Raw genomic sequence first — 71,790 nt, forward strand, 5'->3', positions numbered from 1 at the left:
TGTTCCAGTGTCTTTGTATGTGAAAGTCCGTAGGTGTGATTGGTTGTATGGGTGTGTGTGAGAGACAGAGACAGAGAGTGGGAGAGAGAGAGAGAGAGAGAGAGAGAGAGAGAAATACAGAATAATACAAATGTCTCTTTCCTCCTCTCCTAGTCTAGACTATCTTTGCTGTGGGATGGGTTGTGTGTGAGAGACAGAGAGAGAGAAATACAGAGTGTGTGAAGAGATTCCTTTGTAGATATGAGAGACGCTGAATGTGTGTGTGTGTGTGTGTTCAGGTGTGTCTATTCACACGTTCAAAAGCATGAATGTTTAAATGTGTTTGCATTCACCTTGCCGGGCAGCCTCTCCTTCTCCCTCTCCTTCTATATCATATTATGCTAATACTGATAAAGTGGACATATTACCTAATGTTAATTGTTTACCTAAATGTATCTCTCTATCTCTATGAATTGATGTTTTCTAACCAAATTCTCTCCTTTCCATGCAAATGTCGATGGCTGTGGAAACATTGTTCCCAATCACCATATCCATTCAGTACATATACGCAATGTTCGACCACCCCAGTCACACTGTCCATGCACTTATTCTACCCCATACTCTGTGCTAGCATTTACCTGCAATGTCAATAATCGCCCCCATCTACATAGTTTTCTGTTCCATTACTCTACTTACCCTTGTAATAGTAACCTTACGAGCACATTGTATACCCACTAAGCTGTCCTACAATACTTGAATGCTCTCTCCCCACCTTATCCTGTATCAATGTTGTATGTATCATGTATTGTATGTGCCATGTAATGCTTGTATGCATTGTGTACATTTACCACATGTATGCTAGCATGCTCATTTACATTTACATTTAGCAGACGCTTTTATCCAAAGCGACTTACAATGTATACACATTTTACATTTACACTGATGGCACACTGCACATCAGGAGCAATTAGGGGTTCAGTGTCTTGCTCAAGGACGCTTCGACAGGGAATCGAACTAGCAACCTTCTGATTACTAAACGACTTCTCTACCTCCTGTACCACTGTCGCTCATCCTGATAGGTGTATGATTTCATCTGCTATGACTCTGATTGCTTCCCCACCCCTTCTCCTCCCTTCCCTCTTGTTTTATAGCGTGACCTTTGCTCCCAACTATCGATGACTGTGGCTCATCACCATATCCATTAAGTATATATACGCGTATTGGCTGCCAGACTCTACCCACTCACTCTGTCTCTTTCTTCCTGCCCTAATCTAGACCATCTTCGCTGTGGGATGCTGCTGTAGTCTCTCCACCTGATCTACTTGTAGAATCCCTCAGCCTACACCTACTCACCCCAACCACACCGCCATGCATTTGTGTTGTCGTGGGAGATTCTGTACATGTTTGCATGGATGTTTGTCTAACTTGGTGTGTGTGTGTTTGTGTGTGTGTATGTGTGTGTGTTCGTGCTGATGAGGAGAACCTAGTTTAAATAAAGTGTGGGTGATTGATGTGAGAGGGGTGAGGCAAACTCGTTACATCTCCTCCTGAACCTCCGTTTAGAACGCCATTTTAGGAAAATGGAAAAAGACACTGGAAAAGAGACTGTTTCCTCTACCCATGAACTATAACAGCCATAATGAAATGTTGAACTTAAACATGTAGGACCATGTGATTGCTACTGAAACTTGATTTGTGATTTGGAATAAAGTAAACTGTATAAAATGTGTTTGTGTCAAACTCACATAGGAAATCCTCTCTGGTTGTAGGTTCAGCAGGCAAAACAGCCTGGACTTCAGTCACCATTGAAAGAGAAAGAATCATATTATAAACAACACTGACTGATGTCAATGTCAACATTGCATCAACCTTCTGCTTTAATGATGGCAGTAACATTTGGTGTTCTCTTGTTGAGGGACATTATGAGTCTCCAGCTTATTCAACCTTGAAGACCCTCTTAAGACAAGTTAACATGGAGACAGCTGTATAGAGTATCTCAGCTTCACAGACATACAAGGATATGCTTACAAATATGTGACATTTGAGAAATACAGGTTCCTGAAGTTCACCATCACATTTAGCTTATTAGTACAATCCAGAGGGAAAGTATAGTTAGTCATTTCATGTAAACATATGTGAGTAATGTGATTAACCTGATGCAGATATCTTCTTGACTTCCTCCTTGCAGATATTCTCCAGCTCCGTCTTTAATGAGGAGACAGATTTCTTCACAGCCTCAAAAGAGAGGCCTTGCTTCACAGAGATGCAGGATAAGTCTTTAGACTCAGGTGTCTCACTGATTGACTGGAAAGTCTAAATAAAGACACGCAGAGATAGAGAGAAAGAGAGAGAGGAAGAAGAGATGACAGAGATAGAGAAACAGAGAGAGAAAGAATAGCTCCATTCTCAAAATAAAGCATCCACGTATAAGTAAGTTGTACGTTTAAATGTACTATCTGCATTTCATGACAAGTAATTAAGTTGATACAGTTGATGTGGAAACTTTTTTGTTAACTGTAACTAAAAAGCTTCAACCATCTACAGTGCACACGAGACTCTTAAGTTAAACATATATCTCTGATGTTATGAGATGTGAACTACATGTAACCGTTATGGAGACTGGGTGCAACCTAAGCCTAATCTGGATATCATCCTTTGATGTGTGTATGCAGCATCTGGATGTGGCTTCCAAATTTTTGTGTTACCAAGGACAGTCTTGGCAGCTAAGGTGCGTTGTCTAGGGGTTAGTCTGATGTTAGCTGTGTCCTTCCTCACAACGTACCCTAAAGCAAAGCCTCACCTACGTACTACACACTATCCTTACATGGTTTAAATTCAGGATAGTGGGATTTTACCTTGTGTGGATGATTGTGTGTTTGTGTGTGTGTGTGTGTGTGTGTGTGTGTGTGTGTGTGTGTGTGTGTGTGTGTGTGTGTGTGTGTGTGTGTGTGTGTGTGTGTGTGTTCGAGTGTGTCTGTGAGTGTGTGTGCGTATGTTTGAGTGTGTGTGTTCGAGTGTGTGTGTGTGTGTGTGTGCGTACGTGCGTGTGGGCGTGTGTGTGTGTGTATATGTTTGAGTGTGTGTATGTGTGAGCACTGCCTGCCAGGAAGCTCTCTCAAGCTGGCTAACTGCTAGCGGGGTAAGCCCATGTGGTGATTCCTTAAGTTTTTTGGTTGATGTTATGAATCCCAAATGAATCCAACATAAATGGTTGTCCAATTGCCACTGGTTTGCCTTGACCTACATGTGGCCTGACCAAAGAGGCAGAGTGGCAGGCACCTGTGCACCTCAAGTGCCTCCAAACAAACTGTGAGCCATGATGTCAGGGCAGATGTGCTTGGATCAATTAACCACAGGTAATGACATCACTCAAGCCCCGCCTGTCAGTAAGGGTTCTTGCTACCATGTGACCTAACCTGTACTTACAATTGCCATAATGATTTTGAGCAGTTTTCTGAAGAATGAAAATGTCTTCATCATGCCCAAATGTTTTGAGTGATAAATACAAAAACTTTCTTCACACCGTAACTGCATAGAATAAGCATCTTTCTGTAAACTTAGAGATTCTAGAAGAAAATTCAACAATATCTAAATTGAATTAAAATTTCTACCTAGGAGGAATATATTCAACATATATCTATGCCCTCAAACATTCTGTGCACTAACAATCCGTCAACACTTACCTTGAGGAAATGGATGTGATCCTCTGTGTGTGAAAGCTGCTCCAGCTCAGCATCTCTCCTCTTCAGCTCAGCAATCTCCTGCTCCAGTTGCTTCAGGAGTCCTTCAGCCCGACTCACCTTAGCCTTCTCCTGAGCTCTGATCAGTTTTGTCACCTCAATGCGCCTTCCCACAATGGAGTGGATCATCTCAGTAAAGATCCTCTCACTGTCCGCCACTGCTGTCTGTGCAGAGCTCTGTTAGGAGACACACAAAGAGGAGGGTGGCAGGAGACCCACAGAGGTAAGTGAAGGAGCAAACTCACTTGTGGTGTGACTGGCTCTTCTTGATCAAATGACCAAGGGCAAATCCTGCCAAACCATGTCTTTCTTTAATGGTCTGTATCATATAGAAATGGCAACATAGCGGTGATAACACAATAACAAGCGATTGCTAAGCCAGCTGTTGTCTTATGTGGTCAGTTCTCACTTTGAGAGTCTCCACAGCCTTCCTCAGCTCCTGCAGCTCCTTCTCTCTCCCTGGATTCTCTGCTGGAATCTCCTCTGGGTCTGCCCCAACTGCCTCTGTTTAAAAACATAAATAAAAAAAAACAGCCTCTTTTCATGATCGGTGGATTGTTTACAACAATAATGATCAAATATCTTAAATGACAACTGAACATTTATAAGCAACAAACTTTTAGTATATTTGAGTTTTTTCAGAGATCTAATTACACTTTCAAGCTGTCGCAGAACGTGTAGAACCTGTTTTTACTCAACACTGGATTTGCACCTGATAAACATTTCCTGATTCTTCCTTTCTCTAATGGGCAAAGTGATAGCGGAAACAGCTAGACTTAACGACTGGTGAGATAGTATTCTTGTAGTTATAGTATAACATTCACAGTTAGTACGTATAAGAGCCCTCATAGAAATGTTGGACACACATGTAGCTCCAGTACTGACCTGTTTCTCTGTCCGTTCTGCTGCAGCTGAGACTGTGTCATGGCCTTTATGTTCGTCCATTGTGCACAGATAGCAGATACAAATCTGATCGGTTCGACAAAATATTTCAAAGACCTTCTTATGGTGAGAGCAGATCCTCTCCTGTAGCTGGCCTGTGGCGTCAATCACTGAGTGTTTTCTTCCGGGGTTGACATCATTGTGAACTCCAAAGTGAGTTTCACAGTAAGACAACAGACAATCCAGACAGGACTTCACAGCTTTGAGTTTTCTCCCAGTGCAGACGTCACACTCCACATCTCCAGGTCCAGCAATAGAGGGAGTAATAGAAGAAGCTTGGATTCTGTTCTTCGTAAATGCCTCCACCATTTCAACAACCAGAGTATTTTTGTAGAGTGTAGGTCTGGTAGTGAAGGTGTTTTTGCATAGGGGGCAGCTGTAGACTCCTCTCTGATCCTCATGATTCCAGTAGCCCTCGATGCAGCTCATGCAGAAATTATGTCCGCAGGGAATAGTCACTGGATCCTTTAGCAGATCTAGACAGACTGGACACATGAAGGAGTCCTCTTCTTTCTTTCTTTTCTTTGAAATAGCCTCTGCCATTTTGTTTGCTTTCTCTCACAACCACAAGCACACTGAGAGAAAGTTTCGTTTTCACCAGAATACAGTGTGCTGAGGAGTGGCTTCCTAGAAGTCATTGTGCGTCGGTCTTCAGATGGAGGCGGGGAAATATGATTGTGCGTGTGTTTTTGTGCGTATGTTTGCGTCGTCTGTGTTACACCCCTGAAAGCAGAGATAAATAATAACAAGCTGTTTCCTCAGTGAGAACATTTACTTGAATGAATCATCAAACACAGAGTTTACAAACAAGCAACAGGTTGGCTGCAGTATAATACTGTAACGACCTGTATGTGTTAATGTTCATGTTCATTGTGTTGTATGTGTGCTCAGTGCCTGTGTCCTTGCTATGCACTGCGTGGGGCTGGTAGAGTAGCCGGGGGGGCGGGGACACCTGGTTAGGAGAACTTATAACTTGTTGTTGGGCATCTTTGTGCTCGCGGTTCTGTGAGAAGCAGCCACTGTACCTAACGTGTTCAGCCGTTGTTATAACGACCAATAAAGTCATTGAAGTACTCAAACTCGTAGTGACTGAGATAGCTACAATACAAACACACGCTAGCATACTCAGTAAAACGTTACACCCACTTACTTAAAAGTTTCATACACATTCTCCTGAAACTCGTATGAGAAAATATCAACAATATGCCTGAAAAACGTGGAGAAATAATCATGAGAGTGATAGGGTGATGTTTCCTCAGTGAGAACATTTACTCGCATGAGGAAAATAATGCCATCTCCGCTGTATCCATGGACTATGGGTGGACACAAAAACAATCGCTCTCAGGCTGGCAGATCTAGACTACTGTACAGATCCCTGATAATACCATTATACCTCAGCTCTGAATAATAACAAATGGAGTAAACAATGAGTGAATTAAAGATGTTTTGCATTTTAACTCCTTTTAACACAATACAAGTTATTATTGGTTTTAAACAGATCTCATGAACTGTTTCTCATGACCGTATGATTCTGTTAATTTATTCAAAGATGCTCTGTGATCCACATGTACGCTCCTATTCTGGAGCTGACCACTAGGGGGGAGTTCAGTCTCCTCGTTACTGTGTCTGAAAGAGTAATCAGATTTGGAGCAGTCCAGGCTCCAGGACTGATCGTTGCATCCAAAGCCACATTCAATGCCGTGTCCTTGGTTGCTTGTCGTTCACTGAATTACTGAATTACAAAACCACTACACGGATCTGTGGTCATTTCATTTTTGATGACCCCTGTCACACTTATTATTTCTCTTTGTGTCCCTTCTTCCTGTGCCAAGGGCTTTTGGAGTCAGACTGACAAAAATGAAGTTATTAATTATGGTAATGAGCTTAATCAAATTAGCTACATTCATTGGGATGTGTTTGTGGTAGATGCAGTCTGAAATTATACTATATTTGTGTGTTTTTGCTTCCACAAAGGATGACAATCAGCCAAACGGGAGAGATATGATGACACAGTATGGATAAACATCCTTTTATTTCTGCAACGGCAGGCAGAGCAATAGCGTAATTAGTATTTTCATCATTCCTTTTTCTTGGTCTATATACCAATGGAGTAAAATAAGATATACAGTGCCCTCCGCAATTATTGGCAGCCCTAGTGAATATGAGCAAAACAGGCTATAAAAAAATGTCTTTGCTGTTTATCCTCTTGGTCTTTCACTCAAAATATTCACAAAAATCTTACCTTTTCATTGAAGTAAAACTATTGAAATAAAAAAAAAACTGTTGACATTAAATAAATATTTTTTCCCAAAATATGTGTGCCACAATTATTGGCACCCCTAGAAAAATCTTATAATTAAAATTAGTGCTGTCAGTTTAACGCGTTATTAACGGCGTTAACGCAAACCCATTTTAACGCCGTTAATTATTTTATCGCGAGATTAACGCGAGATATTTAATATATATATATATATATATATATTTTTTTTGATTTACGTTCTTTTTGGCCTCGCAAACTGTGTAGTAGGCTAACGTTACGGTTTGAGAGTGAATGGTGAGCGCCATACGGCGAAATGGATGATAAAAAGCTTCTGAATGGAAAGTTTACTTTTAAAAGTTGTGTTGTGCAAAGAAGCAAGTTTCACTGTTGTCTGAAAATGTCAACAGGCAGCTGGCTGAAAGCAAAGAAGTAGTTAGGCTTACCTTTTATTGGTAACCTAACTGTTTACGGTTCATTGTTTCTGAAATAAGAGGCCTGACTGCTATGTTCCCAGCAAACTTGAAAAAAAAAATACAATATTAAGCCATGGTTTAACTGCACTATAGGCTGAGTCCTTGTTTACCTGAAATTTTATTTTGTACCGCCCTATTTGGCAATGTTGGTTTTCAATAAAATAAACATTTGCATAAAGCAAGCCAATTCACTTTTCCATGTTGATAAGGGCATTAAAATAAAAATAAAATGATGGAAAAAATAAATAAATGAAGGGACATTTAGAATAGATAAAAATGTGCGATTAATCGCGATTCATTTTGAGTTAACTATGACATAAATGCGATTAATCGCGATTAAATATTTTAATCGTTTTGACAGCACTAATTAAATCTAACTGAAGTATATTTCCAGTCATGTTTTACATTTGAGAGGAAGGACAAAGAGAGGGAGGAGAGAGGGAGAGAGAGAACAAGTGAAAAGGAGTCTGATGGAGAGTGTATAGCTGGTATACCTGGAAATACTACAAGTAATAGAAATATTGCCCATCTCTGCTCTGGTTGAGATCAATTCAAAACACTCCTGTAAGAACCTGTTACTGCAATGAGTGATGGCGCTTATGGTTTCCCCCCAGAACAACCTCTTCACATGATGAACACAATATAAACAACATATGTATACATATGGACACAACATATGTATACAATTTTTAGAAGTCTTCATGTGCTGTAGGTAAAATACAGTACAATAGTCGAATACAGTACAATAATTTCCATGTATTTACCAATATAAAGCAAAGAAAAAAAAACATTTAGTACTTTATGGTCTTTGTGGATCCATTGTTCCAAAACAAGTGAAGTGACCCATGGCCCATTAATCTACCTATACTTAGGTTCGGATTGGTGTGTGACCACTTTTGGACTCTTAGGGCCTCATTTACTAACATTGCGACCGCATCGCAATCTGCGACTTTTGCCAACCCGCATATAGCGCACAATATTTTGCATTGTATTTATCAAAGAAGAACCTCCTCTAGATGTGTCGACCCCTTACCAGCGTAATCAGCGCCTAACCCCGCCCATTAGTGTTATTTAGCGCGCAGCTAAAATAGGGAAGAAAGAGCCTGCGTGTTCCTTCCACCATGGATGATGAGTTCAAATTAGAATTAGAGCTTTGGTTCACGAGGTTACAGCAAACTAACCTGGGTAAATATAGAATCTCATAAATATTTCTCCATTTAGCCCTTCTGTCCACACTAAAAGTTGCGATCACTTTGAATTCAATACTGTCTTTTATTGGTGAGCTGATTTTGGGAAATAAACTTTTCAGCGTTACTATGGTTACCACTCAGGGTGCCTGTGCAGCTCCATATTAACGAGTTTATGTTCACGAGTTCATATTCACACATATTAACATGAGTTAATCACACACAGGCAACGGCAAACTGTTAAGATGGTTCCCTAAGCTAGAGATAGCTAGGATAACACTGAAAAACCATGCTTTTCAAAAACGCTGCCCTAGGCGGATACATTTGAAAACTGGACTTGTAGCGTGGACAGGGGAAACTGAAGTTTTCAGACGTTCGGTTGCCATGACACTGGGGGTAGCTTGCGCTCGAGAGGCTATAACGTCAAATAAACATCGAAGGTGAAATGAACATGCTGCTCTGTCTCTACAATTTACTTAGTTTAGTTAGTGTACTTCGAATTCAAGTGCTTTTCCCGAATAGATACGCGTTATTCCTACGCAGAAGGCAAGCACTGTACTCGTGTGCTTGATCTATGGGTGAAAATACGGTCTAAACCATACAATGTGCGGCGATTCTGGGTAAGACGTGGCCGAACAGCTAGCTGGTGGGACAATTTTGTATATGCCTATATTAAATGATATATCAAATATAAAAAATAACCATTTATGATGTTCGTCTTTTTCAAATTTCTCACAGGCACATCGTTTTCATTTAGCAGCTGATATGTCATGCTAAAACACCTCTTGTTTCGTTACTAATACATAATTAGGCGCACTTTACGCATCTCCTCCCATCTCTTTGCGACTAACACCCACTTTCCCTTATGCCCTCCCAGCAGTGATAATCTGCGCTTTTACTCAGGTGCGCCTCCTTTGGAAATCCAGTTTATGTCTTTACCCGCAGAATTACACCTGAAATGGGCGCAATCCTGTTAGTAGCCTAAATGAGGCCCTTAGTGTTTCCACCTGGGGAATTGTGTGTTAGTTGGGTTTGAGCTGTGATGACTTAACTTAATGAAATTAAATACCAGTGCTTACTGAATTAGCACCATGGTGCAGCCACTGATATATGAAGGGATTTGTCTGTAGAGTTTTGCACAACAAAATCTGAATCATATGTGAAAACATGGGGATAGTGTTTTGTAGTTTTTGGAAATGAGTCTGTCTTTTGGTAGATGGCGTCATGGTTTGGGATGTTTAGTTAACAGGCCCAGTTATAGTGTGTAAGCTATCAAGACAAAATGTAATCAAGGTAATCTAATACAAAAAAGGGGTAATTTACCAAATTGCTTCTTTCTGATTCATTTTGCATTTTATTCATCATCCTAACTTAGGGTTGTAAATAAATTCAAAGTTCGGCCTCAGATGTCATCTAAAGACCATTTTTTTCATCCCAGACCACCAGTGCGGTACATACTGGTGATCTAATGTCTGACCTAAACCCAGGGTAGAGAGGCTGGGTGAATGTAGTCTGGATTCAGCATCTGTACATCTCATTCACAGCAGCTTCACAGATGATCCAGCATGAAAAAAAAAAAACCCAAACGCAAACCCAAACCCAAACCCAAGGTAGAGTTTGTGAGTGAATGTGGTCTGGACTCTGTGCAGGAGGGTCATTGTGTCAGAGATGCTGTAGAAGGCCAGAGTTCCTGCCCTGTCATCCACATACACTCCTATTCTGGAGCTGGCCACTAGAGGAAGTGCAGTATGTTTATTATTGTGCCAGAAAGAGGAGCTGCTGCTGGAGAGGCTCAGACTCCAGGACTGATCATTATATCCAAACCTACACTCATTACCCCCTCCTCTCCTGCTGATGCTTTTATATGAGACTGATATATAAACCTCCCGCCTCCCACTCCACTCAACCTCCCAGTAGCAGCGTCCAGACACACCCTCTCTACACAGCACCTGCCAACACCCATCAAATCTCTCTGGATGATCAGGATATGACTGGAGCTCATCTCTCCTTTCCACCCTCCTGTTTCCCTCAGACAGATGGAGGTTTCTGTTTGCTGTGTTTGGATCCAGTGTGATGTGACAGGAGTCTGATGGAGGAGAAGACAGGACAAACGTAGATATTTATATGTGTTAGGTGTGTGTGTGTGTGTGTGTGTTAAGTGTGTATGTGTGTGGTTGTGTTTTTTTTATATGAATCTTTGCGTTTGGGGAATGAGATTTATTTCTGTGATTTCTTCTGTGAGGGACTTTCACATATAAGTGAGATTTGTCTGTGTGTGTAGATCTGTACATGTTTGTGCAGGTGTACATGTGTGAATGTCTGTATTCATAAGTTCAAAAGTGAGCATGTTTATGTCTGAGTGTGTGTGTGTGTGTGTGTGTGTGTGTGTGTGTGTGTGTGTGTGTGTCTGAGTGTGAGAGAGAGAGAAAGACAGTGTGTGTGTGTTTGTCTGAAGGGAGTCCTTTGTATGAATGATTGATGTTGAGTGTGTGTAAGTATTTGGGTTTGTTTCATTTGATTTCTTTGTGTGAGATGAGTCCTTCGTATATAGGAGTGTGAAAGTGTGAAAGTGTCTTTGTATGTGAAAGTCCATAGGTGTGATTAGTTGTATGGGTGTGTGTGAGAGACAGAGAGTGGGAGAGAGGGGGAGAGGAAGGGAAATACAAAATAATACAAACGTCTTTTTCTTCCTCTTGTAGTCTAGACTATCTTTGCTGTGGGATGCTGCTGTAGTCTCTCCACCTGATCTACTTGTAGAAGCCCTCAGCCTACACCTACTCACCCCAACCACGCTTTCATGCATTTGTGTTGTCGTGTGAGATTCTTTACATGTTTGCATGGATGTTTGTCTACATTTGTGTGTGTGTTTGTGTGTGTGTATGCGTGTGTATGTGTCTGTGTTTGTGTGACTCATTGATATGATAGCTTTACAGATCCCACATACATAGGACAAGTGCATATTTTATATCAGCTGGAAATCAATGGCAGTTCAGTGTTCTAGTTTTCTGCAGTTCATGTTCCAAATGTGCCTAAGAGATGCACGCAGAAGACTGTGTCTGGCCTGGTCTTTGGCCAAGACCTAAAACGCCTAAAAACCTAAAAAAGTTTAAATGAAGTGTGTGTGTGTGTGTGTGTGTGTGTGTGTGTGTGTGTGTGTGTGTGTGTGTGTGTTGATGCGGAGAACTGAGTTTAAATTAAGTGTGGGTGATTGATATGACAGGGGTGTGGCACATTTGTTACATCTCCTACCGTTTAGAACGCTATTTTAGGAAAATGGAAAAAGACACTGGAAAATACACTCTTACCTATGAACTATAACAGCCATAAAGAAATGTTGAACTGCTTAAACATGATTTGGAATAAAGTAAACTGTATAAAATGTGTTTGTGTCAAACTCACAGTGTAGGAAATCCTCTCTGGTTGTAGGTTCAGGAGGGAAAACAGCCTGGACTTTAGTCACTATTGAGAGAGAAAGAAAGAAAACACTGACTGGTGTAAATGTCAACATTGCATCAACCTTCTGTTTTTATGATGGCAGTAAATTTGTGGTTTCTTGTTGAGGGACATTATGAGTCCCCAGCTTCTTTAATCTTAAAGACCCTCTTAAGACAAGTTAACATGGAGACACCTGTAGAGTATCTCAGCTTCACTGACATACAAAGGATATGTTACAAATATGTGATATTGAAAAAATACAGGTTCCTGAAGTTCACCATCACATTTAGCTTATTAGTACAATCCAGAGGGAAAATATAGTAAGTCATTACATGTAAACATATGTGAGTAATGTGATTAACCTGATGCAGATATCTTCATGACTTCCTCCTTGCAGAAATTCTCCAGCTGTGTCTTTAGTGAGGAGACAGATTTCTTCACAGCCTCAAAAGATAGGGCTTGGTTCACAGAGATGCAGGATAAGTCTTTAGACTCAGGTGTCTCACTGACCGACTGTAAAGTCTAAATAAAGAAGCACAGAGATAGAGAGAAAGAGTGAGGGGAAGAAGAGATGACAGAGATAGAGAGGTAGAGTTAGAGGTAGAGTAAAAACGTCAACTATCACAGTGCACACGAGACTCTTAAGTAAGATATTATCCTCTGATGTTTGAGATGTGAACTAAATGTAATATTATGAATATCTGGTTGCAGCCTGTGTGTGTGTGTGTGTGTGTGTGTGTGTGTGTGCGTGCGTGCGTGCGTGCGTGCGTGCGTGCGTGTGTGTGTAGGTTTTTTATATATAGTGGCACGGTGGCTCAGGTGCTTGCACTGCCGCCTCACAGCAAGAAGGTCATGGGTTCGGACCTTCAGTGCTCAGGTGGGCTATCTCCCGGGCCTTTCTGTGTGGAGTTTGCATGTTCACAAGGAGTTTCCTCTACTAAGAACCCAAACAGAAAAAACATGCAAAAAGAACAGAACTCTCCTGTCCGTCCCTGACCAAGACGGATGGTTCACTTGGTCCCCGGGCGCTTACAAGCTGCCCACTGCTCCTGGGAGGTCCTGGAGGAAGGACGGTCCAGGATGGGAAAAAGGCAGAGAATAAATTCACCTCGACCTCAGGCGTGTGTGTGTGTGTGTCCTGTGTCGCCCCCATATATGCACGTGTGTGTTGCAGTGTGTCGTGTGTGCCATTAAAACCTGACAATTATTATTAATGTGTTTAATAATAAGCTGGCTAACTGCTAGTGGGGTAAGCCCATGTGCCGACTCCTTAAGTTCAAGTTTTTTGGTTGATGTTATGAATCCCAAATGTCCAAATGCGACTGGTTTGCCTTGACCTACATGTGACCTGACCAAAGAGGCAGAGTGGCAGGCACCTGTGCACCTCAAGTGTCTCCAAACAAACTGTAAGCCATGATGTCAGGGCAGATGTGCTTTTATCAATTAACCACAGGTAGTGACATCACTCAAGCCCCACCTGTCAGTCAGTGTTCTTCCTACCATGTGACCTATCCTGTCCTAACAATTGCCATAATGATTTTGAGCAGTTTTCTGAAGAATGAAAATGTCTTCATCATGCTCAAATGTTTTCAGTGATAAATACAAAAACTTTCTTCACAGACATTGAAACTTAATGGGGTAAGGTATCTGTTCAAAGTACTGTGGACTGTGTTATAATATGAAGAATGAGGATCTATCTGGAAATGTAGAGATCCTTGAAGGAAATTCAACAATATCTGAATTGAATTAAAATTTCCACCTAGGAATATATTCAACATAAATCGGTGCCAAACATTCTGTGCACTAACAATCCATCATCAACAATTACCTTGAGGAAATGGATGTGATCCTCTGTGAGTGAAAGCTGCTCCAGCTCAGCATCTCTTCTCTTCAGCTCAGCAATCTCCTGCTGCAGTCGCTTCAGGAGTCCTTCAGTCCGACTCACCTCAGCCTTCTCCTGAGCTCTGATCAGCTCTTTCACCTTAGAGCGCCTTCTCTCAATGGAGCGGATCATCTCAGTAAAGATCCTCTCACTGTCCTCCACTGCTGTCTGTGCAGAGCTCTGTTAGGAGACACACAAAGAGGAGGGTGGCAGGAGACCCACAGAGGTAAGTGAAGAAGCAAACTCACTCGTGGTGTGACTGGCATTTCTTGATCAAATGACCAAGGGCAAATCCTGCCAAACCATGTTGGTCCTGTGATGGTCTGTATCATGTAGAGATGGCAGCATAACGGTGATAACCAAATAACAAGTGATTGCTGAGCCAGCTGTTGTCCTATGTGGTCAGTTCTCACCTTGAGAGTCTTCACAGCCTTCCTCAGCTCCTGCAGCTCCTTCTCTCTCTCCTGGATTCTCTGCTGGATTTTCCTCTGGGTCTGCCCCACCTGCCTCTGTTTAAAAAACAAAAACAAAAACAAACAAAATAATGATCAAATATCACACATGACAACTGAACATTCATAAGCAAAAACCTTTAAGTACATTTCAGTTTTTTCAAGAGATTTAATGACACATTGAAGCAGTCGTTATCATCTTCAAGTGAAAATCAGGATAAAGCCATTAGCTAAGTTCAAGAGGAGCACTGGTAAAACTTGTCAAGCTGGTTCAGAACCTGTAGAACCTGTTTTTACTCAACACTGGATATTGCACCTGATAATCATTTCCTGATTCTTCCTTTCTCTAACGGGCAAAGTATTTGCGGAAACAACCAGACTTGTGAGATAGTATTGTTGTAGTTATAGTATTACATTGACAGTTAGCATGTATGTATAAGAGCCCTCATAGAAATGTTTGACACATGTATGTCCAGAACTGACCTGTTTGTCTGTCCATTCTGCTGCAATAGTGACTGTGTCATGGCCTTTATGTTCGTCCATCGTGCACAGATAACAGATACAACTCTGATCGGTTCGACAAAATATTTCAACAACCTTCTTATGATGAGAGCAGATCCTCTCCTGTAGATTTCCTGTGGCATCAATCACTGAGTGTTTTCTTCCTGGGTTCAGGTCATTGTGAGCTTTGAAGTGAGTTTCGCAGTAAGACAAAAGACATTCCAGACAGGACTTCACAGCTTTGAGTTTTCTCCCAGTGCAGACGTCACACTCCACATCTCCAAGTCCAGCATTTGAGGGAGTTATAGGAGAAGCTTGGATTCTGGTCTTCGTAAATGTCTCCACCATGTCAACAACCAGAGGATTTTTGTAGAGTGGAGGTCTGGGAGTGAAGGTGCGTTTGCACATAGGGCAGCTGTAGACTCCTCTCTGATCCTCTTGATTCCAGCAGCCCTCAATGCACCTCTTGCAGAAATTATGTCCGCAGGGAATAGTCACTGGATCCTTCAGCAGATATAGACAGACTAGACACTTGAAGGAGTCCTCTTCTTTCTTTCTTCTTTTCTTTGAAATAGCCTCTGCCATTTTGTTTGCTTTCCTATCACAACCACAAGCACACTGAGAGTGATACTTAAGTTTCGTTTTCACCAGAACATGATGTGCTGAGGAGTGGCTTCCTAGAAGTCATTTAGCTTCGGTCTTCCAAGTTCAGATGGAGGCGGGGAAATATGCGTGCGTGTGTTTGTGTGCGTATGTTTGCGTGTGTGTGTATTACACCCCTGAAAAACAGGGAGAAATAATAACAAGCTGATGTTCCCTCAGAGAGAACATTTACTTGAATGAATCATCAAACACAGAGTTTACAAACAAGCAACAGATTGGCTGCAGTATAATACTGTAACGACCTGTATGTATTAATGTGTTAATGTTCATTGTGTTGTACAGTATGTGTGCCTGCCTGTGTCCTTGCTCTCTTTCAGCCGCGGCAGGCAGCTCATGTGCGGGGGGCTGGTAGAGTAGCCGAGGGGCGGGGACGGCTGGTTAAGAGAACTTGTTGTAACTTGTTGTTGAGCCTCTTTGCTCGCGGTTCTGTGAGAAGCAGCCACTGTGCCGAACGTGTTCAGCTGGTGTTATAACGGCCAATACAGTAATTGAAGTACTCAAACTCGTAGTGACTGCCATATATATAATACATACCTTATTAACGTTACAACCATATTTAAGCTACAACCATATGCAGGGTTTCCCTGAGACATAATTCTCATTTTCTCTACCGCTGCCGGTAAAGAGCATGCAGCCATAACTGAATAGACTGTCGCAAAACCCATAAAGTTACTGAAGGAACAAAATACAGACAGCCTTGTAAAATATGTCTACATCTCACAAAACCTATAAGGGTTACTAAAGAAACAATACACAAATTACTGTATAAAATACACTGACATATGTGCATATGATATGAATTTGCAGTGGTTGAACTCAGCTAACAAGTTCATTCACACACACGCTAGCAGTAAAACTACTCAGTAAAACTTTGCGCCCACTTACTTAAATGTTTCATACACATTCTCCTGAAACTCGTATGAGAAAATAATAACAACCACTTAACAGTGTAGAATATCAAGAATATGCCTGGAAAACGTGGAGAAATAACCATGACAGTGATAGGGTGATGTTTCCTCAAAACATTTACTTGCATGAGGAAAATACTGCCATCTCCGCTGGATCCGTGGGTGGACACAAAAACAATTGGATCTCAGGCCGGCAGATCTAGACTACTGTAGATCAGATCACTGATAATACCATTATACCTCAGCTCTGAATTATAACGAATGGAGTAAACAATGAGTGAATTAAAGACGTTTTGCATTTGAACTCCTTTTAACACAATATAAGTTTTTATTGGTTTTAAACATATCCTATGAACTGTTTCTCATGACAATATGATCCTGTTCATTTTATCACAGAATTTTACACACAGACTGAAAAGTCTACAGGTAGAAGGCAGAAGAGGGAAAACATAGATTAGTGTAGTGTAGTCAGTGATTCATTCCTTTGGGAGAGTGCAGTATGAATGGGAGTGCACAGCATCAAGTGATGAGCGACAGGGACCCCTAGTGGCAATATCTAAGAAATGTGCTTTTATCATATAGCCCAACAGAGAAGGCAAAAATGGTGGTGTATTTAGCAAGTAATGGTGGTATATTGGTTTCCCTGTATATTTATTTTATGGTGTTCATGTGTATTAACAGCATTGCTTCTCCTCAGCTCTTCTCTCTATGGAGTGCAGGAGGGCACTGAAGATCCTCTGACAGTCCTCCACAGCTGCCTGGGCACAGCGCTAGTAGGAGACACAGAGGATGTCAGAGGAAGTCTGTCTGTGGACTTCACAGGGGTCCCAGACAGTTGCTCAGCCTTAAAGGTGCAGTATGTGATTCTTTTTTGTCAAATTCAGCCAAATTCACCTCAGGGTCCTCTAGCTGTTTGTTAAGTTTGTGTAGGTGCACAGTCCTGGCACGGTAACCAAATGGAGTGTCTCAGACCGACCCATTGATCATTTCAGCCGATCAACACGATACTTCAGGAGCACAGAAGGGAGGGGTGAAATTTGATTGGTTGTTGAGCACAAAGATCAACAACCTTCTGTCAGAATAGCGGCCTTCATTTTAAGAGGGTTAATGTCAGCTGATAGGACTCCTCTCTGGGTGAATGGAGCACAGAGGCCCAAAACAAAAGAGGAGTCGACCCAAACAGCATCCCATACAGTTGGTCTGACTAGGAAATATTTTCCTACAGGGTCTCTCACTGAATGACTGGAGGAGAGCCCTGACATTGCTCCTCCATAACGGTGATAACACAATAACAAGCGATTGCTGAGCCAGCTGTTGTCTTATGTGGTCAGTTCTCACCTCGAGAGTCTCCACAACCTTCCTCAGCTCATGCAGCTCCTTCTCTCTCTCCTGGATATTCTGCTGGAATTTTGTATGGGATTTACGGAACTCCCTCTGTGGGTAAAGACACAGTTCCACTTAGCCAATCTGACTACCTCTAATTAATGCTCCTGCATTTCAACAGACAGCGCATCTCTCTATCTCTTTTCAGAGTTAACAATCAACACCTACATTACAAAAACACTGATCTGATGAAAGTATTTGTCTTGCTAGAGTTCTCTATAAGTAGTGGGAAACGGTACCCTAAAGAAAAGGCGTGACACCATCTATTTGACCATGTCTGTTTACTTGAGAGTTTGGTTGGGATCTGGTTGAGTGATTTGGGAGTCTCTTAAAAATCCCAATATCGTACCACTATAACTGGTATAATAACACAATTAGGCATGATTTATGTGTAATCAGCGTTATTCATCTCCTCTGAATCTAAAAGAACGGGCTGCGATAAACACAATGGAATATGAAAGCTAAAAAGAAAAATGAAAAAATTTTGTGCTTTTCTGAATTGCGTAGTACCACAGGAGACCACTAGGTGAAGAGAAATTGTGTTTTCAGTGGCCATTGGTTTATCAGGACTCCATGTATATCACAGCTTTGCCCTGTTGTTTGAGCATTCTCTTTAGCGCTCACCTGTTTTATAGTTGTCTTTGCAGTCGCCATGACTACCTGCAGGCTCATGTGTTTGTCTGTTGGGCACAGATAGCAGAGACACCGCTGCTGGGTGTGACAGATGTTGTCTCTCAGCTGCTCGACTGCACCCAACACCTCATGTTTACATTAAGAAGAAGTTATAAATTAAAATAAAATGGCAAGTGCAAGTTGTATGCTGTTGACCATATTAAGTGTGAGGGGATGTAGGACAGTTCAGCATCCTGATGGCATGAGGGTGGAAACTGTCTCTGAATCTGTTGGTGCGGGTCAGAATGCTTTTGTACCGTCTACCAGATGGCAGGAGGGTAAAAAGACTGTGGCTGGGATGGTTGGGGTGAGAAAGAATCCTCTTGGCCTTTCTCCTGCAGCGCTGGCTGTAAATGTTGGTAAGGTTGCCACCTCTGCTCTGTAGGCAGACTCAATCACCATTCTTGATGCAGCCGATTATGGTGGTGTCATCAGCAAACTTGATGATGGTGTTAGATATATCAGTGGCTACACAGTCATGTGTGTACAATGAGTACAGCAGGAGGCTTAGCACACATCCCTGTGGGGCGCCGGTGTTGAGTATTAGGCTGGGGGAGATGATGTTACCCAGCCGTACCGCCTGTCGCCTCTCAGTGAGGAAGTTTAGGATCCAGTTGCACATGGAGGGCTTGATGTTCAGGTCTAGCAATTTTAGGATGAGCCTGGATGGTACTATGGTGTTGAAGGTGGAGCTGAAGTTAATGAAGAGCATCCATAGGGGTTTTTCTGGTCCAGATGGGAGAGAGCTGTGTTCAAAGCCAAAGCTATGGCATCATCTGTGGACCTGTTTGGCCTATAGGCAAACTGGAGTGGGTCTAATGCAGAAGGCAGGGAGGATGTAATGTGGTCTTTGACTAACCGCTCAAGGCACTTCATCACAACAGATGTGAGAGCAACTGGGCGGTTATAATTGAGACAGCTCACTGATGATTTCTTGGGGACTTGGGTGATGGTGGCCCTCTTGAAACATGTGGGGACGACAGACAGGAACAGGGTGAGGTTAAAGATGTCGGCAAATACCTCTGCCAGTTCAGATGCACAATCCCTGAGAGCGCAACCTGGGATGTTGTCCAGTCCTGGAACTTTATTTGTATTTACTCTCTTAAAGGATTTGCAAACATCAGTCACAGATACTTGAGAAGGGCAGGAATCCTGCTCTAACAGTACCTCTGACCTGGGCGCCCGTGAGGGGCGGGCTCAGGAGAGGGAATTAACGAATCGCAGCCTTTCAGGCGTGAATGAATAAATGCTTCTATTGGAACCGTGACTAACGTCATGTCCCATCTGTTATATGGCAGTCAACTGCGATAGGGAACACAAACAGTAGCCTATGTCCATGACCTCAAAAGAAACTGATTATACCCTTCTTATCACTTCTGGTCTAAACATGCTCTTGTACATATGCAGACTAAATGGCACCTAATATTCTAAGTTACACACACACACAGAAAATCCATGTTCCTGCTTTCATAATTACATGATTCATACAAGGAATATATTAATACAAGGCACTTGATTATTATAGTCTTAAGTCATTAACAGTGTTTGGAAATTATCTCCATCAGAAACCAATGTGAATAACCAGTTGACTGATTAGATTAGTGAGTCATTTGAATTATGAAGGAAAAGGAATACTTGTTGGAGATTCACAATAGGCTTACATCCCAAACTAACCTGAGGATTCAAACTAACCATTGGGGATTCATACTTGGAGGAAACACAATGTGATGATCTATACTAGCCTACGTACCCAACAGAAATCCAGTAGAAAACATTTGATCTCCAAAAACATTGAATAACTTACTATGGAGTGTCGACATGTTAGTTATGACAACCTGCCTTCTGTACCTGCAGAGTAAGTGACACTAAAACTGAAAACGTCTCGGTATAGCCTATGTCTGTGTTTTAAAGGAACATTATGTAGCAGTTATTCCTTTAAATAGCAGCTTCAAAATAATTTAGCATTTGCATGATGGGGCTTTAAACACACACCTGAAATGAGACAATTAGTGGAATTTTCAGGATGAAAAAGCACTTTTGCCTATTTTTTAACCCAAAAAGAATCAATTTGATCTCAAACACAGTAGGAGGATTAATTTGGCAGTAATTGATTGTTATCGAGCATATGACATCTGCCATGACAAGATCATGACATAGTTATGTTATCCTTATAAAGCAGGGTTCAAGTAAAGTGTTACCAAAACACAAACAAGCATTGTCAGATGCATAGATTATGTTTTGCGATATCCTCTATTTTAGCACAGATTAGTGTTGGTTAAAAAAATAAATAATAATTACATACATGCATGATACTATGTAGCCATTATGTGACCCTGCACTGGAAACAGGTTAAAACAGACATTATAGTATGTCAGTGCTAATCTCACCCATGCAATAAGGAGTACTAGTAGAATACTCTTTGATCTCCTACATTAAGACTGTTAAGATCCTGCAGACAGCACTTACTCAGTATCTTTACCCATGATGTTTTATGATGAAGGAGAAAACTGATCAGTTTGCCTGTCCTTTGCATCTAGGACACATTGAATTTGGAGATATTTTTTTTCCACACAACAGTAAGGAATTCAGAATTCTTCAATCAGTAGATTTGGGCAGTGCAGCAAACGTTTATGAGATCTGAACGGCACAAGAGATTTGTGAAGACATTTTTGCCAGGGTTTGAGCAGTTAATGTTGGCCCTGCTCTGCTCACTACCATGACAGAGGAGCGATAACATAACAGAACAAGTCCAACTCTGAAGCTAGATAGCTGGGCACTCTTGTTCTGACTGCACACAATGAAAGGATTTCTACAAGTGAAAGAAACCTTACCTTCACTTGTGAGGTAGGAACTACTCTGGGGCTTTCATAGAGAGAGAAAGAGATAAATTATTATTAATGATTATTAAGCCCATCATTTTGCTTGCTTTGACATTGCATTGCCTGTCAATCCTCAAAATCTACGCAGTCAGTAGCGTGCATAGCCTTACACTGTTTTATTTACTCACTAAAAGTGAAATGCAAATGAGGTAAGACTCAGAGAGGGAATACGTGAAAAGTGATTAGGGAGAACTGCACATACAGTGCCGTCCGTGGTATAACAGCACCACCATCTGGTTGATCTTTAAAAGTGCATCATTACCATGGAAGGAAGAGACTCAGAGAGGAAATATGTACCTGTGTTGTGGCAGAGGCTGGAGTTCCATGTAGCAGTTCTGGCAGATTTTTATAGAGGGGTTATCATTTTTTTTTACCTTTTTTGTAGAAAATAAAAAAGTACAAGAACGTACCATGAAAGTATCTAGTATGGAGTCTACCTAGATATGAAAGGTGTGAATGTCAGACAGGAATGGTCTTGGTGACCATTTGTGTGTTAATGAGCATGGCATGAATGGGATACAATCTTGTGGGGAAGGAATTCACATGAGTTGCAACTACTTAGAAAGTATATGGAAACACAAATATTTTTCAATAGTGTGAACCAAAAAGTTGCTCAAGCTTGGCCTTTTTCCCATGGCTCACAATACCAACCAGATTAAGTTCCCACTGTACACTCATAACTGTTTACTAAAAGATGGTAGGACGATCTTGGTAAACGAGCAATTTACAAATGACTAACTCTCAGAAAAGTGATTAGGGAGAACTAAGTATGCCTGCGCATACAGTGGCATCAGTGGTAATAAAGCACCACCATCTGGTTGATCTTTAAAAGTGCATCATTACCATGGAGGGAAGACTCAGAGAGGAAATATGTACCTGTCTTATGGCAGAGGCTGGAGTTCCATGTGGCAGTTCTGACACATTTTTATAGAGGTAATATATATATATTTTACTTTTTCATTGTAAATTAAAAAAGAAATACAAGAACGTACCTCCATGGAAGACAGGAAGGGTCTTGCTGACCATGTGTGTGTTAATGAACGTGGCATGAATGTGATACATTCGTGTTGGGGAGGAATTCACATGAATCGAAATTACTTAGAAAGTATATGAAAAACACAAATATTCTTCAATAGTGTGGACCAAAAAGTTGCTCAAAATCTTGCTCAACGCTGGCCTTTTACCCATGGCTCACCTCGATGTCAACAATGTCCTCTCCTTGGACATCCTCACCTCGGATGAAAATGAATAACTACATTTACCATAGATGCACGTGATACATAAAGCACAGTTATAAATATTATAAGATCGTTCTAAAGCGATTCAGCTGGCTGACTAGTTTCATTCAGCAGACCCACCTACTGTTACAGAAGGCTCTCTCTCATGTTGTTGAAGGCTGTTTAGTCAGTCATGCATCACCCTATGAGAAGGTTTAGGACTTTAATAACTAAACAGCTGGGCAAGGCAAGTTTATTTATAGAGCACATTTCATACACAGAGGCAATTAAATGTCCTTGTCATGGCACTTCAGGGCCAAGAACTGATTCCGTGTGAGTGACTCAACATGTAAACTAACCACATTGTGTGTGTGTCTGTGTGATTGTGTTTGTGTGTCTGTGTATTGTTTTTGTGTGTCTGCATGTTTGCATGTGCTTGCGTGTGCTTGCATGAGTGTGTGTGTGTGCTTGCGTGTGTGTGTGTGCTTGCGTGTGTGTGTGCTTGCGTGTGTGTGTGTGTGTGTGTGTGTGCTCGCGCTTGCGTGTGTGTGCTTCTGTGCATCTGTGTGCGTGCGTTTGTGTGCGTACAGACCTCAATGTCTCTGCTGGACTCCAGCGCCATGCATTCGAGAGTGCAGCTGAGTAAGAAGCGCAACAGGAGAGCCCCCCCCTCTAGAGTCGCCCGCCACAGCGCACTGCTGTCTGCCCTGCCAGAGAACCAGTACAAAGACTCCACAGGTACACACAAACACAGACAGACAGACAGACAGACAGACAGACAGACAGACAGACAGACAGACAGACAGACAGACAGACAGACAGACACTCTCTCACACACACACACACACACACAATCCTTCTCTTTCCCTCCCTCACTCTTTCTGCCTCTCCTCTCCTCTCCATCCCTGTAGAAGAGAAGGGTGAGCCATGTGAGCAGGAGGATTCTGAAACTAAGAGGTGCCCCCTCTTCCTCCTCATCTCATCCCCAGAGAGTGGCTCTGTTCCCAGGCATGGACCCCTCTGCCCTCAAGGTGAGGCACCACAGCTGGGCATATTCACTCATTCATTCACTGTCTAATTTATCTAATTACCTATACAGCTAGTTAATTATGCATTAACTCATATTAACTAATGAATCTCCTTTTATTTTATTCTGTGATTTTATTGGCCTCCAGTTACTTAATCACTCAGCAGAGTATTCACTCATTCACTCCTTATCCAGTTAATCTACTTTCTTATCTGTCCAATTGCTGTCTACCTTTTCATTAATCCACATATTTATTCATTCATTCATCATTTATTGAATGTGCTCCCTTATTAACATCCATATGCTTAATCAGTCATCTATGTATTCAGTTAATTTACGAATAACACCTTCCTCTAATTATTCAGTGAATCATTCGTGTGTGTGTGTGTGTGTGTGTGTGCGTGCGTGCGTGCGTGCGTGCGTGCGCGCGTACGTGCGCGCGTGTTTGATGGGGATCAGAGATAGTTCCGATGATGATGCTTTTCCTCTGTGTTCTAAGGCCCAACTGAAGAAGAGAAGTGACTCTGATAGCCCACCAGAGGGCACTGTTGCTCCCTCTCCATCTCAGTTCTCTCGCTCCCCAAAGTCACCCTTCCTGCCGCGTGCCTCTCGAGTGCTGCCCCCAATCACTGCAGGCAAAGAGAACGGGTAAACTCTACACACACACACACACACACACACACACACACACACATACCTCTGTCATTTCTGGCTGTCATAGACTGTTCACCTGTCTACTAATGTTCAGACAGTCCACAATACCAACCAGATCAAGTGCCTACTGTACACTCATTACTGTTTACTAAAAGATGGAAGGAGGATCTTGGTACACGAGCATCAGCCTGCATATGTGTATCTTTACAGCTGGATTAGTGCATTGGGACTCAAAACCAGGCTGAATCTACAGTGTTTGAGGAGGGGGGGACAGCTACTGAGTAACCAAGAGCCTGTGTAATGACAGAATATTGTGTGTGTGTGTGTGTGTGTGTGTGTGCCTTCAGGGAGGAGGCTTCACCGCAGTGGCTGAAAGAGCTCAAGTCTAAGAAGCGTTTGAGTCATGAAATGAAAATGACAGCTAAGTCTCAGAAGCAGGTGAGCTCATCTGTGTCTCTGTCTGTGTGACTGAGGCTAAGAAGTTTCTTTGACTTTGCTTATCAGTTGGTTCTGATGCACAGGCAGTCTGTCAGACAGTCCAGTTCATCATTCTTTATCTCTCTCTCCCTCTCTCCCTCTCTCTCTCTCTCTCTCTCAAAGTTGCCTTAAAACTGGAGACTGTATATGAAATCTCAAGACAGAAGCCTGAACCTTTGACCTGGAGTTGACATGGAATTCCACTGCTGCTGCTGACAACAACATTGTCAGCGTCAATCACATTTTCCTCTTTAAGTTTCTGTCTCTCTGTTCCTCTTGCCTGAGTCACATACATGTGCATGGTGCCTTTATGTTAGGAACACCTCTAGTAGTCCCATGGACAAAGGAACAAACCACAGACACACAAACGTGTCCCTCTGTCTTGGTGTGTTTGCTGTACCTGCAGTTATTTTACAAAGTGTCCTGTCACACTGTTTGTATAGAGTCACTTTAATCACTACTGTCTTTAGAAGATCAACAGTGGGGTAGGAACAAATGCCCCAGGACTATGTTGCTTTCAGGAGCAGTTAGCCTGCAGCACCACACCAACTGTCAACCTGGAAGTACTTCTGAAATATGAAGGACGGTCCAGTCACACCATTGTTTATCTGTCACTTTAATTATGTTTTGTTGTTATTGTTGTTTCTGTTAACTGGTTGTTTGTAAACATTTTGTTTTATTCTTGTTGTAATTTCTAAATCAAGGGATGATTGAGACAATCATCTGAAGTATTTGCCGTAGGATCACAGGACTGGTTTGTAATTGTCAAGGACTAAAACATGTCATGTGACGGTGTCATCCCTGGACTCACTGTCAGAAAGACTGTATATTGTATGTATCTGCAATAAAGTCAAAGTGTAATCATGAAATGCTATATTTGTATTATTGCTGGTTTGGAACATTGAGTTATATTAAAACATGCTAACAAATGTGATCAGTGTTCAATCCTTTTATCTGAAGAGCTCAGTCGTCCAGCCTTCATCAACTTTTTATTTATTTTTCATTGCTTTATCTTCATCTGGTCCTCAGGCCATGCCTTGCTATTCAGCTGCGTTTCTAAGCTAGCTGAACCCATTATTTTGTCTGTTTGTTAAAAAGGGGTGTTTCTATAAAAGCAGTCTCCCTGTTATTTAATTGGAAACAAAAATAACACCTACAAATTCTTATAAGATGTGAATAATGTTCTCAGATGGAAAACACAGGACAAGAGGGATCTGGTCTTTGTTTTTCAATCCAGTAGCAAGGAGTGATCTAATACGAGAGCCAACTACCTAAAAGGCATGCAAAAGCCTTGCAAGCTGCACAGAACAGTTGGCACTGATTAAAGCTTGCTAGCATGCTAACTGTTGCCTTGGCGATATAGATCTTGGTCTGTTGAGGAAATGCATGAGGTAGGTCTACTGCTTCCTGCACATTATCTACTGATGTGTCTCAGTTTATTTCCTTAGAGATTAAAATATAGAAATTGTGCTTAATTGTGAAACCAGATATACATGATAGTATAAAATCAGCTCTTTCTACTCAATCATGTTTTGTTGATGTTATTATTGTTTATGTTTAATTGTGCTTGTTTATTACATTTGTGCATAATCTTGCTTGATGGTCAGGTACCCATATTTAGTTTTGGGACTTGTATGATTTTGTGAGTCATACAGTTAGGGGCAGTAAACAGGCTCACAGAGAGATGATTTCCCATAGAATAAAGCAGAGAGCAAACTCATAAAGAATACATATATTTATTTGTCAAATTTAATGGTGCATCTGTAATGTCATCAGGAGAATTGTTTTTACTTAAATAGCTTCTTTGTCATTAAGAGCCATTGTACTTTGCACATCATGGAAATGATGGCAACATTGTTTTCATGTTGTGAAAAGTTTGTTTTGTAAAAAACATTTGTCTGTAAAAGGAAGTCCTTTGGCATTATTTTCAGCTTGCGATTTGCTAAAAACCATCAGAGTTCCATTGTAGCTTTAAACTACATATACATTTGCTTATCAGTACAGTACTAAACATATACATTTGTGCCACTAGCTACTGTGTATATATTAAAGTCATCATGATTGTATAGGAAATATGGCTAAAAGAAATCATGTTTAAAAAAATATTTACAACAAAATGTACTCTATCTCTGATTATACAAAATAGCAATATGACACAACCTGAAAAGCCCTTTCAGTGCTCAGACTGTAAACTGCTGATATAAAAACAGGAGTCATCTTTTTTCCTAGAGGTCCGCTGTGCCAAAACCTGTCAAACACACACAACCAAGTCCTTTCCCTGTCTGGTTGTTGCCATGGCTAAGAATCATGATTGACTGAGTGGCATTTGATTGTCCTCATTGTTCTCCATGCTCTGATTGGTTTGATTTTATTGAATGGAGACATTTGTATTATTTACCATTTACAGAGCCCAGGACCATCAGAAAGAGTGGACTATTTCACGGTGCAGCATGCACTTGATTTACATGTGGAGGGACGTCATTTTGACAAATTCTAGGAAATATCCAATATATATTTAAACATGGCTGCAGTGAGGCCAGTCATGCAGAAAAAGAGCGAAGGAATACATGTTAACATTAACAGGTTAGAGTGATCAACCTGCATTTAATATATCAGCATTGATTATACACATCAGATGCAACAGCACTTCTTTCACTACTGTCTTCCTACCATTTGTACCCGTATCTTTTGGTGAGATCAACTTTCGACTTCAACAGTGTCACCAGGTCTTTGGCATTCATGCGAGACTTGGGTTCATATTCTATCAATGGTTTCACAATGTCAGCAAGAGCAGGCTGTAATTTAATCAGAGCAAGAGGAGTTTTTTTATCATGAAGAAGCTTACGCAGCTCTTGCAGGCTAGTGTAAGACCAGGCCTTAGAGTTGGTGAACATCTCCAGAAGAGTGATGCCAAAAGACCACATGTCTGACATGGTGCTGCAGTCCTCACACTCTACTAGACATTCTGGGGCCATGTAGGGTGGAGTTCCTCCCAGTGGGCCACAGAGAGCCCCTGATTGAAGGCTTCCTCTCGACATCGACATTGTTTCCTTCAGGTTCGCCATGCCCCAATCAGTCAAGTAGGCCTTTGTGTTTTCTTCTGCAATCTTTATTTTGTAAATTAAATGTGAACATTTTATTAGAATTAAAATCTAAACAAATCCTTTCAGTTGTGTTCTGCTTCTCAGGTCTAAAACATTTAGATCTGATATGGCATAATTCTACAGCTCTATAGCGTTGAGAATAAAAGGTTTTCATGAATATTAAATAGAAAATATGTAGTATCCCAATTCACAACATGAGTATCAAGTACTAACCATTATATTTGCTGGCTTCAGATCTTGGTGGATGATTGTTTTTCCATGTATGTACTCAACAGCCATGGCAATATCTAAAGCCACAAACAGCTTGTCCTCGTCCTGCAACTTAAAGTATTATAGAACAATATTTCAAGAGCTCACTGATTTTTAAAGGCGTTCACACCAGTCATTGGAAGGAAGGGTTCACATACTTTTTCACCCTATGGTTAATGAAAGTGGGATCAGTTAGTCCAAAAAATTATCAAGTAGCATTTTTTACATCTATTGTGAATTAAAATTAAAATTGCTACTCTTTATGAGTTTAAATGTCTGAGATCTGATTACACTTTAGGTCATATTTATGCAGATTTTCAGGAATCTCTGAGGGGTTCTCTAACTTTCTAGCATCTTCTACATATTTCACCATACACCCAATATGATGATGCACTACCTTGATAGGAGTGTCTTTGTGAAGAACCTCCTGCAAGTTGGCACCATGGATATACTCATTAGCAATGAGGACGTGTGTCTCACTTCTGGCTACAGCAATCATTCGTACGATGTTGGGGTGAGACAAACGCCTGAAGAAAGAATTAAAACTAAGACTCTATTTTTATGTGATTTTTATGTAAACAGTTTAGATACAATAACTGATGGCAAATGATCATTCAGGCAGCATATCTTTACTGATTGTATTAGAATATTTTGTTGTTCAGATGTCTTAAATTCTCTCCAGAATGACCAATACATAAAATGCGTAACAACCATAGGTACAGGTTGATTTTGTATGAACTGTATTTACTTATTACTACCACAATTGCATGAATTGTAATTACCTACGGTACAAGCCCCACTTTAATGTAAAATATGAAGGTGTACATAAAATTGCCTTACCAAGGTATAATGAATTCATTTGTAGTCACTAGATTGTCTCCTATTACTAAAACCTTTACAGCAGTAGGAGTTCCCTGGTATGATCCTCTGTAAACTGTTCCATAGGAGCCACGTCCGATGTGTTCATCATAATTTACAGATATTGTGGACATATCCACAAATGGAACTTTTCAAAAGAAAGGGGTAGATGACAACATACAAAGGATTATATTAATAAGGATTAAGGATTATTATTATCAAACGTATGTACTGCACTCAGGGCTGTAGTGGTAAAATTAGAGGTGGGTAAACTATGAATTTTGTGATCAGACAGACCTCGACGCAAAGCAACGCAACACAAAGCGTTGCGACTCTGTAAGGCTGTCCTGGCTATATTCCATTATGTTAGCAGTTAAAGTCAAATCAATGACAGTGAATAAATGGGTTTGTAGTTTATTCAATTTCAAGAAAACAGTAAAGAAAAGTATGTGTAGGCCTCACAACAATGAAGGGGGTGGAGGGGGAGACAAAAGAAAGGACCTCTATAGGACCTAAAAAAAATGTAAGGCCTCTGGAAACAGGCCCAGGGTGTTACAGCTGAAAAGTATAATATAAAAAGAAACCATGCTGCAATTAAACACTTCCCCTGTTTTTTAACCATTGGAGAAACCTCCAATGTCAACACAACAACACAATTGCTATATTGCGTCGTTTGGCACTGCCGTCTGTGCAAGTACGGCAGTCCAGACTATTCTCATTTGTAGTTCCACGTTGGTGGAATGAACTACCCAGCACTACCAGAGCAGGGGCGTCCCTCTCTACCTTTAAGAAGCTTTTGAAGACCCAACTCTTCAGAGAGCACTTCCCGTCCTAACTGGCACTTCGACTAGTGCGTAACTTGCAATTACAGCAGTTACATTCTGCACTTCTTTTTCTTTTTTTATTTCATTTTGTTATATTTCTTATGTAAAGTAGTATTTATTGTTACACCAGGTTCTATTGCTCGTAGCTTGACTATTCTCTCCCTTGTACGTCGCTTTGGACAAAAGCGTCTGCTAAATGACTAAATGTAAATGTAAATGTCTATATTAAGACTTACGGGCAGGGGAGGCTGTGCCTCATCTCAGATTGCGCAATCCCTCACAAACTGGGTTAAGCGCATGCGTAGAACCTTCTGTTTGCTGTTCTGACATTTGAAAAAAAATCACGGTGGGGAGGCAAACAGTACTTCTGCCTCACCGGTCGAGTTTATGCTTGTTCTGCTGTTTCTTTTCTGCTACACTTATATTTGACCTTGACGGCGAAAATGAAAGATTCTATAGCTAAGCTAAAACGTTTCACTTAGCAATTCACTTAGCTATGTCTAACTGGTTTGCAAAGAATCTGTCTACAATTTTCAATGAATTAGCCTAATCTACAGCGATATGCGTGATGATAATTACTCATGCATCTTCAATTGCTGAAATATTTGACGTTTTATGAGGCCTATTTAGATGGCACAGGGATATGGGGCGCCGTTTGTAAAATGTTGTACATGTTTGGTACATTTAGCATTATCATATGGAAAAAAAAGCATGACAATATTCAAATGTCACTTTTTCAAGCATTTAGAGATAAATTCATGTAAATTCATGCGATAACTTTTCCAAGGATCATTTTTGGCAGTAACACAAAGTTGTTAAATAATATAAATCTTTCATCTAAATGTTAATGTTAAATGTTAAATGTAAATGTTAAATATAAATGTAAATGTTAAATGTAAATGTAAATGTTAAATATAAACGTAAATGTTCGATGTTATATATGTTAAATATAAGTGTTAAATGTAAATGTTAAATGTAAATACAAATATCAAATGCTAAATGTAAATGTTAAATGTAAATGTAAATGTAAATGTTCAGTCTACATGTCAGACTTGACGACAGAACATTACAATATTTACGGTAATTCATAGCTTTCAGTCACACTACAAGGGATACCTTGCGGGCAAAAGCGAAGATGTCGACCAACAGTGGACATCGTCGAGCAGTGCAGCCTACTCAATTACGATCGCCATCAAACACAGATCATACCACAATAGCCAGACAGAGATATCTAGAAAAAATTACATTTTGGGAACCTGTGATCCCTTTACTGCACCCGCTGATATTTGTATTTCTATAACGTCGTAGAAGTCCCTGCCTGAGCTCCAGTTTGGAGATATTTACATCTATCTAATAGAAAATCCGTCCCCCTACACACCTCAAAAACTGAAAGCCTACCAAAAGCACAGATAGTAATTTAATTTTCAGAAGGGGATGGGTTCATAACGAGAGTTTGTCCCTGTCTTAATGGGATGTTGTCCGAACCAAAACAACGTTTCAAAACGTGAATTGATCTTCTTCAGTCTTACTTTGTACTTGAGGCATTTTGCGGGCATCTGTGGGAGTGGGAGCACTGATGGTCTCTTCAAAACTCGCCTGATATCCATGGCTAATTAATCCATTCCGAACAGGTAGGCAGGCAGGCTAATCCACAATGTGTATGTGTTTACATACTTCCTCGATCCTGATTGGTCTCGCCGCCGCAGCCAAGGCATTGGAGGGTCACAGACCATAATACAGCGCAGATGAAAATGATTCAGACTACAGCGTTTATATGTTCAACAATTTGAAATTTAGGTGTTTTAAAATTACACCAAATTTATTTCTGATTATTCCAACGGCAGAATACAAGTCCCAGGGAACTTTGAGGTGCGTAAACGCCACTTACAGGTGCGTAAACTATATTTAGAGGTGCGTAAACGCTATTTCCAAAATTCCAGAGGTGCGTAAACGGCGTTTACGTGTGTTTACCCTCCACTACAGCCCTGGTACCACTTACAACTGCATATGCATTACACATTTGATGTGTTCATGAGTAATGTATTATTTGATTTGAGAAGCTGAGTTTTACGGATTTCATATTTGATAATGGAAAAGTGTTTGTAAAGTTTTAGTTTTTTTTTTCCTGTTTAAGTATCCTCACTTACCTCTCCGCTCAGTATGTGGTGCTTTTCTATATGCTGGTCTCAAGGGAGGCTTCAGTTGTCCAAAGCGTTGATAAGAGGCAGCAGCGCTTAGCTGTTTGAAGAATTCAAGTCCTGATTTAGCAGAGTCATATCCAGTATCTCCCCTTGAGTAGCCATCAGGTAGGCCTTCTCTAACTGTACAGACAGGGAAAATATAGAATTAATAACAGTCAGGCAATCAATATCATAGCACTACAATGAATTTCCACATAATATCTGTATTTTAGCAATGTATTTTATATCATGTTAAACCTAAATATACATCTATGCAAATCACAAGTGGGGAATTTTCATAACATGTGAAACAAATATATACTGACAATGAGGAGGTTCAAGCATACTCCACCCTCCTCTGTTTCCTGCCACCATCTCTTCTATCTTCTCCAGCAGCTCTGTCACCTGGCCTCCATCGCTCTTCTTATTATCTACAACATGATACCTGTTCCCACATTTCTCTACAACCCACTGCAGAGCTTTTCCTTCTCTCTCGATGTGCTGCTCAATGGTTGAGTTTCTCAGCCAGTCCCCATAGGTGAACAGCACTATAGTGTGACTCCAGACTCTCTCACCCAGAAGCTCCAGGTGTTCCTGCGCTGTTCTTCTTTCTGTCTCTGTGAATGACTCAGTTACATCAATGACCAGCAGTACAGCATGGGGTCCTGGAGGACACAGAGACACACTGAGGACAATCTCTTGTTTATCACGTTCAGGAGTGTCCACTACAGAACGAGTGCGAATCCATGCGGGTGCCTCCACTGCAGTGATGTGTCTCCCTGCTGTTTCTCCCTCTCTCTTCACACACTCAGCTGTTAGTCCTGAGGTATCAAACTCCTGTCTTCCCAGGATGGTGTTTCCTGATGAACTTTTCCCCTTCCTTCTGCTTCCCAGCAGTACAATCCTCATGTCTGAGATATGTGGAGCACCACCTGGAAACAGACATCATGACACTGCTAAAGACACTGAACATCATGCAACATCATATTAATGCACCTGCCTATGGTTTTACTGTAACAGAATAATCATCCACATTGTCAAATGAACTCTGATCTTGTGTGTTGTCATGCATGTAAATGTGTTTTAGGGTTGATTGCTTTGTGTTTCATGACAATAAGGGAGATCCTGTAGCAGTTGCATTATGTGTATACAAGAATATATGAATGTGTATGTGTGTGAGTGTGTGTGTGTGTGTGTGTGGGGGGGGGGTATGTGTGTGCTTGTATGTATGTATTTGTGTTTAAAGAGAGAGAGACAGTCAGATAGATAGACAGATAGAGAGAGAGAAAGAGAGAGAAAATAAATGAGGTAAATAAGAGCTGTGGTATGTACATTTGTAGGTCCGACAGCTGAACATTTCTCTCACCTGATGATCTGAGAGTCTCTCTGTGCTTCGTCACCTTCATCTTCCTCTCCTCTGCTCTTTTCTCGTCTTTCTTTTTCCTCATCATCAGTCCTTTCATAATCTTTACATCAAAGTCAAAGTGATGGCCTCTGTTTCCTGTCACCATCTCTTCTATCTTCTCCAGCAGCTCTGTCACCTGGCCACCATCGCTCTTCTTATTATCTACAACATGATACCTGTTCCCACATTTCTCTACAAGCCACTGCAGAGCTTTTCCTTCTCTCTCGATGTGCTGCTCAATGGTTGTGTTTCCCAGCCAGTCCCCACGGGTGAACAGCACTATAGTGTGACTCCAGACTCTCTCACCCAGAAGCTCCAGGTGTTCCTGCGCTGCTTTTCTGTGTGTCTCTGTGAATGACTGAATCGCATTAATGACCAACAGTACAGCATGGGGTCCTGGAGGACACAGAGACACACTGAGGACAATCTCTTGTTTATCACGTTCAGGAGTGTTCACTAGAGACATATTTTTAAACCATCTGTGTGCCTCCACTACAGTGATGTGTCTCCCTGCTGTTTCTCCCTCTCTCTTCACACACTCAGCTTTTCTTCCTGAGGTATCAAACTCCTCTCTTCCCAGGATGGTGCTTCCTGATGAACTCTTTCCCTCCTTTCTGCTTCCCAGCAGGACGATCCTCATGTCTGAGATATGTGAAGCACCACCTAGAAACAGACATCATGACACTGCTAAAGACACTGAACATCATGCAACATCATATTAATGCACCTGCATATGGTTTTACTGTAACAGGATAATCATCCACATTGTCAAATGAACTCTGATCTTGTGTGTTGTCATGCATGTTGATGTGTTTTAGGGTTGATTGCTTTGTTTCATGACAATGAAGGAGATCTGGTAGCAGTTGCATTATGTGAATAAAAGAATATTACAAACATGAATGTGTTTGATAATGTGTGTGTGTGGGTGAGTGTGTGTGTGTGTGCTTGTATATATTTATTTGTGTTTAAAGAGAGACAAACAGACAGATAGATAGATAAATAAATAGATAGATAGATAGATAGATAGAGGGAGTGTGGGAGACAGCAAGAGAATGAATGAAGTAAATAAGAGTTGTGGTATGTACATTTCTTGGTACGATAGCTGAAATTTTTCTCACCTGATGATCTGAGAGTCTCTCTGTGCTTCTGCACCTTCATCTTCCTCTCCTCTGCTCTTCTCTCGTCTTCCTTCTTCCTCATCATCAGTTCTTTCATAATCTTTGCATCAAAGTGAAAGTGATGGCTTCTGTTTCTTGCTACCATCTCTTCTAACTTCTCCAGCAGCTCTGTCACCTGGCCACCATCGCTCTTCTTGTTCTCCACAACATGATACCTGTTCCCACATTTGTCTACAACCCACTGCAGAGCTTTTCCTTCTCTCTCGATGTGCTGCTCAATGGTTGTCTTTCCCAGGCAGTCCCCACGGGTGAACAGCACTATAGTGTGACTCCAGACTCTCTCACCCAGAAGCTCCAGGTGTTCCTGAACTTCTCTTCTGTATGTCTCTGTGAATGACACAGTCGCATCAATGGCCAGCAGTACAGCATGGGGTCCTGGAGGACACAGAGACACACTGAGGACAATCTCTTGTCTATCACGTTCAGGAGTGTTCACCACAGAATGAGTGCGAAACCATCCAGGTGCCTCCACTACAGTGATGTGTCTCCCTGCTGTTTCTGCCTCTTTCTTCAAACACTCAGCTGTTAGTCCTGAGGTATCAAACTCCTGTCTTCCCAGGATGGTGTTTCCTGATGAACTCTTCCCCTCCCTTCTGCTTCCAAGCAGTACAATCCTCATGTCTGAGAGATGTGGAGCACCACCTGGAAAAATGACATCATGACACTGCTAAAGACACTGAACATCATGCAACATCATATTAATGCACCTGCCTATGGTTTTACTATAACAGGATAATCATCCACAATGTCAAATGAACTCTGATCTTGTGTGTTGTCATGCATGTCGATGTGTTTTATGGTTGATTGCTTGTGTTTCGTGACAATGAAGGAGATCTGGTAGCAGTTGCATTATGTGAATAAAAGAATATTACGAACATGAATTTGTATATGATTGTGTGTGTGAGTGCTAAATAAGGAGAGAAGGATAGAGAGAGAGAGAGAGAAAGACAGAGGAAGAGAGTAGGACAGAGAGAAAATGAATGGCGATAACAAATGCTGTGTAAATGCATGTGTATTTTCATTAGCTGAAAAATTTGCTCACCTGCTAAAGATCTGAGAGTCTTTCTGAGCTTCTTCATCTTCTTCTTCATCTCTTCTGCTCTCCCCTCTTCTTGTCCCCCAGCAAACTCAAAATCTTACAGTCAAAGTCAAAGTGATGGGAATAAAGTGACCAGGAATAAAGCAAAATAATGCTAATGGTAATAATAAATAGTATTATAATATTCTAATAATACATATATATTATCTTAATATTATAATATTAGCAAAATACTTATGTCCACAACAGTTCAACCAGCTTTTGTGGACAGTTTGCTTTCTGAGTCACAAAATCACCAAAGCCCTTTTGTGTATATCATACTTTCCTTAATACATTATAGAAGTGTACAACATGATCTTTCTATGGCACAGAATGATGATAGTAGTGCATTCTGCATTTCATGCCACAGAATTATAAATGTTGGTCTAGGAAGTCTATTGCATGGGCAGAATGACTTTTGTCTACAAAATGAGTTCTGAAATGAGTGTTGAAAGGGAAATGCCAGTGGCCATGAAATGATGAAATGATGCTCCCACACAACAGGAGAAGCACAGCAGTGCAGTGGCAAAGGGAGTTCAAAGGTCACAAAGTGAGAAGCAGTGTTACTTTAGTTAAGTTACTTACTAAGGGAAGATTCTTAAAGCATAGCTTTGCAAGCTCACTGAAGCTACTAAGAAAAGATCAAATTGGCAATGTTCATGTGATACAAAACTATAAAAAAAATACAATAATCCAAAGTCACATGCCAGCTAAAAATGCCACTCAATTGAGATTTTTGCAAAATATGCCTACATGTTCACAGGTCATACATAAACCAAACAAATAAAATATCCCACTGTTCATGAGAAAGTGCATGGAACATCAGCTTTGGTTTTGTATACAATGTCCATCGGTCAGACACCTGCCTTCCAGAAACTAGAGCGCCGATGGGAGTATTGCACAGGCACTACACTAAAGGTCAAGTGTGTGGAGGTGGCTGCCTGACAAAGGCATTACTGGGCATCATATCACAACAATCGGGATGAAAGAAATGTTATTGCACGATATTGTTTGTAGTTTCAGTAGTTGACTACATAAAAGTAATTTTGCTACTTGAACCACTATGCAAATTTGAATGTAAATGAACTACCAGCAAGTTAGCGCAAAATGTAGTTAAAATACAAGCTTCATTACACGTAGTTCACTATTCCCCAACACTGGTGAGAAGTACATTCAGCTTTTTGTCGACAAAATGAAAAGCACAGCAGCCATTTTAGTGAATCATGAATCATCCCATCAGTTTTCTGTGCAGGAAATAATCTGCTCTTTTCAACATTTTGTGCCCCATGCTAACCCAAAATGCACCAATGGTGTTGTATGGTTTTGTCTTTTAAATAATTGGCAGTGCATGTTTAATTGTGTGTGTGTATGTGATACACTTTCTGATATTCAATTTCTAACCTGTCTATGTTCTGTCCCAAATAGTGGGACATTTTACCTGCAAAGCCAATGGCTGTAATAACATTGTTCCTCATCACCATAACCTATAATTACATATACGGGCCATTCTACCGAATTGGTTCAAAGTGGGATCCCACAACAAGTATTCAGACATAGATATTTACTAAGAATATGTCATGGTCTATTTAAACCCAAGACATTAAATGAGATAGGCATAAGCTAAATATATACAAAATCATCATTTATAGGGTACTTTCTTTTGGGAAGTAGCTGTCTCCAACCCTGACATCTAAATTTCAATTTCTGTAAATAACAATTTTTAGATTTTTTTCAATGCTGTAATTTAAAAGATCTTTATGATAAAGTTTACACAGAACTTGGAAGATTTCGATTTATTGTGTTTTTTTTTTTAATGAAAAAACTATACTCAAAAAATCATGTTCCCAATTTTCATTTCACTACAGAAACACAAGAGTTTTAGCCCATTGGCTGAGCCTGGTTTTTAGCCACACCCCTGCATTTTTGACCAGGCAGTGACACTGCATCCTTGTCCCTCATTGTTAAATGGTTAGTAGCTAAATCCCATACTTTTGATATAATTGTGTTCCAAAGTCTGAAAATCGGCATGTAACCTTAAGAATAGTCACTACCGAACACATATTCTCTTCAATTTAGTAAACTTTTTGGGATTTTATGCAAAGTATTATGTTTTTATGTGCGTCCACCTCTTCAAAGATGTGTATGCTAGCCATGTGCTTGCTACCATTCTTTAGTTATGCTCAAAGTTAGCTACAGTTGTCACTACCGAAGCAGTCACTACCGAAACATATGGTAAAGTTTCGGTAGTGACCTGATCGTTTCGGTAGTGACAAAATGGAATGATAAGTAGTTCAATCCCATCATTTTTAAATAAATGTGTTGTGTGGACTAAATGGTAAACATGTAGATAATGCTGATTTCTATCTGAAATTGTTCAGGGGAGAAAGAATCATAAGACACCAAAATGCCAAAAGGAATTAGAAAAAGTAGAGCAGAGAGGCTGAGAGAATACCGTGAAGTGGCTAACGCGGTCTGTATTTCATATACCACTGTCACTTTTCATAGGTTTCACAGTGTGTTTCACAGTTCGCTTCTTGCACTAACACTGAATAATTTTTCATGTGATGACTTATTTTGCTTTTGTAAGCCAATACTTTCAAAATCAGTCAATAAATATTGTTGGTTTTGACTTATGTTACCCCTTCTTTATGATGTTACTGGACATATCATGTGTCCTGTTAAGCTATGTTACATCATACAACATTTGAGACACGTGGATAATGAAAAAGTGGGATAATTTAATGTGGAGCCACATCATGTTTGCTTATGAAGGCTCCTGGATGCAACTTTCTTCCATAGCTTTCCACCTGTAACTTGCTACTCTAGCTATGTAGCAAGAGGGGACATATTACTGTTGTGTGCTGCCAATAGTGGACAAAAATGTATTGCTGTATGAGTTAATCAGCTAACTTAATGTACCTACTTAATGGGTCGCCTTAATCATTATCAAAAAAAATTGCCCCCCCTGAAAAAAAATTCAGGAGCCGCCACTGGTCACTCCCAAAACTTTACCATATGTTTTGGTAGTGACTGTTTCGGTAGTGACAATTCTAGCTAACTTTGAGCATAAATAAATAATTCTAGCAAGCACATGGCTAGCAAACAAATCTTTGAAGAGGTGTACACACAAACAAACACAATACTTTGCGTAAAACCCCCAAAAGTTTACTTAATTGAAGAAAATATGTGTTCGGTAGTGACAATTCTTAATGTTACACACTGATTTTCAGACTTTGGAACACATTTATATCAAAAGTATGGGATCTAGCTACTTACCATTCAGCCATGAGGGACAGGGATGCAGTATGACTGGTTATAAATGCAGGGGTGTGGCTAAAAAACAGGCTCAGCCAATGGACTAAAACTACTGTGTTTCGGTAGTGACATGAAAAGGTCTCGGTTACTTACGTAACCTCAGTTCCTTGAGCAGGAACCAGACATAACAGTGTGGTACATGACGTTAGTCATGAGCCTAAATCGAAGCATTTATCCATTCACGCCTGAAAGGCAGCGAGATCTGTCAGTGCGCACTCCTGAGCCCGCCCCCTCAGGAGTCTATATCTTAGATTGCGCATCAGATCTCTGTCTCTTTGAAAACTTCGCAAGACACGAAGTGCCAGCTCCGAGTATATCCTTTACGCTACCAAAAGTCAAAGAGTTTTGTGTGCTTTTGCTCTCTACGAGTTGGTGAGTTATTCGGGTTCTTTAACCCTCACTAGCTCAGGGCGCTGCAAAATTCGTTGGCTCAACTTATTTTTGGAAGTAGTAGCTGCTATCCTAGCTGCCTAGCTGGCTAAGTTTCTGACTAGCCTGCTAGCTTGCTAACAACGTGTTCGTTGCTGATAGTGTGCTTGTGTATTAACACTTTCTTCTACTTTGAGATTGAAAAGATGTCCAGACACTACCTCGACTGCGGGCACACCCGTGTGAAGGTTGACCGCCACCGTCGTTGCGTGATCTGCCTCGGCAAGGACCACGCAGTGGTCACGCTCTCGGGCGCTGACCCTGTCTGTGCCATCTGTGCTAGCCTCCCGCTATGGGAGCTCAAGGGCGCCGAGGGGGCTGCACCGGCTCCATCCGGGGCTAACGCCCCTGTAGGACCGAGTGCGCCTCCAGCCGTAGGCTCTGTGAGCGAGAGCAGTCGCTTTGCAGCTGCAGCTCCGCTCTTTGGCCTCTCCCTGTCACCGCCACCTGCCAGTCCTGGGGCTGCGGGCAGCGAGGCGGAGGAGCTACCACTGGGCGGTGTCCTGCCCGAACTCGAGGTGGACATCGACCTGGATGATGATAGTCTGCTGGACTACTCCGATGAGCACAGCTCAATCGCAGAGGCAATGCAGACAAGCCAGGACATTAGGATGCGGGTGGACGGGGAGTTTTATGCTGGCTCCGCCGCGCCAGTTCCCAGCTGCCTCCCCTTCTTCGAGGAGGTGCACGAGGAACTGCAGGCGACATGGGCGACCCCTTACTCGGGCCGGGCCCCGGTGCCGGGGTTCGCACCCTACATGCAGCTCCACAGGGCTAGTGAGAGGGGCTACCTCTCCTTCCCTCAGGTGGAGGATGCAGTAGCGGGCTACCTCTCGCCCGCCTCCCCCACGATGCGCCTCGGCCAGAAGCCTCTCCTGCCTACACGGGTGGCCAGGCACCAGGCTCAGCTGGCAGAGAAAGCCTACTTGGCTGCAGGGCAGGCTGCCTGCACAACCAACACGGCTGCGCTGCTACAGCGATATCAGGCAAAGCTCCTGACTGAGCTTGCCTTGTCGCTGGGGGAGGATCACCCCTCGGTGGCAGAGCTCCGTCACGCGACGGACTTGTCACTCAGACTGACCCGGTGCACCTCACAGGCACTGGGGAGGGTGATGGGTGCCGCGGTGGCTACCCAGAGGTCTCTGTGGCTATCACTGGCTAAGCTCTCAGACAGAGAGAAAGCACCACTCCTCGACGCCCCGGTCTCTGTCCAAGGCGTCTTCGGTGAAGCAGTGGTCACAATGGCTGCCAGGTTCGAGGAACAGCAAAAGAGCAGAGAGGCATTCCAGGCTTGGATGCCTCGCTTTAGCGGCCCGGGTGAGACGTCCTCCTCAGGACACACCACACCCACACTGGGCAAGAAGCGAGGCGGGTTCCGCTCGCCAGTTCCTCCAGCGAAGGTGCCCACAGAGACACCCCTTCCGCCCTCCAGCTCAGCCTGCAGCACAGCAGCAGCCAGCTGCGCGCCCTGCCCAGGGCGCAGCCCAGGCCCCGCGACAGCACTCCGCTCGCCGCGGGCGGGGCAGAGGTAGGCCTCAGGCTTCCTGATGGTGACAGTCAACCAGTGGTCACACAGGGGGGAGCGGTGGAGCCCACACCGCCTCCACAGAAATCAGCCCGTTGCTCACGTGTGAAAATCATGTCCAGCACGGTAAGCAGGTTCTCACAAGCACCACACTCATATGTCCTAACTCCTGTCCCGATGGCGCAGTGCCCAGACATGCTTGTGTGACTCCCCCCGCGATGCACACAGTGCAATCGCACCCCCCAATTTTTTTTCAAAACCATGAGGGGGCAACCCCAGATCTCGTCCCCCTCCCTAGGCGGAGTGGGTGTAGATCTAGGTTTAGACTCATTGACCATGAGCGGGTTAGTTCCCGACAAATTCAACTCAAAGCACAACCTGGCTGGTTGTGTGGCGAGTTGGCGCGCATGCGCAGTTTCACCATGGGTGCTAAGAATGATCACAGAGGGTTACGTGCTGCAATTCGCCCGTCCCCCTCCGCCATTCAGCGGAGTGATCCAATCTGTGGTGCAGCGAGAACAGTCTCACTTCCTATGGGAAGAGATAGTCTCCCTGCTCAGAAAAGAAGCGATGAGCATAGTTCCTCCTGAGGAGGAAGCTTCAGGCTTCTACAGCCGTTACTTCCTGGTCCCAAAAAAGGACGGGAATTATCGGCCAATAGTCATTTAGTCATTTAGCAGACGCTTTTATCCAAAGCGACTTACATATGTGCGACTTACAATGTATACACATTTTACACTGATGGCACACTGCACATCAGGAGCAATTAGGGGTTCAGTGTCTTGCTCAAGGACACTTCGACAGGGAATCGAACTAGCAACCTTCTGATTACTAAGCGACTTCTCTACCACTGTACTAGGGCTGCACGATTAATTGAATTTTAATCGCGATCACGATTTTGGCTGCCCCAATTAAATGACGATGATCGTCTGCGATTAAAATGCGTGCTCGAAAACCGTTATTCTGTCTCTTCCGGGTTTATAAGATATCTTGAAATCGACCGAGTGACGGTCATTTTTCAAGGTAGCATTGATGCAGCCTTGAAGCTGCCTATTATCCATACAACTGTGCGCCAGCTCCCTCCGGCAACTGCAAATTGTAAATAAAGATGGCGGACCAAACTCCGCTGACAGCTGTGTTTTGTATGTAAATTATTCCTCGTTTTCTCGCTTAGATTTTTTTTTAAGTTACAGAAAAATAGACACTGTACCATCCGATAACACCTTGTATGTAACCAGCAATAATGGTTGATGTGATTTTGCGAGGCGTCAGTCTGATTGGTCCAGATTTGACAGGAGAGTCTCATATTCAGGACAACCGTTTACATTTAATTTACATTTAGTCATGTAGCAGACGCTTTTGTCCAAAGCGACGTACAAGGGAGAGAATAGTCAAGCTACGAGCAATATAACCTGGTGTAACAATAAATACTACTTTACATAAGAAATATAAGCTACCGTTTACCAAACTCCGTTACGTAGCTACATATGCCATGTGTTTGTATGGTGAAGACTGATATTTAATGACAAAGTAGTTAACATAGCTAGCTACTAGCAAGCTTTAGATTCCTGCGCTAGCAAGAAGCCTTTGCTTGCTAACTGTTGTAGCTAGCTCTTGCTGCTGAGTTTTCAAAGTTGACTTCAATGTTTCAATGTAATTTATTCCATGATCAGGGTGTTTTTACTGCTTTCAACACTGCTAGCTACAACAGTAAGCAAGCAAAGGCTTCTTGCTAGCGCAGGAATCTTCTGAGGCAGTCAGCGGAGCTCTAGAATCTTAGCTAGATCAGCAAGCTAGCAGCTAAACAATACAATGTAATAACATGAGAGGACAAGCCACGTTCGCAATTACAAGGGCTAACTGTAAGAATGATGAACAAATTCAATAAAATGATCTTTGTGACTGAAATTACTGTTGTTTACTGTGTAGTGCTCAACACTTCAAACTAGCAGCAAGCTTAAAGCTAGCTAGGAGCCATGTTACCTACTGGCAGATCAACGTCAACTGTTGAACAGGGGGGCGTGGCCGGAGCGAGATCAGCGCAGACGTGACAGTGGTTTCAGTGGTTTTGTTTTTTAATTAATGTTTGTTCATCATTGCGATCGTTGTTGTGTTTTTTGAAAGAATGCAAGCCAAAAAAATACAGGGGAATTTGGGCGATTTGTATGCACAAAATGATAGTATGAATAATCGTGATAAATAATCGTGATCTCAATTTTGATCAAAATAATCGCGATTATGATTTTGGCCATAATCGTGCAGCCTTAAACTGTACCACTGTCGCCCGTATATTAGATCTACGTGTGTACAAAGCACTCATGCCGCTACGGTTCAGAATGTTGACCCCACGCCGGCTTGTGCAGTTTATAAGGCCAAACGATTGGTTTATCACGATAGACTTAAAAGTCGCATATTTCCACGTTCCGATCCACCACAGACATCAGAGATATCTGAGGTTTGCATTCGGAGGAATAGCGTACCAATTCAACGCACTCCCATTCGGCCTAGCTCTAGCGCCGAGGGTATTCACAAAGTGCGTAGAAGCAGCCATCGCCCATTGCGTCTACGCGCCTTACGCGTATACAATAATCTGGACGACTGGTTAATAGCTGCTAATTCAGAGGCTGCAGCGGTGCAGGACGGCCATCTAGTGGTGGCGCCTGTATCGACTGGGCTTTGTGATAAACAGGGAAAAAAGCGTTCTGTGCCCAAAGCAAATTACGCATTTTCTAGGCATGGTTCTAGACCACCTCCATGGAGGTCAGGCTGTCTCAAGAACGAATAAATGCCATCAAAACGTGCGTGCGCCAGTTCCGACTGGGACAGTCAGTCTCGTCGCTGTGCTGCCAATGCCTGTTAGGAATGATGGCGTCAGCCGCCATCGCACTCCCGCTGGGGATGTTGCGTATGCGGCCATTCCAAATATGGTACCTGTCTATGAGGCTCAACGCAGTCACAGACAGGCACCGCAGAGTAGTGGTGTCCTCCAGATGCAGGAAAGCCCTGGCGATCTGGAGGACCCCCTGGTTTCTCGCCGTGTCGGGCACTATGGGCATAGTGTCGCGTTGCGTAGTGGTGACCACAGACGCCTCCACCCTGGGGTGGACCTGTTATCGAGGGGCGATCCTCGAGCAGCAGACTGTTGTCTACACCCACAAGTGATAGAACAGATCTGGGTGCGTTTTTTCAGGGCACAGGTGGACCTGTTCGCGAACAGGCAGAACACCTGCTGCCCGCTCTGGTTCTCGCTAGGGGGCGACAACCCCCCACTAGGCATAGACGCGCCGATCCCGCTCCTCCAGCAAGTGCTGTGCAGGGTAGCGGACGAGGGCAGAGAATTGTTATTGATAGCCCCCCACTGGCCCAATCAGCCGTGGGCGGCAGATCTAGTCAATATGTCAGTGCAGCAGCCTTGGGAGCTGCCTCTGTCTCCAGGTCGTGCCGCTTTGCGCTATACAACATCCGCAAAATCAGGCCGTACCTAACCCAGTATGCCACCCAGCTGCTGGTGCAAACCTTGGTGAGCTCCCGCCTTGACTACTGCAACACCCTCCTAACGGGCCTGCCGGCTTGCGTGGTGAAACCACTACAGATGATCCAGAACGCGGCGGCGCGTCTGGTGTTCAACCAACCGAAAAGGGCACACGTCACCCCGCTACTCATCGAGCTCCACTGGCTGCCAGTAGCTGCTCGCATTAAGTTCAAGTCACTTATGCTTGCCTACAGAGTGCTTACTGGTTCTGCTCCCACCTACCTAAATGCTCTTGTAAGGGCAAATGTTACACCCAGGACGCTGCGCTCGTCTAGTGAGCGTCGTTTGGCACTGCCGTCCGTGCAAGCACGGCAATCCAGACTATTCTCATTTGTAGTTCCACGTTGGTGGAACGAACTGCCTAGTACTACCAGAGCAGGGGCGTCCCTCTCTACCTTCAAGAAGCTTTTGAAGACCCAACTCTTCAGAGAGCACCTCCCCTCCTAACTGGCACCTGACTAGCGCTTAACTTGCACTTCAGTAGTTACATTCCTGCACTTCTTTTTTTTCCTCTTTTCTAGGTTGTTGTTTTTCTAATTCTCATGTAAAGTAGTATTTATTGTTACACCATGCTTTTTTATTGCTCTTAGCTTGACTGTTCTCTCCCTTGTACGTCGCTTTGGACAAAAGCGTCTGCTAAATGACTAAATGTAAATGTAAATGCCTCTGCGGAGAGACCTCCTAACGCAGGCGCACAGGACAGTGTGGCACCCCCATCCGGAGTGGTGGCATCTCAGATGATGTTGTTTGATGAGGGGAAGGCTGCTTCCACTCTCAAAGTGCACATGGCTGCCATTTCAGCCTGCCACGCAGGCATTAATGGCAGTTCTCCTGGCAGTCACCCGCTAGCGTCACGCTTTATGGCGGGGGTGAGACGGCTCAGGGTGCCAGAGAGACACCTCATACCCTCTTGGGATCTGCTAGTGGTGTCACGTGCTCTCACAGGGCCTCCGTTCGAGCCCCTGGAGACAGTGGACATAAAGTTTGTCTCTTTAAAGACTGCGCTGCTGCTGGCGTTAACGTCAGCAAAGCGCGTTGGTGACATGCAAGCCCTGTCAGTCAGCCCATCGTGCCTTCAGTTCTCGATCGCTGGTGACAGAGTGGTTATGCGACCTAATGCTGCTTACACACCTAAGGTGGTGGTAACCCCATTCCGCAATCAGGTGATTGAATTAGCAGTCAGATCAATTATTTGTGTGCTTTGGTGCACATGCAAAAGGCAGACCTCTATCAAAACCGAGCCTCTCCCGTTGGATAGTAGAGGCTATCGTGTTGTCTTAGTGAACTGCGACAAGGAACTATGGACATGATCTTTTGAGTATAGTTTTTTCTTTTTTATTAAACCCACAATAAATCTAAATCTTCCAAGTTCTGTTTAAACTTAATCATAAAGATCTTTGAAATTAGATCATTGAAAAAAAATTAAACGAATGTAAAAAGTGTTATTTACAGAAATTGAAATTTAGATATCAGGGTTGGGGACAGCTACTTCCCAATAGAAAGTACCCTAATAAATGATGATTTTGTATATATTTAGCTTATCCCTATCTCATTTAATGTCTTGGGTTTAAATAGACCATAACATATTCTTAGTAAATATCTATGTCTGAACACTTAATTGTTTTGTAAATAGTTTTTCTTGTTGTTGGACCACACTTTGCACCAATTCGGTAAGATGGCCCATATACACTTGAAAAGGCAAACTTATCTCAGTCATGGTTGTTATTATTTTTGGGGAAAAAGTAGCAATTTATAACAAAATCATATGCTTAACCTACATACACTATAGAAACTATCAAAAAACTATTCAATGAAATGAATTTCTTTGGTATTTTTGTGATTAGCAATGATGATTGCTGGGTAATATGTATGTTGTTGTCCAATGTCAAGTCTCTATTTGATCATGTGACAATACAATACGCTATAGTTAAACCAATTTGAAGGTCTGATAACCTAGTTCATTGAGCACAACTTTACTCGAAACAATGCCTTTTAAGCACAAGAGTCGAAGTACAAAAGGGCATGAGAAAAAAGAACAGGAGGAGAAGGCGGCAAAGCTGCCTAAATTAGATTATTTTAGCTTTTTAACTAGCCCGTCAACTAGTCGTCAGCCCACGGAGTCAGCAGAGCAGCAGTTCAGCTGGGATCAGCATCACTGCTTCTGCCCTAAGTGGTGTGTCAGCGACCATGCAACAGGTAACCTACGGCTATTGTGATAGATATACATTTCAAGACAAGTTATAGCCTACATACATTATGGTAGGGCAGAATTACTAGGCTACAAGTTGGGTAAATAGTGGTCTCTATTATTATTACTTTCTAACCATTTTTACGGTAAGAAATGTTCCTGCTGAGAGTCAAACTAGACTTAGTTCATTGTGTACACACCCATCGCTTCTTAAATATGTTAGGTTGATTAATTAAACACTATTTATATCGATACCTTTGTAGGGAACGCTACGATTTTTGTATTTATTTTTTGCGTTCACTAGGGGGGGCCGTCATAATATCTTGCACCTGGGCCCGTCGTTACTACGTTACGCCACTGAGTGTCCCACATGCCTTTTGGCGAACTCGAGTCCATATTTTGAGTTTTTTTCAACAGTGGTCTTCTACCAGGCTAATGGTCTCATTTGCCCATCTTCCTCTCCTGCCGGGGCGGGCTTCTTCTTCGTGGATAAGAAGGACAAGACACTGCGCCCCTGCATTGACTACAGGGGTTTGAACGACATCACAATCAAGAATCGGTATCCCCTCCCGCTCATCTCTTCCGCCTTTGAACTGTTGAAGAACACCAAGATCTTCACGAAATTAGATTTAAGAAATGCCTAACATTTGGTGAGAATAAGGGAGGGGGGTGAATGAAAAACTGCTTTCAACACCCCTAGTGGTCACTATGAGTACCTTGTGATGCCTTTTGGCCTTTCAAATGCTCCAGCTGTATTTCAGACGCTGGTGAATGATGTCCTCCGAGACATGCTGAACCAGTTTGTTTTCGTCTACCTGGACGACATCTTGATCTTCTCCCCTGATGAAGAGACTCACGTTGAACATGTCCGGCGCGTTCTAAAGCGTCTTCTAGCCAATCACCTCTTTGCTAAGGCTGAAAAGTGTGAATTTCATGTCCCCTCCGTCACATTCCTGGGATTCATTGTCTCGGAGGATAACATCCAGATGGACCCTGCAAAGGTCAGTGCTGTCACAGAGTGGCGAACACCGTCAACCCGCAAGCAACTTCAGCAATTCCTGGGCTTCGCCAACTTCTAGAGGCGATTCATTAGGAATTTCAGTTCAGTCGCCGCTACGCTACATGCCCTAACCTCCTCCAACGTCCGGTTTCTGTGGTCCCTCCCGGCTGAACAAGCGTTCAAGAGGTTGAAAGAGAATTTCACCTCGGTTCCGGCCCTCACTTTTTCGGACCCTCATCAACAGTTTGTCGTGGAGGTCGATGCCTCAGACTTAGGGATCGGGGGGGATCCTCTCACAAAGGTCTCAAGCGGACAACAAGCTCCATCCCTGCGCCTTCCTATCTCAAAAACTCTCTCCTGCCGAGAGGAACTATGACGTGGGGAATAGGGAGTTGCTGGCTGTTAAGGTGGCTTTGGAGGAGTGGCGCCACTGGCTGGAGGGAGCAGAACACCCTTTCCTGGTGTGGATGGATCACAAGAACCTGGAATATATCCGCTCTGCCAAAAGGCTTAACTCTAGGCAGGCCAGATGGACCTTGTTTTTCAATAGGTTCAACTTTTCCTTGTCATACCGTCCTGGGTCCAAGAATGTGAAGCGGGACGCACTTTCCCATCTGTTTGACCCTAGTTCTGCCCCGAGGTCCCCCTCCAACATCCTGCATCCATCCTGTGTGGTAGGGGCAATAACTTGGGGAATCGAGAAGAAGGTCAGACAGGCTAACGTGAATTGTCAGGTGCCGGATGGTTGCCCCCGTAACCGGTTGTTTGTCCCTGCCCTCCTTCGTCCCCAGGTCATCCATTGGGCCCACACCTCCCGGGTGTCCTGCCACCCGGAGTACGACGGACCCTTTTTGTTATAAAACAACGCTTCTGGTGGTTGTCCATGGAAAGAGAGGTTGGGGAATATGTGGCTGCCTGCCTGCTGCCGGTGTGTGCTCGAAACAAGAGCTCGCGACGCCCACCCTCTGGTCTCCTGCAGCCGCTCCCTGTGCCCCATCGTCCCTGGTCTGACATCTCCCTAGACTTTGTCACTGGTTTGCCTCCCTCTGAAGATAACACCACTATTTTAACAGTTGTTGATCGATTCTCCAAGATGGTTTATTTCATTCCTATGCCTAAGCTGCCTTCTGCCAAGGGAACTGCGGAGGCAGTCTTATTACATGTTTTCCGAATCCATGGTTTTCCTAAGGATATGGTTTCAGCCCGGGGACCCCAGTTTATCTCCCAGTTCTGGAAGGCTTTCTGTTGGGGCAACAGTCAGTCTTTCCTCCGGATACCATCCCCAGTCCAACGGCCAGTCGGAGCGGCTGAATCTAGAACTGGAGACCGGCCTACGGTGTCTTGTTTCTCAAAATCCAGCTTCCTGGAGCAAGCATTTGATTTGGGTGTATGCACACAACACTTTACCAAGTTCTGCTACCGGTCTTTCCCCGTTCCAGTGTGCATACGGTTACCAGCCACCACTGTTTCCCGATCTAGAGTTGGAGGTCAGTGTTCCCTCTGCTCAGATGTTCATCCGCAGAAATCTGGAATGGGGCCCGTGTGGCGCTTCTGAGAAGCTCTGCTCGCTCAAAGAAGATGGCGGACCAACGCCGGACCCCCGCCCCAGTTTACCAACCTGGTAATAGAGTTTGGCTGTCTACTCGTGACATCCCTCTACGTGTCGAGTCCCGCAAGTTGGCTCCCCGTTTTATTGGACCTTTCCCAGTCTCCAGGGTTGTCAATCCTGCAGCAGCGCTGCAAAGCCCCCTTCTCCTCCAAGAATCATCGATGGAGGTCCGGTGTATACCGTCAAGCGCCTCTTGGCAGTTTGCCGTCGCAGCCGCGGGCGCCAGTACTTGGTGGACTAGAAAGGGTACGGTCCTGAGGAGAGGTCATGGGTGTCCACTACTACCATCATGGATCCTACCCTCATCCAAGATTTTCTCCGTCTCTACCCTGACCAGCCTGGGACGGAAGGGTGGCGTCCCTAGAGGGAGGGGTACTGTTAAGTCCCGGCTCATAAAATAAGTTATGTTTCCTTAATTATCTTATTTTACTCAGTGTTCTGTGTTTGTTTCCTCATCTCTCCTCTCGTTTCAGATATCTCACGCCCTGCCCTTGTGTGTGCTCCGCCTTGTTGATTGTCTGCCCCGTCTTGATTATTGTCACCTGTCCCGTCATGATTATTGTCACCTGTTCCTCAACACCTTGTGTATATAGTCTGTGTGTTCCTGTTGTCTCGTTGCCAGTTCGTCTAAGTTTCCTCCGTGTTGTTAGCGTTCCAGCGATTTCTCATGTTAATACTTTCCCTCGTGATACCAAACCCTGCCTGCCTTATCGACTCTGCTTTTGCCTCTTCCCTACTGGTACTTCTGCCTGATCATCTACCGTCTACCTGTGTACCGAACCTGGACTGGAGCTACATCGACCCCTGCCACTGCCTGCCACTTGTTGGATTTGTTTACTTGTTATTGGACTGCCTTATCGTGTACCGAACTCGGAAAGTAAAACGTTTTGATTTACTCTTTACCCCTGTCTCTGAGTCTGCTATTGAGTATTGTACAAAACACTGTTCGTTACACATTTCACTAATTGTGAGACTTCTAGCACCAATTGGCTGGACTTCTGTTGAATTAGGTCAGTCACTTTAAAGGGGGTGAATACTTATGCAATCACATAATGTTTCATTACATATTTGTATTTAATTGACATAACTGTGTAGAAATCTGTTTTCACTTTGACATTAAAGAGGGCTTTTTTGTGATTTTGTTTGTCAAAAAAGCTAATATTGACCATGATTGATTTATAAAAGCAAAAAAAGGGGAAACATCCAAGGGGCTGAATACTTATGCAAGGCACTGTATGTGAAACGGCCTTTTTTGTGCCACGGTAGGAAGTGGGCATTTCACCTTCTCACAAAGGCGTGCCCTTTAAATGAGAAATAACAGCTGCCGATATACAGAAAATGCTGATAAATGGAAATTAACTCCAAGAGGCAAAGCAGTGTTTCCTCTGCTTATATCCTATGTCAAACATTTATTTAAGTAGTCACGGACAAAGATAAAGTTAGAGTTTGCTTCATAACAATCAATTTCATTGTTGCTTAGCCAGAATCTTTTACTTGCTAATAGTAGCTATTCGTAATTATATGCTAGATTGCCCAGATAATGGTATTTAACCATGGAATTCATCTACTTTATACCACTTGAGAATATGTTTATTTTGTCCATTCATTGACTGCCTAAACGCACTATCTGTGGTAGAAATGTCAATAGGCAGTTTACCATTATTTATTATGACTAGAACGGTGATTAAACATTGTAACCGGATCTGCTTTACCCTTTCATGCACCGTGTCCACATTTGTGGACAGTGAATTTAACTCCATTTCAGAGGTCATGGATAAGGTTAGTTGAAAGTACGTTGATTTACCAGATTTTTGAAGAGCACTCATCTTCAGTCACAGGCGGTCAGCTTTGTGGTGGTAGTCTGCAGGAAGACAGATATTAACAACAGTCCTGTATACGAGTAAAAAACTGACTATAGCTATCACGTCAGAGCCCGGACCTGCACCAGCCACGCCCCCGTTGGTTTACACTCGCTCACTCTCACCGGAGTACTGATCACTCACACCTGCATCCTCACTCACCTGCACCGCGTTTGCACTCACCGGGTTCCTAATCACCCACACCTGTCACGGCCCCTACATATACCTCACACTCCCTTCACTCGGTGTCTGGTATCGCACTTCAACGGATTAACAACCTTGGATTTCCCGCGGCCTAACTTTCATGTGGATTACCTTTTCTCCCGTCATAGTTTGTACCAGTTAGGTTTATCACCTTAGTTCCAGTTTAGCTTATAGTCTTAGTTCTTGTTTAGTTCATACCTTGCCGAGTGTGACTCGTGTTTTGTTTGCCGCAACGGCGTTTATGTTATAGTTAGTCAGTTCAGAGGTTGCCTCTGCTTAGTTCCTTTCTGCGATTAGATCGCCAGTTCCCTCAGTCCCCAGCAGTGCTACGAGCCTGCACCCCTCCGTGGGTTGTGACTGTGTTCTCGAGGATTAACCCCTCAGCATCTCCGTGTCTGCAACCTGTTGTCTGTCCTGTGTGTTCCTGGCTGTCTCTGTCTGCAACAGGGACGTGCGGTGAGGTTCGTGGCTGGTGAGGCACAGAAACCGGAAGTGATTACGTCATTCCGGGCTCTAGTTGTTTAAAACATAGACATGTATACATACAAGTTATTGTCTAATACCAGGACTTTTAAACAATCGTTTTTTTGTTTTTTTTATTTGTGATGAGTTATACGGCTCAATACTCAACTGACTTGTTAACCGAAATTTTACAGTCATACGACTAAACTCACAAGTGACTTGTTAACCTAAGCTATATGGCTAAACACACAACCGGACACGGTTATGATGGTGGTCAAACAGGGGACTGACGAACACTGCGATTGCTTTGTTCTTTAATTCCTATATCATACACAAACAACAGTTGGCATAGGCAGCATTGCTGACAGGCAAACTTCTTCGGTCTCATTTTATACAACACATCAATCAAATAAAAGTAAACCAGTGCACAAACAATTCAAACAACCATGCACATATTACACACACATTTCGCTATTTGAGCAACATACCTGTATCATACACAAACAGCAGTTGGCATACGCAGCATCTAGACAAGTCAAATAAAATGATAAAATACACCAGGTTTAGTATAGCAGCACGGTTAGCTAGCTAACACTAGCCAACGCTAGCTAACGGAACGTGAGGAATGGGAAGTTCCCAGCGAACTATAGCTAATCACAGTGTGTATCAGTGGCGGCTCCTGAAAAAATTTGGTAATGATTAAGGCGACCCATTCAGTAGGTACATTAAGTTAGCTGATTAACTCATACAGCAATACCTTTTTGTCCACTATTGGCAGCACACAACAGTAATATGTCCCCTCTTGCTACATAGCTAGAGTAGCAAGTTACAGGTGGAAAGCTATGGAAGAAAGTTGCATCCAGGAGCCTTCATAAGCAAACATGATGTGGCTCCACATTAAATTATCCCACTTTTTCATTATCCACGTGTCTCAAATGTTGTATGATGTAACATAGCTTAACAGGACACATGATATGTCCAGTAACATCATAAAGAAGGGGTAACATAAGTCAAAACCAACAATATTTATTGACTGATCTTGAAAGTATTGGCTTACAAAAGCAAAATAAGTCATCACATAAAGAAATTATTCAGTGTTAGTGCAAGAAGCGAACTGTGAAACACACTGTGAAACCTATGAAAAGTGACAGTGGTATATGAAATACAGACCGCGTTAGCCACTTCACGACCGCGATTGTCTTTCGTTCCAATTCTTGGATGTAGGATTTCCCTCCCTTTGTAGAAACCTGTTGAATGGATACATTTGGTCTAGGAAGTCCTAATTGTTTTGTTGTCAATTTATCTTCATTAGTACGCTGACTAAAAAGGAGTTTCTGTCAACGAGCGAATCGAGTTATTGCACTGAACAGGGCAGCCATCTTGACAGAATATGCCTCTGTCGAAGCTGTATGACGTTCGTATAGGCTTTTACGTCCACTACTTATGACACGACATGGAGGGGCGAGCCCTCCCGGAAGCCATAGAGAATGCATTGAGAGCTCTGTTTTGTGAAAAAAATGGATTTAACATGGGAGTCAATGGGAGAGGTCTGGGGCGATTTTCATTTCGCCCCAAATCGCCCCAGAAGGGGCGGGACCATTTGAAGCACGACTTTAGGCAGACTGAACGACTGTTACCTGATTCGACAATGACATACAGAGGCAGATTAGACGGTCTAGTGGTAGAATCCGACAGAAAAAAAATGATTACATTTAAATTTACATGTCATTTACGCGACTTAGAAGGATATTGCGTTTATACATCCCATTGCGTTTTTTTTTCTCCTTTTCCCCTAGGCAGTGCGTCGCCCCAATCGCCCTTATGGACAAGCCGCCCCTGGTGTGTATATATATATATATAATGAACCTCGTAGTCAAGTGAAAAATACAATCAACTTTCTGCCGATTGACAAAACTGCTTTACAACCAACACAATACATAGTAATCATAGAAAATACACGTTACATGTCAAAGTTGTCGACATTCACTACATCTATCTATCTAAAAGTTTACAAATTGTGATGGTAATTTTGCATAGTGGACCTACTGCTGACAGGCAAACTTCTTCGGTCTCATTTACATTCCAGACATTGTCACACGTTGAGAAGAGATGACAGGGAAAGCAGTAAGCTCCGGCATTAGTCTCCCATCATTGAACATTTCACGTTTGGACTGAAAGTCCAGTTTTGAGAACTGCTTCAGCTTAGCAATAAAATCTTCCATTTTCGCCGTCAAGTAGAAGTGTAGAAGAAGAGCAACGTTCCCCAGCATAACCCCGACAGGTGCGCCCTCGCACTCCCCCTTCATTGAGGCAGAGGTACTGTGTGCCTCACCTACATGATTTTTCAATGCATTTTGAGCTCAGCTCTGCCTCACCTGCCTCATATGACCGCACGTCCCTGCTCTGCAATAAACTCTGTTTCAAGTATTTCCATCTCGGAGTCTGTTCGTTCCGTGACGATAGCCCTGGCGTCTGCTTTTTTCCCAACTTTCTGTCCATATTCCACGCACACCAAATTTCCCCATGTGTGCTTCTATATGTGATGACGAATTACATCACTCCTCATCAAAGTTACTCTTTTCAGAAATATGATTATGGGTTTCGTTTAATTTTCAACGAATGGAAAACCTTTTCAGTGTTTACTGAAGTATTATCTAAAATATCTGTTTCACATGCACATTTTTCATATGTCATATTGAAACATTTTGCTCATATTGAAATGTTTTTCTTTTCCTCATGTTTTAAAAACACAAATATCAGTTTTACCTTCATCTGAATTAAGGCAAGAAGAAGCAGGGTTTCACATCCACAGAAGAGCTCTAAAGGAAGAAAGCAATATTGATAGTAAGCCTATATATACATCATAAAATCAGTAAATGTGAACAGTGAAAACAAACAAACACACAGCACAAATTACAGGACTACATGATGGTAAAATATATTTTTAAAAATCGGTGGAAAAAACGGAACTGAATCACGGTAGGCTGCCGAGTGCTGGTGTTGCAGTTTAACTGGACATCGTGTTAAATGGTGTTTTTCAAGTTTTCTATTGTCTTTAAGTTACCCTTCTCCAAATGCTGACGGCCGCAGATTCATCCAATTTTACGAGTGAAATCAGAACCAATATAAACGACTTCATGTCAAATAAGCAAACAAAACCATTGAATGTAGTCTGAATATCCATGTTTGAGTGGTCTGCGGACTGAAATATGAACAATGAAATATGACCTATGAACAAAATCCTCAATCATATTGTGTATCTCCGCGATGAACCACAGAAACGTCTTCGATCAAATAGCCTAGATAGTGTTATTTCTGATACGTATACAGACGTTTGACAGCTGTACCATTCAGGTATGTTTGTTAACTGGTGACAGTAACAATTCTGGCAGAACATCGGCTATCGTTAGCAGTCCTAATATGTCGATGTTGCACTCTGTCCTCTTTTGTTCCTCTTTTTTAAATGTGCACGCTACAATGTGCACGCGAGCAATAGGCAAATGCTATATTGCGTCCACATGATTGAATGTCGAAGCCTACGCTAACAGTTGCTAACCACTTTAATTAAAAAATATTAACACACAAAAAGTCGTCACAGAATTTCCTTAACAGTCGCATAGCTAGGCCTATAAAAAAAATCTGTAAAAGACCAAAGAAGGAATAGGCCTACTTCTTGGAGATTCACAATAGGCATCCCCAACTAGACTGAAGATTCAAACTAACCGTTAGGGATTCATGCTTGGAGAAAACAATGCGATCAATAGCCTACGTGCCCAATAGAAAACATTTGACCTCCAAAAACATTTAATATTTTACCGACTGTCGTCACTTTATTTATGACGACCTGCCTTCAGAAGGTGTTTTGTAATTACAAATGTGAACGCTACAATCGCAATTACTACCCACTTTCATTAAAAATATTAACACATAAGTCACATACCTTTAAAAAAAAGCTTTAAAAGACCAAAGAAGGAATAGGCCTACATGTTGGAGATTCACGATAGGCTTACATCCCAAACTGAGGACTCAAACTAACCTTTGAACGTTTAAAAACGTTTAATAATTTACTATGGAGTGTCGACTTTCTAGTTATGACGCCCGGCCTTTTGAAGCTACTGAGTAAGTGAAAGTAATTCTGAAAACTTCTCGGTAGCCTATGTCCGTGTTTTAAAGCAACATCATGTAGCAGTTTTTCCTTTAAATAGCAGCTTCAAAATAATTTAGCATTTGCATGATGGGGCTTTAAACATGCCCCTGAAATAAGACAATTAGTGGAATTTTCAGGATGAAAAAGCACTTTTGCCTATTTTTAACATAAAAAGAATAGATTTGTTCCCAAACACAGGAGGGTTCATTTGGCAGTAATTGACTGTTATAACAGCAAAACATCCGCCATAACAAGATTATGACATAGTTATGTTATCCTTATAAAACAGGGTTCAAGTAGAGTGTTACCAAAACACAAAAAAGCATTGTAAAATACATAGATTATGTTTTTGCGATATCCTCTACTTTAACACAGATTAGTGTTGGTTAAAAAAATAAATACAAATTACATACATGCATGATGCTATGTAGGCTTTATGTGACCCTGCACTGGAAACAGGTTAAAACAAACATATTAGTATGTCAGTGCTAATCTCACCCATGCAATAAGGAGTACTAGTAGAATACTCTTTGATCTCCTGCATTAAGACTGTTTAGATCCTGCAGACAGCACATAATCAGTATCTTTACCAATGAGGTTTTATGATGAAGGAGAAAACTGATCAGTTTGCCTCTCCTTTGCATCTAAGACACATATTAGATTTGGAGATATTTTTTATTTTCCATACAACAGTAAGGAATTCAGAATTCTTCAATCATTAGATTTGGCCAGTGCAGCAAACGTTTATGAGATCTGAACGGCACAAGAGATTTGTGAAGACAATTTTTGCCAGGGTGTGAGCAGTTAATGCTGGCCCTGCTCTGCTCACTACCATGACAGAGCAAGTCCAACTCCGAAGCTAGATAGCTGGGCACTCTTGTTCTGCCAGCAGGGATTTTAACATTTCTACAAGTGAAAGAAACCTTACCTTCAATTGTGAGGTTGGAACTACTCTGGGGCTCTCATATCTTTTGAGAGAAAGAGATAAATTATTATGAATGATTATTAAGCCCATCATGTTGGTTGCTTTGACATTGCATAGCCTTAACACTGTTTTATTTTCTCACAAAAGTGAAATGCAAAATAGTGTGTCTGTCTCCATTAAAACACAGAGGACTTTTATGGGTCATCCTACAAGGGCCCCATGAGAAACTTTAACATCTAAAAAAAGTGATAGGGAGAACTGATGTAAGGATGCGCATACAGCGCCTTCAGTGGTATAACAGCACCACCGTCTGGTTGTTTTTTAAAAGTGCATCATTACCATGGAGGGGAGACTCAGAGAGGAACTATGTACCTGTCTTATGGCAGAGGCTGGAGTTACATGTAGCTGTTCTGACACATTTTTATAGAGGGAATATGTATATATTTTACTTTTTCATTGAAAATTAAAAAAGAAACACAAGAACGTACCTCCATGGAAGTATCTCCTATAGGGTCTACCTTGATATGAAAGGTGTGAATGTCAGACAGGAAGGGTCTTGCTGACCATTTGTGTGTTAATGAACGTGGCGTGAATGTGATATATTCTTGTGGGGGAGGAATTCACATGAGTTGCAACTACTTAGAAAGTATATAAAAAACACAAATATTCTTCAATAGTGTGGACCAAAAAGTTGCTCAAAATCTTGCTCAAGCTTGGCCTTTTTCCCATGGCTCACCTCGATGTCAACAATGTCCTCGTTTTGAACATCCTCACCTCGGATGAAAATTAATAACTACGTTTACCATAGCTGCACATGTCATACATAAAGCACAGTTATACATAAAGCAATAGAAGATCATTCTAAATCGATTCAGCTGGCTGACTAGTTTCATTCAGCAGACCCACCTACTGCTGCAGGAGGCTCTCTCTCATCTTGTTGCAGGCTGTTTAGTCAGTCATGCATCACCCTAAGAGAAAGTTTAGGACTTTAATAACTAAACAGCTTGGCAAGGCAAGTTTATTTATAGAGCACATTTCATACACAGAGCCAATTAAATGTGCTTCACATAAATACAAGCAAAAGGAACAGGACTTTTACCTGAATCAGTATATCCATATATAACTTACGATTTGATTAGATTATTTCAATTTTTTTTACTTTCTCTCTCTATCTCTCTCCATAATTCTCTCTTGGTGTCTTCTACCCTCTCTCTCTCTCTCTCTCTCTCTCTCTCTCTCTCTCTCTCTCACACACACACACCTCATTCATTGCTTGCCCCCCTTAGTCAGACCTTATATCATGGTTTTCATATATATCTCAATGCAAGCCTTGTTACAACAGCAAAGACACATATTCAGTTCACATTCTCTCTTGTAACTCACCTCACTCATCCATTCACTCCAGAAAGGATGCAGACACAAGCCATTGACTGTACACTTACTCCAAGAGAGCACTTAGCATTGTGAAGGGCATGTGTGAGTGAATGCACATGCGGTTATGGTTGCTAACTAAAACTAAACTAAGACAAAAACTGATTTTGAGACATTTTCATGAACTGAAATGAGATAATTTACCCAAAGAAAATGTACACACAAATGGAAACTAATAATAAAAATGAAAAAAAAAGTAAATAAAATAAGAAAAGTAAAAAAAGAATCATTATCGTTTCAAGAAGGCAGACATTGTATCCATTCAAGGATGTCAAACCCCCCAAATTCTGTGTAGAGTGTGTAGCTATAGCCGAAAACCTTAACATGGTGATATAGCGTGTCAGGACCTACACTTGCTAACTTATGGAAGTAGTAGTAGTTATTATCTAGTGAAGAAGTCAGATATGTCAGGAGGAAACGTGTGAGTCTTGCATGGGTCTATTTTGAGTTTAATAGTGAAAACTGTACTATTGAATGCATGGCAAATTCAGGTAACAGCTTCTGTGGCGTAGAAAATCAAAGATAAGAATCCCCCAAATCTTCAAGTTCACCTTCACATTCATCTTCAAGTTAACAGTAATGGGAATACACAATATCCATGGCATAGGATATAGTGAGACAGAGCCTGAGTTTTTAGTTAACTATACTGGTAGGGTTGACCGTAAAGACCCATGCTATATTGTTTGGCTGAAGCAAATGGGTGAAATATTGAATCGTGCTCTTGCCTTTTATATGTATTAAAGGTGCAGTCCGTGATTCTAATTGCTAAACACTTTTTGTCAAACTCTTTCTTTCTCTCTGTCTCTCTCACACACACACACACACAACACACACACACACACATACACAAACACACAGACACACACACACACACACACAGACACACACACACTCACGCCCACACACTATTAACCCATTCATCTGTACTGCTGAAGACTCTTGGTGATGCTGACTCACTGGCATGGACCAGGCGTAGGGAGCATCTCTGGAACTCAACACCAGGATCAATAGTCCCTATGGTGTTCTCTGTGCCTCCAGCACTGCCCTCTTAGCCAGAGGCTGTGACACACACATACATCCGCTACAGGGCAGGGCCATCAGGATGGACAGGATCCCTGAAACCATGTCTGCATTGAGAGCGTTAAAAACAAATATTGTGTTATATGTAAGAACATGTTAAATGAGAAGTCCCCAAGTAAAGAAAGTAAATTAGACTAATGACTCCTCAGTGGAGTCGTCAGTGATTCCTCATCCATTCCATTGGCCCTGGGGGACACCCTGTGGTTGCAGAAAGAATTACACAAAGAGCATAATGGCATTATACTCTCCTTATCTGCTACATTTATGTTACTGTGAAAAAGTATGAAACTGAATGAAAGAGTAACAACTTTGTCTTTGGTCTGACATACACCCACATTTTAGTTTTCTCTCTCTCTCTTTGGTCCCCTCAGTCTTACTCCAGCTACCCCATCCTCAGACGGCATCCTCACTCCATCACTACGGAAACCCACCCCATCACACACTCTAGGGGAGCAGGCCACGCCCTCAGACACTCCAGATGACTGCACCCCCTCCCCAGAGAAGCCTGCAGCGCCCCTTCCCTTCCCTGAGGTTGGTCCTAAAAGAGACAATCGTTTGTTAACGGAGTGAAATTAATGAAAATAACACATATTTTGATGGCGAGAGTGGCTGGCGAAAACGACCTATTCCGCCCGGGTGTGTTATCTTGAACTCAAGCGATAAATTGAACTTTCTGTTATCGGCGTGGTGAGATTCTTTTCTGATCCAAATCCAAAGTAAAAAAAAAACAGGAAAAAATCTAAATAAAGATGAAAACCATAGTAGTTACCTGAGACAAACAAAAATAACATTAGCTTGTTATGGAACCTCAGTGAGCAAAACTTTTTACAGGCTCAAAATCACACCCTGATTAACAGTGTAATAGTCAATTTGAAGGGATGTGGCTAGGCCCTAGGGTTTATTTATGTATTCTTTGCATTTATCCCATCCTGCACTGTCCTTCCTCCAGGACTCCAGGAGCAGTGGGCAGCCTTTACGGTGCAAACCCATGACAGCGTAGCGAGCGATGCCTTATTCTAAATCCCATGCATTTCAACGGGAGGCAATTCATTGTGACGTAGACCACCGTTTTGGGCGACGCGACCGAAAAAGGTTGAATCCTATGCAAATGAGGAGCGATTTTCCCCGGCGGCGGCCAATCAGATTGTTTGGTGTTGTCTCTGACGGTTTGAAAATTGCAGGACTGTGATGTCGTTTGGTTGTTTAATTTGCTAAAAAGAAAGGCTTGGATGGCCTTGTAAGGGCTTGTTGTTCCTGATATGTTATATATTTAATCCTGGGCTTATTTGAACAGAATGACAGTTTTGATATAAAGACAAGTGACTAGATAGCCTACTAACTGGCTAGCCTGCTAACTAGCTCACTAGTCCAATCTGTTATGCTATTTACACAGGCTACACCACGCCCACTCAAAGCGATGGAAGCGTATCGTTATGGTGTCATGGGTTTGCACCGTTAGGCGCCCGGGGACCAAGTCAAGTGATCCGTCTTGGTCAGGGACGGACAGAGGTCAGGGACGGACGGACAGGGCACATGTCCCATATCGTATCCATCCCCATTCATGAAGACTACCGGTCACTGCTGCTCTTGTGTTTCACACATCAGGTTCTATCCCTGTCTCTGGGGGATCCTATATTGGCAGTATATCTACACCTAGTCACCAGTAACCTCGTGCCCACTCTCTCACGCTGATCCAAATCCAAAGTAAAAAAAAAAAAACAGGATAGAACAGGAAAAAATCTAGTAGTTACCTGAGACAAACAAAAATAACATTAGCTTGTTATGGAATCTCAGTGAGCAAAACACTATATTTTTTTACGGGCTCAAAATCACATACGCTAAAACGGGTCCGACAAGCAACTGTTATCTAAACTAATTGAATTGTTTTGAACAACACAAGAAGTAGTACGGTTTATTCCTTGTAGAAGCGCTCCTGGCGAACACTGTCCAGAGCCTGTGTTGATATTGCCATCCTCTTCCATTGTAATCTCATCTGACGCATTCATTAACTCCCTTAATTAACTTTGGGCCTGGCTCTGCCCACTTAGTGCCCCTCTGCCCCCACCTTTACTCGCTCTGCAGCACGGCCATCTTCATGCAACAGTGCGCATGCGCTGCCATTTCCTCCAGACGTTTCCACCGCCAACATTGGGCCATGAAATCTCCTGTCTACAGTGTTTATCATAGCTGTTGAAATGGTTCTGAGATTTAGTTTCTTCATAATGTTACTGAAACTAGGCAATGTCCTCTATTTCTGTAGTTTACTGTTAAACAAAAACACATGAAGAACTGTACGTACAAGCTACTTAGTAACAACTTTTCATGTCACTTCAGGGCCAAGAACTGATTCCGTGTGAGTGACTCAACATGTAAACTAACCACATTGTGTGTGTCTGCGTATTGTGTTTGTGTGTCTGCATGTTTGCATGTGCTTGTGTGTGCGTGTGTGTGTGTGTGCTTCTGTGCATCTTTGTGCGTACGTGTGTGTGTGTGTACAGACCTCTATGTCTCTACTGGACTCCAGCGCCATGCGTTTGAGAGTGCAGCTGGGTAAGAAGCGCAACAGGAGAGCCCCTCCCTCTAGAGTCGCCAGCCACAGCGCACTGCTGTCTGTCCTGCCAGAGAACCAGTACAAAGATTCCACAGGTACACACAAACACACAAACACACACACACACACAGACAGACACTCTCACACACGCGCACACACACACACTCGCTCTCGTTCTTACACACGCACTCACACACACACACACACACACACACACAATTCTTCTCTTTCCCTCCCTCATTCTTTCTTTCACTCCTCTCCTCTCCATCCCTGTAGAAGAGAAGGGTGAGCCATGTGAGCAGGAGGATCCTGACTCTGAGGAGAAACTAAGAGGTGCCCCCTCTTCCTCCTCCTCCTCCTCCTCGTCTCAGCCCCAGAGAGTGGCCCTGTTCCCAGGCATGGACCCCTCTGCCCTCAAGGTGAGGCACCACAGCTGGGCATATTCACTCATTCATTCACTGTCTAATTAATCTAATTACCTATACAGCTAGTTAATTATTCATTAACTCATATCAACTAATGAATCTCCTTTTATTTTACTGTGATTTTATTGGCATCCAGTCACTTAATCACTCAGCAGTGTATTCACTCATTCACTCATTATCCAGTTAATCTACTTTCTTATCTGTCCAATTGCTGTGTACTTTTTCATTAATCCACATATTCATTCATTCATCATTTATTGAATGTGCTCACTTATTAACATCCATGTGCTTAATCAATCATGTATCTATGTATTCAGTTAATTTACGAATAACACGTCCTTCTAATTATTCAGTGAGTCGTGTGTGTGTGTGTGTGTGTGTGTGTGTGTGTGTGTGTGTGTGTGTGTGTGCGCGTGAGTGTGATGGGGATCAGAGATGGTTCCGATGATGATGCTTTCTTCTGTGTTCTAAGGCCCAACTGAAGAAGAGAAGTGACTCTGATAGCCCACCAGAGGGCACTGTTGCTCCCTCTCCATCTCAGCTCTCTCTCTCCCCAAAGTCACCCTTCCTGCTCGAGTGCTGCCCCCACCCACTGCAGGCAAAGAGAATGGGTAAACCCTGTGCACATACATACACGCACACACACACACACACACACACACACACACACAGACACACACACACACACACACATACCTCTGTCATTTCTGGCTGTCATAGACTAATGTTCACCTGTCTACTAATGCTCAGACAGTCCACAATACCAACCAGATCACTGTTCACTCATTACTGTTTACTAAAAGATGGTAGGAGGATCATAGCACACGAGCATCAGCCTGCATATGTATATCTTTACAGCTGGATTAGTGCATTGGGACTCAAATCCAGGCTGAATCTACAGTGTTTGAGGGGAGGACAGCTACTGAGTAACCAAGAGCCTGTGTAATGACAGAATATTGTGTGTGTGTGTGTGTGTGTGTGTGTGTGTTGTGACGGGGCACCTGCGTGACCCGCCACTGCAGCCTGTAGGCTGCTGCCTTTACTGGACTGGGTGCTGGTGTTTTGTGTGTGTGTTGCATGTTTGATGTTCGGGTCTTAGTTCAGTTAAAATCAGCACACATTCAATGTCTTGTCATAAATGTTCCGTTTATTGAAGTTACCAAAACATAACAAAATATCAATTTGCATTGCACGTCTTACTGTTGTTAGTGTCTCGTCCTGCGTCTGTTTGTTTAGGTGCGTGAAAGTGGCGCAACCAAGTGCGAGTTTTAAAACGTAATAATTTCCGGGTAACTCGAGTTAGGGTTGGGAATGTATTTTGTGCTGCCTTGTTATGTGTCGGCTGTGCCGTCACCGAGCCAAGTTGCTACCATGGTGTAGTGTTTCTCCCAGCTGTGTGGGACATTATTTGTTTACGTATGGCTGCTGTGAGCCACAGGTGTTGGTGCCTGGGCCGATGACACACCTGCCGTTTAATAATTGGCTTGAGCCAATTGGAGGTCATGTCTAGGCTACTTAAACTCGCCTTTTCTTTTGTTCGAGAGAGTGTCCTGTTAATAAGGCGTAAGCCTTACGAGCTCTCACGTTTGACCAGGAGAGGTATCGTGTTTAATAAGGCGTAAGCCTTACGAGCTCTCACTGACCAGTTAATGTGGTCCTTTTTAACATAGTCGACTATTTATTGTGCATATTTGTATTGAGGCTATGATGCCCATTTATTTGTCTTGGAAAAAGCTTAATTTCTATTGCTTTATTTTTGTGTTTAGTAATGTCCTTGTTTTCCTGCCTTATGTGAGGAAATAAAAAACCTCATCTTGCTAACATCATCTACCTCCTGAGTCCTCCATGAGTTTCCATCTAGCTCTAACCGTGACGGCTATCTCGACCTTTCACAGTGTCCATGCCTTCAGGGAGGAGGCTTCACCACAGTGGCTGAAAGAGCTCAAGTCTAGAAGTGTTCGAGTCAGTATGAAAATGACAGCTAAGTCTCAGAAGCAGGTGAGCTCATTTGTGTGTCTGTGTCTGTGTCTGTGTGACTGAGGCTAAGAAGTTTCTTTGACTTTGCTTATCAGTTGGTTCTGATGCACAGCACAGGCAGTCTGTCAGACAGTCCAGTTCATCATTCTTTATCTCTCTCTCTCCCTCTCTCTCTCTCTCTCTCAAAGTTGCCTTAAAACTGGAGACTGTACATGAAATCTCAAGACAGAAGCCTTAACCTTTGACCTGGAGTTGACATGGAATTCCACTGCTGCTGCTGACAACAACATTGACTGCGTCAATCACATTTTCCTCTTTCAGTTTCTGTCTCTCTGTTCCTCCTGCCTGAGTCACATACATGTGCATGGTGCCTTTATGTTAGGAACACCTCTAGTAGTCCCATAGACAAAGGAACAAACCACAGACACACAAACGTGTCCCTCTGTCTTGGTGTGTTTGCTGTACCTGCAGTCCTTTTACAAAGTGTCCTGTCACACTGTTTGTATAGAGTCACTTAAATCACTCCTGTCTTCAGAAGAACACTTCTCTGAGTCAAGCTGCTGTTCCATCACATTTCAAGACCTCCATCATCATACCTGTGCCAAAGAAACCGGATCCATCCTGCTTCAATGACTATCGCCCTGTGGCACTGACCCCCATCATAATGAAGTGCTTTGAACGGCTAGTCATGTCTCACATCAAGTCCATCCTCCCCCCCACCCTGGACCCCTTTCAGTTCGCATACCGGGCCAAACGTTCCACAGAGGACGCAATCTGCTCTGCTCTCCACCCAGCCCTCACCCACCTGGAAAAAGCAGACTCACATGTGAGAATGCTTTTCATAGACTTTAGTTCAGCTTTTAACACTATAATCCCACAACAACTCATCTGTAAACTGGACCAGCTGGGGCTCAACACCTCCCTTTGCAATTGGGTGTTGGACTTTCTCAGCGAGCGACCTCAAGCAGTACGAGTCGGCAACAACATCTTGAGCAGCATCACACTCAGCACAGGGGCCCCACAAGGCTGTGTGTTCAGTCCCCTGCTCTTCACCCTGCTGACTCACGACTGCACAACAACCCACAGTACCAATCACATGGTGAAGTTTGCGGACGACACAACTCTGGTGAGACCCACTACAGGAAAGAGGTCAACCTTTTGACCACGTGGTGCAGAGACAACAACCTCCTGCTGAATGTCAGCAAAACAAAGGAGATTGTGGTTGACTTCAGGAAAAGCCACACTGAACACCCACCACTGACCATCGATGGTGCTGCTGTGGAGCGAGTGAGCAGCACCAAATTCCTGGGGGTGCACATCAGTGAGGACCTCTCCTGGGCCACCAACTCTGCATCACTGGCGAAGAAAGCCCAGCGGCGCCTCTACTTCCTCCGCAAGCTCAAGCGAGTGAAAGCTCCCATACCCATCCTGAACGCATTCTACCGGGGCACCATTGAAAGCATCCTGTCCAGCTGCATCACTGTGTGGGGCAGTAGCTGTACTGAACACAGCAGGAAAGCACTGCAACGCATAATGAACACAGCTGGTAAGATCATTGGTGCCACACTCCCACTCCCTTCCTTGAAAGACATATACACCACCCGCCTCACCCGGAAAACTACCTCGATTGCGAGTGACACCAGCCACCCCGCACACAGTCTGTTCAGCCTCCTACCCTCTGGAAGAAGGTATAGGAGCCTCCGCTGCCGCACCACCAGACTCAGAAATAGATTCATACACCAAGCTGTCAGGAAGCTAAATTCTCTCCCCTCACTCCCCCCAGCCATATTCGTCAGTCTGACATGAGGCTGAAATCCCCCCACCCCCCCCAAAAAAAATCACTCAGGACTCTGCAACAAAACTGTCTCTTGCAATTTTATCACTTACGTTTACCATAACCACTTACTGTTATACTTGCACTGGTAATGTAACAAATACATCTTACAGGATGTCTTTTTTGCTGCCATTACCAAATTGCCTTTTTTGCACTACCATAACCTCACTTTAAAGAAACGTATGCTGCTCTACGTGTATCTGTATGTTTTTATATCTATATGTATATCTATATGTAGGACATGTCTTGTCTTATCTGTTGTTGTGCCTGTGCACTTTATATGTTTCACCGCGGGAGAGTGGGAAACGTTTTTATCGATTCCTTTGTATGTCTTGACATGCAAAGTAATTGACAATAAAGCTACTTTAAAAAAAAAAAAAAGAAGATCAACAGTGGGGTAGGAACAAATGGCCTAGGACTATGTTGCTTTCAGGAGCAGTTAGCCTGCAGCACCACACCAACTGTCAACCTGGAAGTACTTCTGAAATCTGAAGGATGGTCCAGTCACACCATTGTTTATCTGTCACTGTAATTATGTTTTGTTGTTATTGTTGTTTCTGTTAACTGGTTGTTTGTAAACATTTTGTTTTATTCTTGATGTAATTTCTAAATCAAGGGATGATTGAGACAATCATCTGAAGCATTTGCCATAGGATCACAGGACTGGTTTGTAATTGTCAAGGACTAAAACATGTCATGTGACGGTGTCATCCCTGGACTCACTGTCAGAAAGACTGTATATTGTATGTATCTGCAATAAAGTCAAAGTGTAATCATGAAATGCTATATTTGTATTATTGCTGGTTTGGAACATTGAGCTATATTAAAACATGCTAAGAAATGTGATCAGTGTTCAATCCTTTTATCTGAAGATCTCAGTCGTCCAGCCTTCATCAACATTCCATTTATTTTTCATTGCTTTATCTTCATCTGGTCCTCAGGCCATGCCTTGCTATTCAGCTAAGTTTCTAAGCTAGCTGAACCCATTATCTTGTCTGTTTGTTAAAAAGGGGTGTTTCTATAAAAGCAGTCTCCCTGTTATTTAATTGGAAACAAAAATAACACCTACAAATTCTTATAAGATGTGAATAATGTTCTCAGATGGAAAACACAGGACAAGAGGGATCTAGTCTTTGTTTTTCAATGCAGTAGCAAGGGGTGATCTAATACTAGAGAGCCAACTACCTAAAAGGCATGCAAAAGCCTTGCAAGCAGCACAGAACAGTTGGCACTGATTAAAGCTTGCTAGCATGCTAACTGTTGTCTTGGCGATATAGATCTTGGTTTGTTGAGGAAATGCATGAAGTAGGTCTACTGCTTCCTGCACATTATCTACTGATGTGTCTCAGTTTATTTCCTTAGAGATTAAAAAATAGAAATTGTGCTGAATTGTGAAACTAGATATACATGATAGTATAAAATCAGCTCTTTCTACTGTCATGTTTTGTTGATGTTATTATTGTTTATGTTTAATTGTGCTTGTTTATTACATTTGTGCATAATCTTGCTTGATGGTCAGGTACCCATATTTAGTTTTGGGACTTGTATGATTTTGTGAGTCATACAGTTAGGGACAGTAAACAGGCTCACAGAGAGATGATTTCCCGTAGAATAAAGCAGAGAGCAAACTCACAAAGAATACATATATTTATTTGTCAAATTTAATGGTGAATCTGTAATGTCATCAGGAGAATTGTTTTTACTTAAATAGCTTATATGTCATTAAGAGCCATTGTACTTTGCACATCATGGAAATGATGGCAACATTGTTTTCATGTTGTGAAAAGTTGGTTTTGTAAAAAAAACATTTGTCTGTAAAAGGCAAGTCCTTTGGCATTATTTTCAGCTTGCGATTTGCTAAAAACCATCAGAATTCCATTGTGCAGCTTTAATCCACATGTACATTTGCTTAACAGTACAGTACTAAACATATACATTTGTGCTACTATCCACTAGATACCGTCTGTATATTAAAGTCATCATGATTGTATAGGAAATATGGCTGAAAGAAATCATGTTAAAAAAAATATATACAACAAAATATACTCTATCAACGACTATACAAAATTGCAATATGACATAACCTGAAAAGCCCTTTCAGTGCTCAGACTGTAAACAGCTGATATAAAAAGTGGAGTCATCTTTTTTCCTAGAGGTCTGCTGTGCCAAAACCTGTTAAACACACACAACCAAGTCCTTCCCCTTTATGGATGTTCCCATGGCTACGAATCATGATTGACTATGTGGCATTTGATTGTCCTCATTGTTCTCAGTACTCTGCTTGGTTTGATTTTACTGAATGGAGACATTTCTGTTGTTTACCATTTACAGAGCCCAGGACACTCACAGAGAGTGGACTTTTTCACGGTGCAGAATGCACTTGATTTATATCTGGAAGGACGTCATTTTGACAAATTCTAGGAAATATCCGATATATATTTAAACATGGCTGCAGTGAGGTCAGTCATGCACAAAGGAGCGAAGGAATACATGTGATCAACCTGCATTCGATATATCTGCATTGATTATACACATCAGATGCAACAGCTTAAAAATATCTCTTGATCTTTCATTACTGTCTTCCTACCATTTGAACCCATATCTTTTGATGAGATTTTCTGATGAGACTTTTGACTTCAACCGTATCACCAGGTCTTTGGCATTCATGCGAGACTTGGGTTCATATTCTATCAATGGTTTCACAACGTCATCAAGATCAGGCTGCAATATAGTCAGAGCAAAAGGAGTTTTTTTATCATAAAGAAGCTCACGCAGCTCTTGCAGGGTACTGTAAGTCCAGGCCTGAGAGTTGGTGAACATCTCCAGAAGAGTGATGCCAAGAGACCACATGTCTGACATGGTGCTGCATTTCTTACACTCTACTAGGCATTCTGGGGCCATGTAGGAGAAAGTTCCTCCCAGTGGGCCACACAAAGCCCCTGATTGATGGTCTCCTCTCGTCATCGTCACCGTTTCCTTCAGGTTCGCCATGCCCCAATCAGTCAAGTAGGCCTTTTTGTTTTCTGCTGCAATCTTGTAAAAATATAAATGGAAAGTATCTTGTAAAGTAAATGTTAACTTTGAATTAGAATTAAAATCTGAGAAAAATACTTTCTGTTGTGTTCTGCTTTTCAGGCCTAAAACATTTATATCTGATATGGCATAATCCTACAGCTCAATGGCGTTGAGAATAAAGAGAATGTTTTTATGAATATGAAGTAGAAAATATATAGTCTTTAAAGATGAGTTTCAAGTACTAACCATTATATTGGCTGGCTTCAGATCTTGGTGGATGATTGGTTTTCCATGTATGTACTCAACAGCCATGGCAATATCTAAAGCCACAAACAGCTTATCCTCGTCCTGCAACTTAAAGTATTATAGAGCAATATTTTAAGGAATTCTTTACTATGTTGTAATATTATTTACAGTGGTGAAAAAAAAGTCTGTGAACCTGTGAGAAATGTCTGAAAATCTGCATAAATGTCACCTAAAATGTGACCAGATCTTTACCTAAGTCATCAAAACTGATAAAGAGAAGCCATTGGGATATTCATAAACAAAAAAGCATATACATAGTGTGAAAAAGTCTGTGAACCCTCCCTCCAGTATCTGGTGTGAACCTCTCACACAACAGTGACTATAATCAAACATTTCCATGAGCCATTCAACAGTCCCACACAACAGTTGAGAGTCATTGTCCTTCTGAAAGACTCATCCTGTTGAGCTTCTCTGAGGGGTTCTCTAACTTTCTAGCACCACTCTACATATTTCACCAAACACCCAATATGATGATGCACTACCTTGATGTGAATGTCTTTGTGAAGAACCTCCTGCAAGTTGGCACCATGGATATACTCATTAGCAATGAGGACGTGTGTCTCACTTCTGGCTACAGCAATCATCCGTACGATGTTGGGGTGAGACAAACGCCTGAAAAAAGAATTAAAACTAAGACTCTATTTTCATGTAATAACACTTTTGATATTAAGGGACCGGCATTTGAGATTTATAGTTAATAAGGATATGCCATAGTCAATAATTCAATGTATCTTATACCTAGTAATAATTGTTACTTTTATTTTGGAACTTAAGTTAGAATGTAGTTATTTCTGTTTAGAGAGAGATTGTCCTGGGGAAGGAGTGGTCGAACCAGGAGAAAAAATGCCTCTTCGCTCAATTGGTTACCTACAACCAATCAGAACAACGTAGTATGTGACCAGGGGAAGCTGATACATTACACTTTTACCGGATCCCGTAGGAAGGAAGGCAAAAACATCTTTTCGATTGACAAATGCCTTAATCGCGTTTCTCTGTTCCTCTTTCAAAATGAATGCAATGTCAATGTCTAAATGGACTCGAATCTATACATTTCAGCTCTCCAGCGGCAGCCATGTTTGTTGAAAACGAATTCAACTCGTGTGTTGGTGACGTGGTTGGTTACGTTACTGTTGATCATCTGTCCATCATCGTATAAAGCCCGCCTTAACAATTTGATTGGTACGGCCGATATCGAGCCGCAGATAATTTCTCCTCAATGGAGTAATGCCAGACCGAACTTCCCAACCAAAAAATGTGTGGGCGGGGCTAAGTTCGGTCTGGTATCCAGGCTAGTGAAACGCTGTGAGGGAGTGTGGAACTTCGGCCTCTGTCTCAACAATGTGTGGCCGCCCATTGTTCAAAAATAAACCTGGATCCATGACTGACTAAAATCCAAGACTGGTCTCCAATATATGGTATAAAATTAAAGACCATTAGATACAAGAACTGATGGCTAATGATCATTCATGCAGCATATGTTCACTGTATGTATTCGAATATTTTGTTGTTCAGATTTTTTTAATTCTCTCCAGAATGACTGTTAAATAAAATGCGTAACAACCATATCTTCAGGTTGATTTTGTATTAACTGTATTAGATTACTGATTACTACCACAATGGCATGGATTGTATTTACATAGGGTACAAGTCCCACTTCAATGTAAAGCACAAAGGCGTATGTACAAATGTAAACACACGTACGTATAGTCTTACCCAGGTATAATTAATTCATTTGTAGTCCCTGGATTGTTGCCTATTTTTATCTTCTTTACAGCAGCAGGAGTTCCCTGGTATGATCCTCTGTAAACTGTTCCATAGGAGCCACATCCGATGAGTTCATCATCATTTACAGATATTGTCGACACATCCACAAATGGAACTTTTCTTTCGAAGACTAAAAGAAGGAGGTACATGACAACAAAGGATTATACAAACGCATTTACTGTACCACTTACAACTGCATATGCATTACATATTTTATGTGCTCATGGGTAATGTATCATTTTATGAGGGCTTGATTTGAGCAACTGAGTTTTACTGATTCGTATCTGATAATGGAAAAACATTTGAGGATACTTCAACAAGAAGTTAACTTGTAAAAAATAATTTAAACTTTACACTAACCTTTCTGCTCAGCACATGGTGCTTTTCTATCTGCTGGTATCAAGGAAGGCTTCTGTTGTCCAGAGCTTTGAGTCGAGGCAGCAGCGCTCAGCTGCTTAAAGGACTTTATGTGCTTAGCTTCAAGTCCTAAATTAGCAGAGTCATATCCAGCATCTCCGCTTGAGTATTCATCAGGTAGGCCTTCTCTAACTGTACAGACAGTGAAAATATGGAATTAATAACAGTCAGGGACAGTCAATCAATAT

General features: G+C 42.3%; 4 protein-coding genes, 1 long non-coding RNA gene and 1 pseudogene across 5 annotated transcripts in view; 1 reads left to right on the plus strand and 5 right to left on the minus strand.

The window, feature by feature from the left end:
* Positions 1–3,501: 3,501 nt before the first annotated feature.
* LOC122129244 lies at positions 3,502–6,891 on the minus strand (annotated as a pseudogene).
* Positions 6,892–10,060: 3,169 nt separating this feature from the next.
* LOC105894877 (tripartite motif-containing protein 16-like) lies at positions 10,061–15,681 on the minus strand. Its single transcript, XM_031570953.2, has 6 exons — positions 14,834–15,681; positions 14,312–14,407; positions 13,845–14,078; positions 12,379–12,538; positions 11,981–12,040; positions 10,061–10,667 (listed from the first exon to the last, which is right to left on the minus strand). The coding sequence occupies exons 1-6, from the start codon at positions 15,434–15,436 to the stop codon at positions 10,120–10,122; spliced, it is 1,701 nt and encodes a 566-aa protein (XP_031426813.1). The 5' UTR covers positions 15,437–15,681; the 3' UTR covers positions 10,061–10,119.
* Positions 15,682–28,050: 12,369 nt separating this feature from the next.
* Positions 28,051–28,968, minus strand: LOC122129250. The gene is made up of 3 exons (XR_006151752.1): positions 28,925–28,968; positions 28,482–28,611; positions 28,051–28,156 (listed from the first exon to the last, which is right to left on the minus strand). It is a non-coding gene; the product is annotated as an uncharacterized LOC122129250 (long non-coding RNA).
* A 3,032-nt stretch (positions 28,969–32,000) lies between these two features.
* On the minus strand, positions 32,001–51,062 carry LOC122129245 (GTPase IMAP family member 4-like). Its single transcript, XM_042704234.1, has 5 exons — positions 51,010–51,062; positions 35,572–35,664; positions 34,470–35,171; positions 32,583–32,878; positions 32,001–32,087 (listed from the first exon to the last, which is right to left on the minus strand). Exons 1-5 carry the CDS (start codon positions 51,029–51,031, stop codon positions 32,001–32,003), a joined length of 1,200 nt encoding a protein of 399 aa, XP_042560168.1. The 5' UTR covers positions 51,032–51,062.
* A 10,755-nt stretch (positions 51,063–61,817) lies between these two features.
* LOC122129246 (uncharacterized protein KIAA1671 homolog) lies at positions 61,818–65,258 on the plus strand. Its single transcript, XM_042704235.1, has 4 exons — positions 61,818–61,959; positions 62,141–62,283; positions 62,762–62,900; positions 65,218–65,258. Exons 1-4 carry the CDS (start codon positions 61,818–61,820, stop codon positions 65,256–65,258), a joined length of 465 nt encoding a protein of 154 aa, XP_042560169.1.
* Positions 65,259–71,130: 5,872 nt separating this feature from the next.
* The window catches only part of LOC116222074 (GTPase IMAP family member 4-like), a 3,867-nt gene continuing 3,207 nt past the window's right edge, over positions 71,131–71,790 (minus strand). The window contains exons 4-5 of the mRNA XM_042704236.1: positions 71,546–71,734; positions 71,131–71,315 (exon numbers count right to left, since the gene is read on the minus strand). Of these exons, the coding sequence (XP_042560170.1) occupies positions 71,131–71,315; positions 71,546–71,734 (374 nt within the window). The remainder of the gene's footprint in view (positions 71,316–71,545; positions 71,735–71,790) is intronic.

The sequence above is a fragment of the Clupea harengus genome, unplaced genomic scaffold (assembly GCF_900700415.2).
Source record: "Clupea harengus unplaced genomic scaffold, Ch_v2.0.2, whole genome shotgun sequence".
Classification (NCBI taxonomy): domain Eukaryota; kingdom Metazoa; phylum Chordata; class Actinopteri; order Clupeiformes; family Clupeidae; genus Clupea; species Clupea harengus.

What these genes read in the sequence shown, in the direction of transcription:
- LOC105894877 (XM_031570953.2), bottom strand. Translation starts at nt 15,436, where the DNA reads ATGGCAGAGGCTATTTCAAAGAAAAGAAGAAAGAAAGAAGAGGACTCC. An exon ending in AGGCTGTGAAGACTCTCAAG is followed by an intron (nt 14,079 to 14,311) that starts GTGAGAACTGAC and finishes GTCTCCTAACAG; the next exon opens with AGCTCTGCACAGACAGCAGT. An exon ending in CAGAGAGGATTTCCTACACT is followed by an intron (nt 10,668 to 11,980) that starts GTGAGTTTGACA and finishes CTCCTCCATCAG; the next exon opens with ACTCCTGTCACATCACACTG.
- LOC122129245 (XM_042704234.1), bottom strand. Translation starts at nt 51,031, where the DNA reads ATGAGTGCTCTTCAAAAATCTG. An exon ending in GAGTGCTCTTCAAAAATCTG is followed by an intron (nt 35,665 to 51,009) that starts GTAAATCAACGT and finishes TTTGACTGTAAG; the next exon opens with ATTTTGAGTTTGCTGGGGGA. An exon ending in CTGTACTGCTGGTCATTGAT is followed by an intron (nt 32,088 to 32,582) that starts GTAACTGAGTCA and finishes CTGTCTGTACAG; the next exon opens with TTAGAGAAGGCCTACCTGAT.
- LOC122129246 (XM_042704235.1), top strand. Translation starts at nt 61,818, where the DNA reads ATGTCTCTACTGGACTCCAGCGCCATGCGTTTGAGAGTGCAGCTGGGT. An exon ending in TGGACCCCTCTGCCCTCAAG is followed by an intron (nt 62,284 to 62,761) that starts GTGAGGCACCAC and finishes CTGTGTTCTAAG; the next exon opens with GCCCAACTGAAGAAGAGAAG. An exon ending in ACTGCAGGCAAAGAGAATGG is followed by an intron (nt 62,901 to 65,217) that starts GTAAACCCTGTG and finishes GGACTTTCTCAG; the next exon opens with CGAGCGACCTCAAGCAGTAC.